Source organism: Salvia miltiorrhiza, chromosome 8 (assembly GCF_028751815.1).
Source record: "Salvia miltiorrhiza cultivar Shanhuang (shh) chromosome 8, IMPLAD_Smil_shh, whole genome shotgun sequence".
NCBI classification, from domain to species: Eukaryota; Viridiplantae; Streptophyta; class Magnoliopsida; order Lamiales; family Lamiaceae; genus Salvia; species Salvia miltiorrhiza.
Window position 1 is genome coordinate 16,551,513 of NC_080394.1, and position 57,046 is coordinate 16,608,558.

A 57,046-nucleotide genomic window follows, 5' to 3' on the forward strand; every position below is an offset into this window, starting at 1 on the left:
ACATCAGGTCACCCACTTCAGCCTCCTATGACTCGAGGCCGACCTGATAGATCAGGCTTGGCCTGATCTTCGTTTTTGAATATCACACGCGTCCCTATTAATTTTTTTTCCTTTCTATAAATACCTCTCATTCACTTCTTCAATCACACACAAATACCTCTCACTCAATCTTTCTCATTTCTTCATTTCTTCATGTAATTTTAGGATATGTCTTTAAATTTTTAAGATTTATGTAATTTTTAGGATTTTAAAATTAATGTAATTTAAATTTAAGTAAATTGTGTTATTTAAATTTGTGCAATTAAATTTAAATGAAAATTTCAAAAATCAAAACTAAAAAAATCAGGTCAGCTATCAGGTCACTTCACTGTAGCCTCTTGACTCAATGTGGTCTCTCTTCTATCAGATCAGCTATCAAGTCACTCCCACTGTAAATGCTCTTAATCTTGATTAGTTATTACGTAAAACATGAAATAACTCTCCACAGTACATTACATTAAACACACACACACACATAGGTATATTAGCTAGGTTTGCAGGGCAAAATTTGACAGGTCATTATTAATATTATTAAAGTGTATATCAAAAGACAACTTTCACAACTTTGGAAGCAAAGCCCATTTTTATTTCCAAAAGACTATAAAAGTTGGAAGTCCCAACCATCAACATTTATTTTTCAACATTAAAGGTGCTCTGTTACCTTTGGAAAAACAAGAGAATTTCCATTTGTAGTTTCTCTCTCATTTATTACTAAATTTAAATTTTGGTACTGTTTACTGTTTCAGATTCAGTCTTGTTATTTCATACAGTATTACATACCATTATCAGGAATAAAAATAACAATAAAACGAGAATGATATTGCATACTTTGTGGTACTTTCTTACGATAAAGATGCTATCCCTTTCGGCCCATGAAGCAAGACCAAGTTCTTTTCGACACGAGAATTAAAAAATTGGTATTTTGTGTGTTAAATGTGATAGGCGAAAAAAATGAAAAGATGAATAAAGAGTAAATTTTTTGCTATTTTTAGAAATCGGTCTTGCTTCGTGGGACGGACCAAAAAAAAATTTGGTCTTACTTCATGGGACGGAGGGAGTATTTACGTGGAGTAATATATGATTAGATCACAATCATGTTGTTGAGTGAATCTCATACATTGTTACTGACTTGCTTGTGAGCTCTTTAAAATAATTTATAAGCTGTTTAGGAGCTTATAAACTTCTAAAGAGCTTATAAATTGTAAAATTAAGTTTTAAGAGCTTATAATCTCCCAAAAAATAAGTTCATCTACCCCAATTTATTTTTTTATTTTCTTATAAGCAACACTAATTTTACAAAAAATAACTCAACTATAATATTTTATTTTCATTATATATCATTCAAATTTCTCTCTCTAACTAAAAATTCATTTCATAGCTTATAAGCTCAATTATCCAAACGTTTTGACAACTTATAAGATCTTTAAAAACTACATCTTATGAGCTCGAAAAGCTTATAAACTCTTTAAAATAAGCTTAGCCAAAAATGCTCTTAATATATTTATGTATAAAACTTCTTATAATAATGATTACGTAAGTAATCTCCACATTTTTTTATGGAAAAGCGGGAGTTTTATTACGCACACGAACATATATTGGACGTGGAGATGACCCACCACAAAGGACGGATGTTCATTTCAAACATTAAGTGTGCAATGGTATCTTGTAGCTTTCGCTAGGCAATGAGCAATAGCATGTCTATTTCTCTTGATAAGATGAACACAGACATCCGATAACATCGACAACTCTTCTCTGCAATGGGAGGCAATGGTGCCCACCTCCGTCATGTTCCTCTCTCGTGAGCTAATCGCATCGCAAGCCCGCTTGCAATCGGATCCCACCCGACCCTGAGTTAGACCCTTTTCCTTAATCTCTACGTTTTAAAATCGAAAAATGCGATAGTAAATAAAAATTAAAACTATTCAGTTTAGGCACTTCACCAGATTTAATGATAATGCTCACTACAAGAAACTAGGCGATTAGCGACGGAAGTTTCTGTCGCTAATCGCCAAAAATTCGTCGCTAATTTCGATCACCGACGGACGGCGTGTGTCGCTGTAAAAGTGGTCAGTAAAAAAATTACCGACGGACCGTCCGTAGGTAAGCACACGACGACGCAGGCGTCGTCTGAAATAGCGACGGAAAATTCTGTCGGTATTAGCGACGAAAATGAATTACGTCGCTATTTTTTTTACGAAAAATAATAAATAAATATATATATATATATATATTATCAATCTAGCTTTATTCTCCACAAGTATTTTGGTATTTCTAATGTATTTTGAACTTAATTGCATACGTTAAGACGAACTTTCCAGTGGGTCACCCATCTTAGCTGTGCTCTAATTCAAGCACGCTTAACCTTGAAGTTCTTTTCGAGTGGTCACCAGTACCGAACACGCGTATTATTGATATAACTATCACGTATTAATTCATTTAAACTCTATTTTAATATACAATATCATTTATTCATAACCTTAGAATATGCTGAAGTCATATCTAAGACTTGTGGTGCCGACGAAAGAATGACGGTAAATATACGATCGAATTTAAAATAATAAAAAATATTAATATTATAGTTAGTTAAAATATATATATATATATATATTATTGTTGAAAATAACAATAAATTTAAAATATTCTCAATAATTTAAAAATAAGAATAAATTAGAATATTAATTAAAAAATAATAAAAATATTTTTTAAAAAATAAAAATAACAAAAAAAATTAATAATATTTACCGACGGAATTATCGACGGATTATTAATTAAAAAATAAAAATTTAAAAAAAATAAATAATATTTAGTAACGGAATATTTTTCGTCGCTATTTTTTTTACGTAAAATAAAATATATATATATTTTTTAAAAAATTAAAAAAATAAATAAATCATATTTAGCGACGGAATATTTTCCGTCGCTAATAATTCCGTCGGTAAATTTAAAAAAATAATTAAAAAATAAATGAAAAATAATGAATAATATTTAACGACAGATTATTTTTCGTCGCTAATAATTCCGTCGCTATTCCGTCGGTAAATTTATAAAAAATAATAAAAAATAATAAATGAAAAATAATGAATAATATTTAACGATGGATTATTTCTATCGCTATTCCGTCGGTAATCCGTCGGTAAAATTTTGAAAATATCTTCGTCGGAATTTCGTCGCTGTTCCGTTGGTGATTTCAACGGATTATTTTTCGTCGGTAATTCCGTCGGTGTCCGATATATTATTTTGTAGTGGCTCATTCTAGTGATTTTATTTGAATTGTAAAATAGAAATAACATACTTAAGTACTATTTTATTCAATAATGATCTGCATGTATATTACTCAGTAATAGGTTGTACTAAGCTTCGGAGCGTGAGTTTTGTAGCTCTTTAGATATATATACACACGTGTGGTACAATAAGCATTTAGGAATTTTTTTTATTATCTCTTATTTTATCACGATAAATTAATTTATTAATTAAAGAGAACACACGTTTACCGTAAAAGATTTTCTAGCCAATTTTGATGGAATTTTCAATTGGACCTTGGAGAATCTCTAAATAGTTTATTGTTAATTTTTAATATCCAATTGAATGTTTTTTTTTAATAAGTTAACAAATAAATAAAATTTAAAAATCGACTCGAACTCAAGGCCTTTGACCTCAAGCATTAACTACTATATCGCTTGGCCAACACACGTACACTTAATTGTTAACTTTTGTTAGTGCATTTTGTTTAACTAGTTCACATAGTCTTAGGTACACAGTAGACTTCTTACTTACACTTGAAAATGGTGAAAATTAAAAATGCTCTCATTCACTAGATTTATATGAAAAATACTTTCTCCGTCCACAAAATAACTTCATAGGAAGAAGTGACACGAGTTTTAAGAAAAAAAATTAATGAGTGTATTGAAAGTGGAGAAAAAGTTATTGAGTGTATTGAGAATGATGAAAAGTTGTGTTAATTGGTATAGAGAGTGGTAAGGTGTAGTTCAAAAATAGGTAGGAAGTTCTTTTGTGGACGTCCTAAAAAGGAAAAATAAGAAGTTCTTTCATATATGGACGGAGGGAGTACTTACTTTTATAGATATATGTATTTTATGATGAAATCGACTAATTTATCGTTAATGTCTCAATCATTATTGTACACGAGAGACAACATTTTACACATTTATGACATATTCTGAAAAAATTAACGATTTAAAAGTAATCAATGAAAACTCATCTAGCCTGCTGATTAGATGGATTTTGATTGATTGATGACAAATTGCTCACTATTTTAGATTTTTTTATAAATTTATGGTATAATCGTATTTGTGTAAGAAATTAATGTGTAAGATTTTTTCATAAAAAATCATGCAAAGTCATCAATATTTAAGGGTATTTAAGTCCGTTCATTTAATTTGCACATAGATACTCTCTCTGTCCCATCTATCTTGAGACAAATTTTTTGGGCACAGAATTTAAGAAACTACTAGTATTTAGTCCGTTAAGTGTGGTTTGTGAAAAAGTTAAAAAGTAAATAAAGGGTAAAATTTTTGCCAAATAAAAAAATTTCTCAAGATAGGTGGGACGGATGAAATATTTATGTTTATAAAAATAGGCATTTGCATATACATTTAATAAAAAATTATTTTTGCATATTAACACAATTTAAAACTGTACACGTCTAATCTTGCATGATTGAATCTATTTACACAGTAAAAAATATTACATTATTGAGGGTGTATTTGGTTGTAAAATTTTTATTGAAAAATGATGGATGGATAAGAAAATATAAGAAACTATTATATTTTTCTCCCTTTTTATTATAAAATATTGTTGAAAGAAGAAGAATGGAGCTAAGACCTGAGTATAACAAAGCAGAAAAGCCAGAATTTAACTTGTATTGATTTTTCAGATAGAGATAGTGTGTTACAAATGATGATGGTTCCTCTATTTATAAGGATAAATTACAAGAAGGGTATAAAAGTAAAATCTATCTTCACGCACTCCGCATGTACTCCTGGCTTCCGCACCCTAATCGGCCTTCACATTCCTCTTCCAACTGATTCTGCAAGTCCTAAAGCATAGCATCAATCTTGTCTCTGGTCCTCTAATGGTCTTGGCTGAGAAGCGAGTCAACGACTTCCTATCCTGTGGAAGAACAGTATAAATCCTGATAGAATATATATAAAATTTGGAATGTGACCGCAACATTATGAGACCGAGACCGAGTAGGTCCTCTCAATTTCCGAACTCAAGTGCCACTGTGGAAAGAAGATAAAGTCCTTTCCTTCCTGGCTAGATTATAGCGAGGGACTTCACTCATGGCCAGGACCAAGATCCTGGTTGAGAACTACCTCGGCCAGGGCCAAGATCCTGGTAGAGAACTACCTTGCCAGAACCAAGATCCTGGTTGATAAATATCTTGGCCAGGACCAAGATCCTGGTAGAGAACTACCTTGCTAGAGCCAAGATCCTGGTTGAGAAATATCTTGGTCAAGACCAAGATCCTGGTAGAGAACTACCTTGGCCAGGACCAAGATCCTGGTAGAGAACTACCTTGCCAGAGCCAAGATCCTGGTTGAGAAATATATTGGCCAGGACCAAGATCCTAGTAGAGAATTACCTTCTTTATCATTCCACCGTGGCAAGTAGGGTCTAATAATGTAGCTCCAATCGTGGCAAAGAAGGCTCTATTATGACAGAGAGAGAAAACCCCATTTTGTGAAACTCATGCTCCACCGTGGCAAGTTTGTGTGACCCAGTCTTGACCTTTCCACCGTGGCAGGGGAATACTTCTTAGCTTCTCTTACTCCTTTTTTGACATCCTAAAATTCTTTTTAACTTTAAACTTTAAGTATTTATATTGAGAGATGAGATTTGGTAGGCTGATGTAGGATTTACTCCTCATCAGAATCATTTTCAGCCCTTAGATCATCAAGATCTACGATTGATTCATCATCCTGTTGGATGAATTCATGCTCCTAAGTTCGAATCCTAAAGGTAGCAAAAATTTATTTTTTACAATTCATACTTTTATACAACGAATTCATACGTATTCTACGTAAAATTCATACAATTTTCCTATTTCTTATTTCTTATTTTAAGAGGTGCTTTCACGGTAGCCCTTCCCTATATATATATATAGTGGAAGGATCAAATGTAAACTCTATCTTACGGTGAAACTAGATCCTATGAACAAATATATAAAATAAGTGAACAAGAGATAATCAAGTTGTGAACAATTGTAATACATAAAATACATGAACAAAGATGGTTGAATCTTGTATTTACGTGAACATTTAATTGTTCACGATTTGACTATCTCTTGTTCACGTATTTTATGTGTTTGTTCATAGGATCTAGTTTTCACCGTAAGATAGATTTTACACTTGAACCAAACCCTATATATATATATATATATATATATATATATATATATAGATAGATGTTTAACGTAAATGACTATCTTTCTTTGACTTTTATATCATAGATGTTTGTTAAATCAATATAAATTTACAAATAAGCTGCTTGCAAAGAAAAAATAATCGTTTAAACCTGATTTTGAATCTTGGAGGTGTCGAAAATTTCACCATATTAACTTAATACGTTATTTGTCCATTAGAAATAGTTTATTTGTAGATTTATATTAATTTAGACGTTATTCTCAACTTTAATGAAAATAGTCATTCTTCCTATAATCTAACCCCATATGCTTATTTAATTTATATATGAACACATTTTCATTAGGGATGTCAATCGGGCCAGCCCACTCGGTTTCGGGTCAGCCCTTTCGGATTATTTTCGATTCGGGCTAGTCGATTTTTTTAGTTTTCGGGCTAAATTTTTTCAACCCTTACCCTAACTCACTCGGTTTCAAGCTAGTCCGTTCGGGTCCGCAAGTTAACGATTTTTTTATATGTTAAATTTTTATTATAGATAATCATACTCTTGTAATAAAAATATGTCGTGTTTTTTAAATCAAGACATTTCGTCTTTGATTTAGATACAAAAAATAGTGTTAGTTTGACTTAAATTTATATAATATCTAACTTTGACTTTGTTTTCGATAAAAAAATGTATATAGATTTAACGTAAATGACTATCTTTCTTTGACTTTTATATCATAGATGTTTGTTATTAACCGTTGAAAAAAATCAAAACATATTCTAAACGCATCAAAATGTTATTATGGAATTAAAAAGTAAAATATTAAAGTTTAAAAAATCAATTATTAAGAAATTGTTCGGTTAATCGGGCCAACCCTATCGGGCTCGGGATATTTTCGGTTCGGGCCATTCGGGCTAAAAAATTTCAGCCCTAACTCTCCTTTTTTATCGGTCTATTCGGATCGACCCGTCGATTTCGGACTTTTTTGATATCCCTAATTTTCATTGTCATTTTATATCTAAATTGAATTTACATATTAACACATTTTCCTTGTCATTTTACATCTAAAATCGTAGAATTGATATTAAATTCCATTAGTTCACATCAATCTTACCATAAATGCGTGTCCAAGTGTGTTAGCTTCCTGGCTACATGTCTTGTTTAATTTGTAGTAAAAAAGCCTGATTTGATGTTTCCATAGCAGGCAGATGTCCAATTTATCCTAACTTTATATAATACTACTGTGTATATTTTTTTATATTAGAATTATTAAATTATAGCACTGATTAAAAAATATATTAATTAGTAGTTTTGGTTGGCCCTAAGTAAATTAGTGGATAATGAGTGCTCTCTAGACTCAACGAACGTTGGTTTTACTAAATTAGAGTGTGTTTGTGTTTATATCATTGATAAAGATAATGGGATAATTCAAGTGGTAAAGTTGAGGTACTTAAAGATTCTTTATTATGAAAGATTTTGAGTTTAATTTCATTTGCATATGGTGTAATTTTCTCATCTTTGCATGGATTGATTCCATCATAGTACAAATATTTTCCACCTTTATGTAGTGTAAAGGTCTCGTGTGCTTGTGCGTGACTTATTTAATTATAAATACATTTTGTAATTCTAAAAAAATATATGACTGACAAAAAATAACCAAGGAATATAGTGTACTCCTTCTGTTCACGAAAATAAGATCTAAGAGAAGGTTGCCCATCAACGGCTTCTTCAAGATTATTTCAATGACGATCGAGTGTATGGTCCAACCTTTATAATTTAGATGCCGTTTTCAGATGAAGAAGGAATTTCTTTTGTGCATCATTGATGGTGTGCAAGGGGTAAATGCTTACTTCCGCATGGGGCGACATGCTACGAGCCGAGACTTGCTCACGCTGTTGTAGAAATGCACGGTGGCTATCGGACAACTAGCCACCAGTGTTTTTGTGGATGCTTTTGACAAGTATCCGAAGATTGCGGACACTACCGGTCAGCTATACCTTAAGAAGTTTTACAAAGCTATCATCAAGGTATACAACATCGAATATATTCGGTGGCCTACACCGACGGACACCACACACTTGCTTCAAATGCACGAGCAGCGGCACAGTTTTCCCGCGATGCTCGGGTGCCTGGATTGCATGAATTAGGTTTGAAAGAATTGCACCAAAGTCGTGGCATGGTGCATTTATGCGAAGTGATCAAGGATAGCCCACCTTGATTTTAGAGGCTGTTGCATCCCATGATTTGTTGATTTGACATGTCTTCTGTGGTGTTGCTGGATTGAACAACATAAATATTCTCAACTAATCATCTCTGTTTGCCAACATTTTTGAAGGAACGACCCCCGCGATGATATTTGATACAAATCGATGCTACTATCAGATGGACTACTACTTGTGTAATAACATCTACCATGTTTAGTCAACATTTGTCAAGAGTCCACCAATAGTGAGCAACGAGAAAGAGGCGAGATTCAAGAAGATGCAAGAGGCGACACGAAAGGATATTGAACGAGCCTTTATAGTGTTTCAAACTCGGTGGGGAGACATCAAAGGTCCGACCAGACCTTAGTATATTGAGCATCTCAAAGAGATCATGATGGTATGTATCAATCATACAACATGATTGTGGAGAATGAATGGGAAGGTGCTCTAAACTGGAGAGATGACGATTCAGGGAACGAGGCGTCTACCAGCGGCTCATCCGAGGCTCGCCAATCAGCCTCATCTAGTTTCAAAGACTATGTGTCTAGAGATTCAATTTTCAGAGATAGACGGATGACTACACAACTTCAACAAGATTTGATCGAGCATGTTTCGGATCTCTAGGGCCGGAATATTTATTTATATGTTTATTTTAATTTATATTTAGTTTTTTTTAATTTTATGTATTTTAAATTTTAGTAATTTAAATTAATGTAATTTTAATTCAAGGAATTGTGTTATTTATATTGGTGTCATTTAAATTAAATCAAAAATCTAAATATCAATTTTAATTCATATGATTTAACACGATGACGGATGAGTCAAGCCAGTGCAACACTTGACTCATAAATGGTCCTGGCGTATAAGATGAATCAAAGCTTGATTCAACCAATGTGGATACACTCTAGTACCAATAGAATTATACTATTTTACTAAGCTGTCTTAACCATGCTCTGTAATTTAACAAAACATTATTCATGAATGACATTGACAGAACTATAGATTTTAGTTAATATAAGAGTTTTCCACAATTATTATCTTATTAGCTTTGATTAAGTATTCAGATTTTCACTAATTCTATCCAATCTGGAAGAGTTTCATGAATTGTTATCTGATAATTTGTGCGATATTTTTGATGGATTATTCGTCACTGTAGCTTATACTTATCGTTTTACTTATTTGAACTTATGACTTCCCAACTTAAACAGTGGGACATTAGTATTCGAGATTATGAATGAAAGCTTTCCTCCACTTTCAAAAACAAGTACACTATAATTTTTAAAATTTGCCCAAGTTGGGATTGAAAATAATATTTTAGAAAGAATGTCGGGTATTATTTTATAACTTTTTGCCACAGAATTCAAACGAAATTGGGTACAAAATTCAAACCCGCCTTGGTGGCAATTATTGGACCCAACAGAAGGAAAATAATATTTGTTCAGAGCATTTTCACCAAACTCTTAGACCTAATTTATTATTTTCACAGTTCCATTTTCCGAAAAATTACTCATAATACAAAGAAACGTGGTGTGAACAGTGAACTATTTAGTTCCAAATTATTCTCAACTGTTACTCAATCCAACAATATCTTTATTACTATGTAGTTTTTTAATAGCTAAAAATAATTTAATAATTATATATATATATATAATACGTTATTTAAATTTATTACATACTGACGACAAATTACATCTCAGTTCATAAGACTCTCATCCAATTGTCCTCCAACAAATAGGTCAAGTTCATATTAACTAGATAAATTAATGTGTGTGTGAGTCTAAAAACTTAAAATCATAATATACTACTCATTTTGAGTGAAAATTTAAAATGTCTTATTCCTTAAGTTATATATGAAAAATGCCCTCTTTTATAAAAATAAGCATTTTATACCATATTCTTTAAATACATTTATGATGGATTTGCTTGATTTTTTGTGCAAGTCTTACACATTTGACTAATTTGTTGATCGATTTGACAGCTATCAGTCATAAAAGTCAACAATTTGACAGCTATCAGTCAAGAGTACATATGACCGGTGGTTGGTTAGATCATGTGTCCGCCCGGGCAGACACATAATTTCATCGGGCGAACACATGATTTTACCAATCGGACACATGATCTGGGTGATAAAATCATGTGTCCGCCCGTGCTAGATCATGTGTCCGGCCGATAAAATCATGTGTCCGCCCGGGCGAACACATGATCTAGCCACTCACCGGTCATATGTACTCTTGACTGATAGCTGTCAAATCGGTCAAATGTGTAAGACTTGCACAAAAAACCAAGCAAACCCATCAACATCAAAGGGTAAAATAGGTACTTCACATAATTAGGGCATAAAATGCTTAAGTTTATAAAGTAGGACATTTTTCATATACAACATAAGGAATAGGGCATTTTTTCCTATTAACACACTCATTTTTAGGGTATGTTTACTTTTATGAAAAGAGAGAGAATACATACATTTTCAGCATTTTCCCATCATTTTCACATGTTTATTATGATAGAATATTTTCTTCGGGCAGGGTGGAATATTTTCTCGGACAACTTATTTTCACTCCAAAATTGAATAATAGTATTATCTTTGGGTAGTGATGTGATAATATTTTTTAACAATTTAATTTTTTATAATTTTTTACTTTTATCCTTAAGAGAGGCTAAAATGTAGTTTCAGCAATTTATATAATGAGGGCAATATGATAAATTGAATAATTTATTCACTAATTTCCAACAAAGTAAACAAATGTATAAGATAAATGGAGTATATGATAAAAAAAAATTCATCTCTAGTAAATATATAATAAAAATATAAAAAAAGGTTATATTTTCTTAGTATTTTTTTTTGTTCATTATTTTCTAATGATATTTTGTAACTAAAGTAAATGCACCTAAGTGGTACAACGAAAAGGGAAAAAGAAAAACTAAAGACAAAACACAAATACTTTGATTCATTGATTATTATTGTTCTTCTTTATTCCTCGATATTTTATTTCTTCAGAGAAACGCAAAGTCTTTTTTTTTTGGAGTAAAGAGAAACGCCAAGTTGAGATTATACATATTTTGAATGTCACAACTCACAAGGCATCGTAGTTTTTGATGGTGCAGGTTAAAAGTGAAATCTGTCTGGTAAAAAAAGTTGTCGATTTTTCACTAATGATGTGAATCGTGCTTGTGACTTTTGATCTGTTGGGATTCATGATTTTCCCAAATGGGCCTACGTTTTATTATGTCGTTTTTTTTTTGACCGAGCTTATAAGCTCTTTAAAATAGTTTCTAAGTGTTTGTCAAAATAAGTTCATCAACTTATAAGCTCCAAAAATAAGCTTCAAGAGCTTATAAACTCCCCAAAAAATAAGTTCTTCTATCACAATTTATTTTTTTATAATCTTATATGCAACAATCTTTTTACAAATATTTTTCAACTATAATTTATTATTTCCATCATATATCATTTAAATTTATTTTTCTTCGATTTTATTTCTCTAAAAAAATATTCTCTCTCTCTAGCTTATAAGCTCAATTATTCAAACACTTTGACAACTTATATAAGCTCTTAAAAATTACATCTTATAAGCTCTTGAAATATCTTATAAGCTCCAAGAGCTTATAAGCTCTTTAAAATAAGCTTAGCCAAACACCCTCTTAGTCGTGCTAATCACATTTTTTCTTTGAGGGTGTGCTAATCACAATCTTGATATCTTAAATTTCAAGATTTCTGAGAATTAGTGGCTAAATATTCTTGAAATATTTAATCAGGATGGAGCATTATCTTAGAGCACCCGCAACGCTCTACTCGATCGCCTTACTCGAGTAGAGCGTTGCACTCGAGTAAGGCGTTGCGGAGTGCCCTTACTCGAGTGTTCGAGTATGCACGAAAGAAGGGATTGTATGGCGCATGCTGAATTTTTTATTAAAAAAAAATGAATTTTGAAAAAAAATTACTGTTATTTTCTTGGAATTCGTGCCTTGACTGTTCATTTTTTTTCCCTCTTCTTCTCTTTAAAAACCCTTCTCTTCCATTTCTCCACACATCTTCTTCATCTACAATTTTCTTTCTTCCATTGGTGCCCCGGTCTCTCCGCCGGTTACACCCCGATATGGGGGGGGGGGTCAACTTGGAGGAGACCCCAGCAAGTGCCGAGGAAAGTGCCTCCAAACCAAAGAAAGGCGGCCGGAGGAAGGAAATCGCCCACAAAATCAAGCACGACAAGCCAGCGGCGGAAGGAAGGCTCCGTCATATTTATTTTCCCGAGCATACGAATCTCATCGTCCAAGTTTGGGCGGAGAAGACGAACGACGCCATCCGTGGGACGGATCAAAAGGAGAAGGCGTATTGGGGACGGATCTGCGACCGTGTCAACCCCATCATCGGTGTCGAGCTTAAAATCCGGCAAATTCAAGGCCACTGGGCTCGAGTGAGCACGAATGTGCGTCTCTGGGAAGCTATTTGGGTGGAGACGCGCAACAATTGGCCTTCCGGCCATTCTGACGATATGCTCCGTGACAAGGCTCAAATCCTCTTCAAGGCTCGAAGCCCACAAAAGGCCGCATTCAACTTTTGGAACGCGTGGAAAGTTCTCCGAAACAATCCCAAGTTCAAGTCGATGTACCTCGCCGGAGACGTGCATGCCTCCAAGAGGACAAAGACTACGGAAGAGGGCGGCTTTACCACCTCGGCGTCGGGCGAGGAGATCTCCTCTTCCCGACCCATTGGCAACAAGGCGGCGAAGGGGGCGGCGAAAGCGGCGAAGGGGAAAGTGAAGGCGTCGGCGTCGCATATGAGCTCGGAGCCTCCACCCAAAATAGTGGAGAGGTTGGACATATCCGACCAACAGATGAGGGCATTCACCGCCCAGTACACCAGGAGGAACGATATCAAGGAGATGGAGCTCGATATGTAGCTCCTCAACACGGATACGACGTACATGACGGACGCTCAAAGAGCATTGCACGTGTCCATGGTCGCCGACGTGCTCAAGCGTCGTGGTCTAGACTAGGATTTTAATTATGTAATTTTAATGAAGTTTTAGGTGTATTTAATTTTTATGTAATTTTAATTTTAATGATGTTTTAGGTGTTTTTAATTTTTATGTAATTTTTAATGATGTATTAGGTGTTTTTAATTTTTATGTAATATTTAATGATGTTTTAGTTTAATGGCGTTTTTAACTATTAGAAAAATATGTTATTTAAATTTGAGTAAAATAAAATTAATTTAAATGAAAAGCATAAAAATCAAAACTAAAAAAATCAAGTAGGCTATCAAGTAATCCCAATGGAGCACTACTTACTCAATGTGATCCCCCACTATCAAGTGGCTATTAAGTAGGCTATCAAATAAGCCAACTGCGGATGATCTTAGCTTATACATTTCTTTTTTCGAAGAGAGCTTATACATTTCTTTTGGTTGAATATCTCTCTACCTACAAAATATGTGTATTTAAACGAAAGTTAGCAGTATATAAACAAGAGTGTTTTTAACTGTAGAAGCACAGAACACTCTCAAATACTAATCTAACCCTAATAGAATCAGTTTGGCTTATATAATTCAACTAGTGTACCTTCCGCACAATGCGCGGTGAATGTGAATTTACATTCATGTAAATTGTGTATATATGTGCTTTATAATTATTACTACTCCCGTCCCAAATTAACATACCACATTATTTTTATTTGAATGTTTCAATTCAATATTTCACTTCCTAAAATGAAAAATCAATACATAATTAACACCCTCACTCAACTCATTATTTACATCAAATGTTATTGTGGCCCACAAATAATTATCTATATTTTCATTTAAAAAAATAATATCTTAATTATCTTTTCTACTTTTTTGACAAATATACCCTAAAAATTTGTTTTTTCTTTCTTATTTATTATAAGCTATTTGTTTATTAAAATTCGTGTCCAAGCCTCGTGGCTTATTGAATTGGGACGGAGTGAGTATTATAAACTAATAAAATTAAAATTTAATACTAAATTTATTATTTGCAAAGTGATCAATGTCATTTATACAAAACTATACATGTATCTATGCATAGATATGATATCATTTATATATGGAGTTGCTATAACCATGCAAATCAAATTTATCGTATCAAATAAGTTGTCTATGAATTCGCTACATAACATTACGAATTTGCTATGAATAAAATGATGAATTAAAAAAAATCAACGTATGAGATTCAAACTCTGGACCAAGAATTCATTCAACAAAGCTACGATTTCACCAAAGATCTTCACAATTTAAGGGATGAAAATATTTGCTATTAAGCACATTGGTCTCTGACATACTATATTTCAACACATATTTTTGAAATATTAATAGACACGTAAATATATTCGAACTTAATTTAAAACCTATCAAAGATAATTGTATGAATACAAAAAATCTATATATTAATAAAAAAAAATACATACATTAGTAAAAAAGTTGTCATATTTAGAAAAAAAACAACAATAATTTTGAACAAATTTAAATATGTACAATTTTCTTTATCTCTATTAAATTTTGTTTCAATTAAAATTGGATTATTTAATATTGACTTTTAATTTTAATTCAATTCATTTGATCCCCAAGAAAATTATACAAAAAAAAATGCAATAAAGGGAGAACATAATAAATTGAAACTAAATAGTCCATAAGTAACAAAATAATTTGATTTGTTTCTTGAGAGCTTGAATTTTTTTTAAGTAATACATTAATAGCTATTTTACAATATTAATTTTATTTTAAAAACTAATTATTCATGCTTCTAATTTTATAGTAAGATAACAATTTACACACTCTTCTATTTTTATATATATATTAGTATATCACTTGTGCCATGCACATATTATATATTTAAAATATAATAATATGAAATTTTAACTTTCAATATTTATAGATTTGAAATAATAATAAAATACAAACTATATATAGATACAATATTATTATTATTATTATTTTAAAGAACATTCACATAATTCTTTTATGATGCCATAGTTTTGTAATTTCCTTCATAAAATAAACTATAATTTATATTTTAATGTTTTTTAATAGTAATATTAGTTTGTTCCATTAATAAAATGTATATATTTAATATATCTAAATGCATAATATAATCAAAATATCATAAATAAATAAAAGAAAGAGAAATAAGAAATAAAAAAAGTTTTTTTTTTGAGGAAGAAACAAAAAAAGTTAATAGAAATTTAAAAAGCAATATGCACGGTAGTTTTTTTTGTTGGAAGTGGTCAACATTTTCAATAGTGGATTAAGCAATATTTTTCCCATAAATTCCAATTACACCCTTGTAATTGAATTAAATTATATTTACTTGCTTTTTATATATATAAAGATTTCATTTGCCTTATATTGTTTTCCCCCTTATAGATCAGTTTGACTTATATAATTCAATTTCATTGGCTGATTGTTTCATTTCACCATTCTCCAAATATCCTGTGAGTAGGAATATAAATGAACGTTTCTTCTACATCATTTGGATTTCGGCTTGATAAATGTTCGTTTAGAGAATTTTGTTAGCTAAATAAATTAAGTTTGAGCGTAATAATATTACTGTTAGCGTATTTGCTTTTTATCTCTCTCAGTAAAAATTAGGGATGACAATGGGTCGGATTTGGACCGGATCATCGGATCTTACTTGGTCCAGATTCAGATCCAAATTTTTTTACTCAGGCCCATATCTAGTTCAGATCCATTAGATCCAAAAAAATGAGATCCAGGTCCAGATCCATAAGATTCACAGGGTCTCGGGTCCAAATCCGGATCCATATTTTTTTGTCTTTAATAATAAATTTATAAATCTTAAATTAATCCAAAATAAAATTATAATTATTGCCTAGAGTTTCAACAATTATTCAAAATAAATGAATTAACCATATTCTATAAAAATATTATCAAAGTTTAATAACAATTAGAATATAATAATCAAGTACTAAATAACAGTGGAACAATGTGTCTATTTTACATAGAAAAAAGAAAATTAATGTTATCAATAATAATAATAATGACAACTAAAATTTAAATTAAAATAAAAGTAAAATATATCTTTAATTGCATTATATATTATTTATGAAAAGAAATATATGGATTAGTCATAGATATTAGGTTAGAGTTAGATAAAAATAAATAACATTATATATATTTTTATATATAAATGGATCCATGGATCGGATCTGGACCGGATCTGGATCTCAGATTTTTTGCTCCAGATCCAGATCCGAAAATTATAGGAATAACCCAAATTTGGTCCAGATCCATTGGGTCTATTTTTTTTAAGGTCCAGATCCTAAAAAAAGGATATGGACCGGGTCCAGGATCCATTGTCATCCCTAAAAAAAACTTTCTCAATAAAAGAATAATACAATGAAGTATACATTTATTATTTAAAATAGGAATTATATTATTTATATTATGTTTATTTTAAATAATAATAATAATAATAATAATAATAATAATAATAATAATAATAATAATAATAATAATAATATTTTAACCCAATTACATCAAGGCAAACGAGGTATAAAGTGATAAATAAAGTTGATGTCTTTCTTATATTAAAAGAAAACGCATCATTAAGCTCGTGAAGTGATGCAACTTAAAAACATAAAATTATTTCCTAAATACAATTTACATTATGTGATATAATTAATAATAATTGTATTAAGTTTTTGACTAGTTTTATTTGTTACTACTATATAATTATAATGAATATATTATGTAATTGTATATAAAATATTTTTTCAAAAATAAGTAATAGACATTTTAAATAAATAATAATTGTATTAAGTTTTTGACTAGTTTTATTTGTTAGTACTATATAATTATAATGAATATATTATGTAATTGTAAATAAAAGATTTTTTCAAAAATAAGTAATAGACATTTTAAATAAATACCTAAATTTAGAAAAACTCATTTGTGCTGGAAAAGAGTTGATAGCGTTTTATATTTCGAACTTTCAGCGTGTCTTATAAAATATTCCAAATTTTCATTTTCTCCTAAATTTTTTGAAACTTTTAATTTTTTTCATAAAATGTTCCGCTATACAAAATCTGGTGACATAACAAAAGAACTCGAATTTTGAGCATTTTTCAATAATGGTGGCTCTTAATATGGTTGTCCAAGAATAACAGTCCCTAAAATATTTTATCTAGCGAGATAAATTATATTTTTGTCACTGAATTTTGTATAGTGAAATATTTTATAAAAAAAATTTAAAAGAAATAAAAATTCAAATATTTTATAAAAAAATGTTTAAAATTGGATATATAAAACACTAATAAGCCTAAATTCAATTCGATTATAAATAACGGAGATTGAGGAGCACGACATTATTCGACTGGACTCGGTTACACCAGAATAGTGAAAGTCCCTTTCATAAAATTTCAAGTTTTTAACCTCGAGAAGGAGAGAGAGAAAGTGAAATAGAGAAAAAGAGAAGAATCTTGATGTATTTTTGCATCAGTAAATACACAACACAAAGACACAAGATACGATATTGCTTTTGCTTCTCTTCTTGTTTTCTTGTGTTGTAGCTTTTCTCACTTTTCCACACTCACACTCACACTCTCTTTCTCTCTCTGTGTAACGACTGAGAGAGAGAGAGAGAGAGAGAGGAGGGAGGGGGGAGTGCAAGCTCTAGGACCCTTCATTTCAGGCGGATAAACCGGTGTGTGTTTACAGATCCAAGAGTACTAGAAAAAAGCTTAGGTAATTTTTGCAGCTCTTTGCTGCCTTTTGCTCTCTTCTTTTTCTTTTTGTTTTGGGTCCCTGATTAGATGAGACACTCTAAAGTGTAAAGATCACATTTTTTTCACTGCATTTCCATCTGTCGGCTTCGTTTTTTGCTGCTACAAGTTTCTTCTGTTATCATCAGCTAACCTCTCTCTCCCCCCCCCCCCCCCCCCCCCCGAATTTGTTGGTGCTCGTCTGTGTGGTCTTGGTATTGCATCTCCTCTCTTGTTTTTGTGTGTGTGATAAGGTTTCCATGGTTTCTGTGTTTTGGGTGTTTGGATTCTAGCTGTCCTTTTTTTTTTCTTTTCTTTTTTTTTCTTTTTTTTTTCTACATGGCTATGGCTGATCTACGCATTTCTGGCAAATTTTAGATGTATGAAGATGTGGGCATATCTCATTTTAGCTGTTTCTACACCTAATTTGCTGCATTTTCTTTTTCTTCTAACCGTTCAGATTTTGGTGCTTTTTGTGTTGAGATTTTGCCATGAAATTTGTTTCTTTGCATTTTCTTTTTCTTTTCTTTTTTTGATTGGGGGAATTACTCAAATATGTACATGGATGTGTTATTCTCTTGATTTTCATCTTATCGTTTGAAAATGTTGATTTTCTGAAATTGAATAAAGAAGTTCCCCTAGTTCTCATCTTATCATTTGTGATACGTGGTTTTCTGAAATTGAGCGTGGGCGAGTTTTCCGGATTAAATTAATTTCTTGAAGATGAAAGAAATTTAGGCTTTTGAGTCTGGAATTGGATCCAAATATACTAATTTCTATCTTATTTGAGTTGGGTTTCTTGGATTCCGGTTGAAGGGAAACTTTTAAGTCTGGAAAATCACAATCAGCTTTTAATTCTAAGACTTGATTGTAAACTAAAAAATAAAAATGGTTTCTTGATTCTAATCTTAACCCCCCCCCCCCCCCCCCCAACAAAAAAAAGTGTCTCGATTCTGTAGCATTTAATTTCTTGTACAATCTTTCTTATATTCTATTCTCCAAATCACAGGCTAAAAATCTATATGTAGATGGAGGAGGGTGAGGATTTAAGAAAATGGGATGAATTACTACCTGATGCACTAGGCCTAATATTCAAGAACCTCTCACTATATGATGTTCTAACAGTAGTACCAAGAGTTTGCAAATCGTGGGGGCGAGCAGCTACAGGTCCTTACTGCTGGCAAGAGATCGATATTGAAGAATGGAGTCGAAACAGGAAGCCTGAGGTCGTTGATAGAATGCTCCGATTGCTGATAGCAAGAAGCTGTGGCTCTCTCCGAAAACTCACTGTCTACGGCCTCTCTTTGGACAATACCCTTTTATTCATAGCAGATCAGTAAGTATTTGGGTATTTAGTTTAGTTTTCGACTTTTCATTACTTAAATTCGTATGATTTTGGTTGCAAGTGGTCAATCTCTACGAAGTTTGAGACTGCCAAGATGCGAAATAAACGACACAGTAGTGGGAAAGGCTGCTGGAATGCTGTGTGGTCTCACATTTGTAGATTTGAGCTACTGCATAAGTGTTGGAGCTCAAGGCCTGGAGGCATTAGGGAAGAACTGCAAGTCTCTGAGCAGCTTAAGGTGGATCATGCACCCGTTGGAGGTGATCGAGAAACTTTCCCAAGACGATGAAGCCCTCGCCATTGCTGCCACGATGCCCAAGCTCAAGAATCTCGAGATAGCCTACTTGCTCGTGGAAACGGCTAGTATCATCGAGATTCTCAGCAAGTGCAAGCACCTTGAGCTCCTAGACGTGCGCGGATGCTGGAATGTGAAATTGGACGAGAAGTTTGTGAAGATGTTTCCTAAGTTGAAGGTGGTTGGCCCCCTCGTGGTGGATTGCTACGACATGAACGGATGGGATAACTGCTCGGACTACTCGGGGTCGTCTGGCTACCTCGCGTGGGACTTTGTTGCGGGAGACGACGATGATGATGACGACGACGAGGACTATGCTGACATGCTCGATGACTTGTGGGGGGATGGGAACCCGATGGACGACGTGGAGATGTGGTTCTACGACGATGTGCATGCGGTGGATGCCGGCTATGATTGGCCGCAGTCGCCTTGAGTGAGGTATGGATGTGATGAAGGTGTTTGTTATGTGTGTTGAGTGTGGTTGTTGGAGGTATCCTAGAGTTAGGTTATAAATGTGTAATGAATTTGGGTGTGTATGAATGGATATGTGCAAGTTTCCTATGCCTAACGCATCAATCATTTGCATCTAGTGGAATAAGACATGCATTGCTCATTCCTGCTACTCTTAGTATATTGCAGTTGGGAGAGTTTGTACATTAAATCATTTTTCAGAGGATTTGAAATGCTAAAGGCTTGAGATTCTGGGTTCGAGTCCTCCGTTGTGTGGTTTTTAAAATTTTTTTATTTACTTATTTAATTTATCGAAAAAAAGAAAAAAAAAAGGAGAGAAATCTCTTTGGTTGAACTCAGCTGCACCATTTGATACGCATGCACATTGCACAATGTGAACTCTGCAGCAACATTTGACACAATGTGAGCTTACTTCTTTGGGCATAACTGAAAATAATGTAGTTTAACAGAGATTCAAAATTAAGAGTTACTTATAACAAAAACTATGAACACATTGGTATTATAGGATATTTAGGTACATGCTAAATTTGAGGTATTTTGGATAATTATTTTTATATAATAATAATCTATATATCTATATAATATATAAAAGAGCAGTATAACAGCTACTTTTTCCCACCAAAATTTCTCTCTTATTTATTTTGATTCTCTTTTAAAAATCATAAACTTTGATTCATAAAAAAATACTAAATTAAAGATGATGACAAGATCTTTAATTTGATGTAAAAATTATATAAAATAAATAAGTTATTATAATTTAAAGTCACAAAATTATTTTTTTCTCTCTTCTCTCTCCTATCTTCTTTCTTTAAGTGCTACGGTTCTTCATTTTTTTTTCTATTTTTTTTATTTTTTTGTTAGAAATTATTTTTATTATTTTTTATTTATATTTTTTTCTATTATAAAAATTTAAGGCAACTAAAAAGATTAAACTTATATTTGTTCATTTTTATCAATTATAAATCATTAATTGGTAGTTCAAAAATTGAAAATTCAAATGTTTTTAGATTCATGTGTTTATTGAGATTATGTTGTTCATAACTTCGATTTTTTTATTGAGATTTATGTTTGCATTTATTTATATTTAAATTATATTTAATATATGTATTTATTTATTTAAAATAGTGTTCAATTTCAACATTGGTCGTGCATCGCACGAGCGGGCATACTAGTGATATATTATGTTGTACTTAATACCCTTTACTTAACTTTATTGTCCAGTAGAGACAGAGGCAAAGTCAATTCTTAATAAATTATTATTTCTCATAAATTTAACATATACTCCATCCGTCCTAATGAAGATGATGCATATTTCTTTTTGGGTCGTCCCAAACGAAGATGCTACATTTCTAAATATGAAAAAAATAAAGATTTTAATTGCACAATTACAACTAATTAATCACTCCCTTATTACCTTCTCTCTCCTACTTTATCACTTTATTATCTTATATCTCCTACTTTATCACTTTATTATTTTCTATCTCCTATTTTATCAATTTTATATTACACACTTAAAATACTAATCTACAACTCCTTAAATTTCGTGCCGAAAAGAAATGTATCATCTTGGCTGGGATGGATGGAGTATCTTATTATTATCTTGAAAACAAATAGTTTTCCAGCTCAAAAAAGTAATAAATAAGTAGCAATGTTCTAGTGACATATAATAAAGATACATATATTTAAATGATGTAATAGTAACATATTGTAATGCTCTAAGTCATTTTGATGTTTAATGTTAAATTTAATTAGAAAATAATAATAAAAAATATATTGGTATAAATAAATATAAAAATTATTACATAAACATAATTAAAAATTTAACAAACACAAAAACATGGGTACAATCGAGTGTACCGTACAACTGGGTTAATTTTCACTTAGACTCTGATCCACATCTTGATCTGAACCCACATTTTGACCCAGATTGTGTAAATGACACTATTCGGTTATACAAATGACACTACCTATAATTAACACTATTCAATTATATAAATGACATTATAACATTTTAAAATGTTATAGTATCATTTAAAATATTATAGTGTCATTTACAATATTATAGTGTCAATTACAGGAAGTGTTATTTATATATTCTGAATAGTGCCAATTATACACAGTGTCATTTACAATGTTATAGTGTCATTTATACGTAGTGTCATTTGTATAACAGATTAGTGTCAATTACAGACAGTGTCATTTATATAACTGAATAGTGTCACTTACACTATTTGGGTCAAGATGCGAGTTTGGATTAAAATGCGGGTCATGGTCTGGGTGCAGGTTAACCCGGTTGTACGATACACCTAATTGTACCCAAGACCACCTCTTTAACAAATCTAAGCCATATTTTAAATTCTATTTTTAAGATATACTCCTTTCATCCCAATAAACTTGTTCCATTTTTTTGGGCACGATTATTAAGGAGAGTTAAATTAATGCAGTAAAAGTGTGTAAATGTGTGGGCCATATTGTTTACAGTGTAAAATCATTACCAAAAATAGAAACAAGACAATATTATTGCAACAACCCAAAAAGAAAAATAAGACAAGATTAATGGGACGAAGGGAATAGTATATTATTAATTATCTATCTACAAAATAAAATTAAAGAAAAAAACAATATTATTAAAGTTAAAGGATTTTAAAATGAACCGATATAATTTCCCTCTTTAGTTGCATTAAAAACTATTGTAATAATAATAAAAAAAATACTCCTGTAAATTATAAAATTAATTTTTTCAATAAAGATATACTCCCTCCGTCCCTGAAATAAGTTCCTCTTTTTTTATTTTGGGACGTCCCCCCCAAATAAATTCTTCTTTCTTTCTTTCTATTTTTGGACAATTACCCCACCACTAATAATACTTTATTTATTCTTACTTTTCACTTTTTCACCACTCTCAATACTAATTATAACATATTTTTCTCCACTATTAATACACTTTACCATTTTCCGTAAAACCCGTGCCGTCTCCAAAGAGGAACTTATTTTGGGGACGGAGAGAGTATAAAATAAAAATAATAATACAAAAAAAGGAAAGCGAGATAAGATTAGGTAAGTTAATTGATAAGAAGAAATGACAAATGAGAGAGGAGAGAGAATACAAGAGAGATGAAAGTTCGTCCACTAAAAATACTCCTGAAAGAGGATGATACGAGTTTTAATAAAAATTGTTAGTATATTGTAAGTGGAGGAATGGTCTAACATAAAAAGTAATATTAATAATGATAATTAATTGTATTGTGGATGGAGAAAATAAGCCTACTATGTGAGAAATTTTTCAAAAATAAAAATGGACTAATTTTTGTGACATCCCAAAATAGTAAAAATAAACTATTTTTTTGGACGCATGGAGTAAAATTTAATTTGCTTAAACTTATTAATTTCAAATTTATTTAATTAATTATTTTTACACTAAATTAAAGATTTTGTCATGATCTTTAATTTAAGATGAATCTTAAATATTTTTTCATGAATAAAATTTGACGTTTTTTAAAATAAATAAAATAGAAAAAAAAGGAAAGAAAAGAGAAATCTATATAATATATAAAAGAGGAGTTTTTTCCCTCCATATTTTCCTTCTCTTTTTCTCTCTCTTCTTCCACCAAAATTTTTACTATTTTTTCTTTTTATTTTTTTATAATTTAATTATTTTTCTAAACATCATCAAATTTGATTCATGAAAAAAAATCAATATGTATCTTAAATTTAATATAGTATAAAAATTATCAAAAATGAATTTAAAATGAACAAGTTATGAAAATTTTAAAATATTTTATTTTCTATCTCCTCATTAAAAATTTACAACTTTTTATTTATGTTTATATGCGAAAAATATTTATTATGATTAATAATACTATATAATAATATGCATAATACAAATTTTCATTATCGAATCATTTTTAAATTTATTTAATAACTATAATATCATTACACTTTGTATAGATTGAAAATTTATATTTTTAAATTCAGAATTTTATTGAGTAATTGATGTGAATTATTATATTTTATTTTTAAACATATTTTGTATTTTTTTGTATTATTTTATTTATTATTTAAAATTTTCATTTAATTTCGATGTCTGTCGTGCATCGCACGAATGTGATATACTAGTTAATGGGAAAAACTAACCATTGGAAAGTGTTGTTTTATACAACCTTCTTCCACGAAAAAGAGAAATAGAGGCTTGCTTACTTTTTTCCCCACCAAAAAAAGTTCGAGTTCACTTTTTATATTTACTACTACTATATTTTATCATTCATGAACTCACCCCAAAAATTAAACCTAACCTACTTTATTCATTAATTAACTATTAATCATAATCTGTTAACTTAAGGCCCATCAATACTTAAAAGGCAACAATTTCAAAAAGAGTAAATAAAATTAACTTCTAAATTTAATAAAGGATTAAGCACTTAATATTAGCACTACCTCTATAAATATACCTTTAATCCACTTACACTTAATATTAACAATTTTATTAAAATTTGTGTCCACCTTCAAACGTGACTCATTTTCGTGCACAAAATGAGTATAATATATACTCTATCCATCTCAAAGCTGTTGACGGAGAGGTCGAGCGACTCAAAGCTGCAAGAGGAGGGGGAGGAGGAGGAGAAGAGATTTCCGTCCAAGGAATTACCGGTGAAGATAAGGGTGGTGAGGGCGGGGAGCGGTGGAAGATAAGGGTTTCCAGTGAAGATAAGGAAATACCGGTGAAGATAAGGGTTTCCAGCGCTCGCTGGAACTCAGCGGTCGCTGGGTTTCCAGCGATGCTGGGACTCGGCGGGCGTTGGTTTCATGGAATTCAATTCCAAAATTATCCCGTAAAGTCTTCGAAAATCAGTGAAAATCGGGGTGAAATTCAACCACGAATTCTTTGAAAGTCGTCTGGAATCTATGTGAATTCCATGGAATTTAAATTCCATGGACTTTTTAAAGTCTGTGGAAATCCACAACGAATACACCCCCTAAATGTAAATGTGATAAATTATTGTCTGGTGGGGACCCATGAAATTGTGTAATAATGCCGATCAGAGTGGATATTCTTCTAAACAGAGAGTTCGAATTTTGAGTTTAAAAAAAAAAAAAAAATATACTCTATCCATCTCACTATTGTTGTCCCACTTACCATTTTGGGTTGTCCCATTATTATTATCTTATTTTCATAAAAGACAATAATTTACTTTTCAAAAGTTGTAAGTCCTACCACTTTTAATCACTTTATAGTTACACTTACTCCTTAATTTTCGTGTTCAAAAGTTATGGAACAACAATAATGGGACAGATGGAGTATAAGATAATTACATAATGTGTATGTATAGTTTAAGTGGAAAAATGACTATCCTTTGGGATTCGAACTCAGGACTATAAATCCATCAAACAAGATTACGAATCAACCATAGATCTTGATGATCTAAGGGCTGAAGATAATTCTTATTTTATATCTTAAGAAATGCTCTTATTTTAGCCCTTCCCTATATATATATATATATATATATATATATATATATATATATATAATAGATACTTTCTCCGTCCCAACTTTTAGTATCTATATTTCCATTTTAGTTCGTTTTATATTTTGATATCCATTTCTATTTATAATAGGGAAAAAGGTGCAGATAAGCCCTCCTAGGTGTAGCCCTTATAGCGTATACCTCCCCATTCTCACTGTGCGTGCAACTAAACCCCCCAACTCAAGAAAAAGGGTGCAAATACCCCCCTCGCCCTAACCTCCGTTTTCTCACCGTTAGTCAACATTATTTTTTTTTTTAATTTTCTGTGGGGCCCATCTTCTTCACCCTGCCCTCAACCTCGCCGGCACCTGCACTGGCAGACAGAATCCTACAGCAAGAAAGCTGGTGCGAACACACACACGCAGTAACTGAGCTTGACACAATTAGATACAAAACACAGAAATAGAACTGAAATCAATTTCACAAACACTTGGAAGGCACAATCCTGTAGCTAGAAAGCTGGATTATTACTACGAGTGTTCAAAACTATATCCCTTAATCAAATGAAATATTACCTGCGCGTGCGTATCTCCTAATCATGATAACATAAGTATCGAAATTAGGTCTTTCGTTGGGATCTCCTTCAATCTGATCAAGTATAACGCACCAAGCTGAGTCGAATTCTCGGGCTTTGCCGAGAGAATCAACCATGGCATTGAAAACATCGATGGAGAATCCGTAACCGGGCCGCTTCCGGGCCCAATTGAAGAGGAGTGAACAGGGGTTTCGGACTGGAATCAAATTTTTTGAAGATTCCGAGTAAAAGAGCCGGAGTTGGATTGATTTCCGCCTCGGATAGGGCCTTTTCGAGGTCGGGGCCGGGCTGTAGGGCTGGATTGTGGAGGAGTTCGGAAATGCGGGCGAAGGTTGGGTCGTCGGCGACCTGGGTGGCGTTGTTGGCGAAGGCGAGGGAGTAGGTGCCGATTTGGCCGCCGAGGGAGAGGAGCACCTTGATGCCGAGGGACTGGCAGGTCCGGATGTCGTCGCTGATGCCAGTGCAGGTGCCGGCGTCGGGGTTGCAGTGGCCGGCGAGGTTGAGGGCAGGGGTTTGGCCGTTCAAGAAGGTGAAGAAGATGGGCCCCACAGAAAATTAAAAAAAAAATAATGTTGACTAACGGTGAGAAAACGGATGTTAGGGCGAGGGGGGTATTTGCACCCTTTTTCTTGAGTTGGGGGGTTTAGTTGCACGCACAGTGAGAATGAAGAGGTATACGCTATAAGGGCTACACCTAGGAGGGCTTATCTGCACCTTTTCCCTTTATAATAAAGTAAATGAGACTCTTACTCCACTTTAATTATTTTAACGCTCACATAAAAGGTGGAACCCTTATTTAACTTACAACACATTCAACCATTTTATTAAAACTCGTGTCACTTTTAAATGAATACTAAAAGTTGGAATAGATGGATTAATAGATAAGTACTACACACAATTCACAAGCAAAATAATAGTGAAGCCCTTATTCTACTCACACACACTCAACCAATTTTTAATACTTGTGTTATTTTCAAATGAACATGCATTTTAGGGACGGATAGAGTATTATCATATTTCACTATTATATTTGAAATAAACGACTAATAAGAATAAATAAGCACATGCCAAATTTTGGAAAATAACAAACCAATAACTTAAATGGACCAAACACGGCAAAAACAAGTTCCCTCAACTAACCATGCTTCCAAATACTTGCAAACAAAGCCTGAAAACCAATATATTTTGACACCAAATAATGCAAAATCGCACATATTCGAACTAAACTCTGCACTTCTCGAGCAAAAAGTAACATAAAATCATCTTCAACATTAGCATAGTCTTCCACAACAGTACTGGCAGAGATAATGTAGGTGGCTAACGAGCTTCGAATGCAGAGATGATAGGTGGCCAACATAAAATGGTTAACACCATTTTAGAAACTCAAATCCGCCATTGATCGAGCTTTAGATGAAACAGCTCGTCTTCGATATTCAGCTTCATCTTCAATAACTGGTGGAATGTGCCATGTTCCAAGAGAAGGGCCGCATGTCTTTCCACCTGAACAATTTCAATCGTAGTTGCAATTAACACTACAGCTATTATATGCATGGATCTCTATATTTGGACCCAACCTTCCCTTGTAGCTTCTTCACATCTTTCACGGTACTTCACCGACAGTTCTTGATCTAATGCTTTAAATAATAGATCATACTTTTCTTCCACTTCAGAAATGAATTGCGCCTGCACCAGCACACAAAAATTATTCGAGTTTTAGTTGTTACCAGGGAAATCAATCATAACAGCAATATGCTGCTTTTCCTCTCTCTCTTCCACTGGCACTGCTTTTCTTTTTTCATGGAAGATCAAGTGAAACTTAGTAAAGAATGTTCCGAGTCGAAGAAATGTCACTATCCACTCACCAGCATGATTGGCGCTGCAGAAGCCCCATAGCATTTTACAAACATGCGAAGAATGTTGAAACTATTCTCGGCAACATCACCCTACCAAAAACAAAAACACAAAATGATACAAAACTAGTAGTATGTGAATACAATCTACAGCAACTAATTTGCCAAACACAGACTGACCTCATAATCAAACCTGTAGCAACAGTTGGTTAACCCTTGATGAAGTTTTATTAGTCCAACATGCACAAGAAATGGAAAGACTCTCATAAATCCCATGGGACAATATTCTTCAGCATAAGAGCTGAAGAAACGAGATATAACACTTGGAGATAGTAAGCAAAAGTATTACTCGCCAATCCTTTTTATACGAGTGGACTGAGGTATTTATCAAAACATCAAGATAAAAAAAGTGGTAGCACAATATTCAGGAGTGATCAGCCCAGAAAGGAACTATCAAGTACATCTACATCCCACTATCACAGTAAGAGAATGAGTGACTGAGTTACTCAAAAGTTTTGTGGCTTAGTACATGATGATGTCAAAACAGAATACAGATCAGGAGCAAATTATTGCAAATGACTATATGATTTCAGAAAATATGTAAGAATGCTACATGCATTTCAAACATCACCTAAATGTCAACTTCCAGACTGCAACATAGATTGGGTTATCTCAAGGAAAGACTAATGCTAATCTTAGCAGGCCATTTCTCCTACCGAGAGACAGACAAAACATAAGCATTTACAAAGAGATATCACTTACAGATCATCAGATACTTCAACAAGCAACTCTGAGACTGAGAGAAATTCCATATGCAGTTCGTTTACCTTCAAAACAGCTTCGAAGAAAATATTTGAGTGAACTATATCATGCTACAAAGGATAGAGTACTTGTTTTCTTTCTAATTAGAGGAAAAGTATTTCTTCATACACGTCGGACAAATAAAAAATCACTTGGTGATAAAAACAAAGCAAAGAATATGCATATAAATTGTTCTAGAGCTCCTGAACAATCTGGTAACAGATGTCCTAGGCTCCTCATAACTTGCTTCACTTTGATTCATGATGGATTACTAAAAATTAAATATGTGATGTCATGTGGTTAATACAGAGTTTAGCTTTAGAGCTAACTGGACAATCTAAGAAAAAAGAAAATGATTACAAAATATACCAAGGAAATGTTTGATGGCGTCTAATAGGATACCTTTTCACCTCTTAGTTGATATAACAGAAGGTTCAGCACCCGATAATCAAAAGATTTTAGATGAATGGCCCTCGTGACATCCTCAATTGATATCTATAATTACATCAGATCAGGAAAACAAAAGTAAGGCATTGATCTCATATTGATAATGAAAGCTAAGACATTATTGTTTTCTCAACTTGTTAAATATAGAAAAGGTGAGCTAGACCACATTTTTCTCCAATAAGCAACAGAATCATGGTGAATGATGTTCATAAGAATCATCAGTGCTTCAAGTGTGTTACTTCTCTCAATAATATAAGGCAGGTCTCGAACTTAAGAAGGCAACTACGCCACAATTTATTCCCAAACATGTTTTTACATAGTTTTTGGGCAGAGTCGAGCAGAAGATCACAAATTTTCTGGCCAATGTGTCATTGCAAAGACCAAATTTTAACCAAACAATTTTATAATTAATAGTAAACAAGATTCTTGGTGTTTTCAGAAGACAAGAGCATAATCTGCAGATGCTATTGCTACAAAGCATATGCATAGAGAATTTAATTCTAACCAGCAATTTTTTAGGAATATATATGTTTTTTGTTTTAACTAACAGCTTTCTAATTAGAAGTTCATATCACCTACATTGACAGTCGTGAGTGCGCCAAATATATATTGAGGCGTTAAATTTCAAATAAAGAGAAATTACTTTTAATTAGTATGCAGCAAATGAAAGTATTTTGCAGGCATAGGATATAATAGTATACCTCCTTGTTTCTCGCCAGTGCACAGCAAAGCTTTCTTTCCAGATGCCAATATTCTTCACCATATCTCAACTCTTCTTTAATCCTTATGAATATTGCAAATCAAAGTAATATGTTAAGAGACTTTATCAACAGTCAAATTTCCTGTTATACAGAAGGAGAAGTCCAAATATCATGAAGTTAAAATGCCAACAGAAATGTTGAACCTTTCTGTCAGAAGCCCATAGCGTTCTAGTACCCTAAAGAGTGGTCTAAACGGATTCTTTTCGAACACTTGTACAGAATTAGCACATGGGCTTGGCTCATCGTCCTGAACTTCAGTCAAGATTAACTCGGTCAAACAGATATTAATTTTGAGGTGAAAGTCTTGGTAAGGATTTCTATTACCTCAAAGCCTTCAGTAGAACTTGAAACTTCACCCGTTGGCAGCTGTAGGAGTTTCTCATTTAAGTCATCCAACTAGACCAGAACCAAGTGAAAAAATGACAAAAAGAATGAATTAAGATCTGCATAGTTAAGTTATTCATCTAACCAAGTATGTAATTTAGCAACAACAAAAATGAATTAGAAAATAAATAAATAATGAAGTATGAGTAATTCTTTTTTTTTTTTTTTTTTTTTTGTAAATGAAGCCGTTTGACTTTCCCAACTCCTGATGGCACAAAATAAGCCATATAACTGATAGATTAGGGCTGAAGGATTACATTGTTCTTAAAGCTACAAAAGATATAACCTCCAAGAAAACTTACCTGATAAATATAACTTTCTGTGAATGAAAGCATAGGTAGGTTCTTAAAAATTGAGTGCGGCTGGTTTGCGTCCATTTTGTGAAACACAAAATATGATCTGCACTGTTGATTTCAATCAGAAATATATCAGCATTATTGATGATTAGATTCATATAAAAGTACAGAAATGAAATACCAAATAACTGATAAAAAGATGGCCTCCATAATAAATTTCAATCACCCAGAAGAACTCTTACAAAATCCTCAAGAGTTGAATTAGAGCGTATCATTGCATCTATCCCAATTACATAAACATCAGAATGGAGGCTCTGCACAGGATCCGGATTTGTTTTGTCATCGCTATGAAGATTTTTAATCTGGCTGCAACCTGCAAAACCTCAGGTTCAGAAAAACTATAATACACAATTTATGTTCTTATACATAATCCAACCTCAGTTTCACATGTTAGAAGAATCCTGGTACTTGTTAATTGTCACCACCAAATCAACATATAATCCAAATAGTTCAGAAACATGTCAAGTACTCAGACCACAAACAGCATTTGGGAGTTTATGAATACATATTTTAAAAGAAGACTCTATAGTTGCTCAGCTTGTAATTAGCCAGTTAGCAACACACATATTACTATAGGTTTCCAAGGAAATCACTCGGTTTCCCTAATAAAAACAGTTCTAAAATCATGCATTGCAGAAAGCATATAAATTAGATTAACATTTAGGTTTGTAATTATAATATGTCCAGTACTTCAATTTATCTCTTAATGTACCATTGAAACATTCAGATTTTTTTTTTATCTGCTCTACTTAATACCTCTCGACCAAAAAAAATGGCACAATAAGCATGAAAAGCAGAATGCACTAACTCTAGAATCGTTTGCCTTTTTGTAGATATCAACAAAGGGTAAATCAAACTAAAGAAGCCAAACGACCATGCTAGCTGTCTTACAAGTACCTTTCTTAGAAGGTTGCGTTGCGTCCGAGATTAATAAATCCACTACCTAGAGAGAGAGAGAGAGATCAGATGCATTCTAGCAGACTATAATTACAGAAAGCAGAGAGAATAGCAGTTTGCAAACCTTTGACATGTGTTTAGTAATCAATTGGCATTTCAATGAGACATCAAGCTCACCACAATCTTGCATCTTCAGTGCACCAGGAGATCAAATGACAGAACAGAAACAATTGCGGAAAAAAAAAAAAAAAAAACTGAGGCTCGAAATTAGAACATGTCGTAAGTATTTGAAAATAAGAAATTCAAGAGAATCTATAATCAACATTAGAGTGATTATCATAAAGTGTAAGATTGTGGAGAAGTGGAATTTCGATTACCAGAAAAGAGGTGAAATCAGCGAGGAAGCGTTCGGCGTCGGGGTTGGCATCGGAAACTCCAACTGAATGAAGCAAATGAATATTCCTCTGAACTTGTTCTAGCTTCTCTAGCCCTTCCATTTTACAATGAGAGAGAGAGAGATAATGTGACGAACTGAAAGAACTCTATGCTCTTTTCGTATTCAGTTCTTTCTCCTTGTTCCTTTTTGTCACTATTTTTCTTTTTGTAAATTCTTTGGACTTTGGAGTCGAGGTAGATGCTTTAAGTGAGTATAATTAATAAGATAATTTAGATATTTGATTTATACTAGTATAATTTAATGAGTTAATCCACTTTGTAAAATTAAAATTTAGCCTATTAAATAAAAATATTAAGAAATAGCCAATTTTTTAGTAAAAAATCAGAAATACCCTTTCCTCAAAATTTTTTTTTTTTTTCACTCTATCTCTCGCTGCTCTCTCTCTCTCATTTGCCTTCCCTGCCCTCAGTTCGCCGCGCCACCTCCCCCGGTCCGACGCGCCGCCTCCCTGGTTCGACGCACCTCCGGAAGCCTCCCCCTCCGTTCGCCTACATCTGCGCCCCCTCTGTGCCACGGAGAAAAAAAACGCAGCCGCCGCCATACTCATTCTTTTTCTTTATTTTGCTTTTCAATCAGTTCCCGATTTTTGAGAAAAACATTTGACGAATGGAGGATTAATGATTTAGCTTTTGAATTCAAATGTTGAAGATTAGTTTTGATTAAGAACAACGCGTTTTCCTAAAATTGCAAATTTAAGATTTGTGGTTCACGCATATCTACGAGATTTCATTTTACTACATTAATTTGTAAGTATTATTTCATTTTTCGATTCTCTACAGCAAGTTGTTTAATTTTGATTCTTTTATCTAAGGTTTAAATTGAAGGTGCTATGCTAATTATTTCATTGCCTGATATTCGCCTGAATTTGGATCTGGTTCGCCAAGAAGAATTACCAAGAATAGTTATGATTGTTTTATTCTTTTTATTTGAAGTTAGATCTATGAATTCACGAATCTATAAATTTACAACTTAATATTTTTGAATTCGCTACTTAATGTTCTTGAATTCACAATCAGTTCGATGAATTCACGACTTAATGTTCTTGAATTCACAACTTAATATTCTTGAATTCACAACCAAATCTATAAATTCACAACTAAAACTCGAATTCACAACCAAAATAAATTCTAGTTTTAGTTGTGAATTCAAACTTTAAAAACTCAAATTCACAACTACTCGAATTCACAACCAAAATAAATTATGGTTGTGAATTCGACTGGTTGTGAATTCACTACCAAAAAATTATGGTTGCGAATCAAATTTTGGTTGTGAATTCGACTGATTGTGAAATGCGCGAATTTTTAAAGGGGTGATGTTTAAAGGGTAAAATGGTAACAGTGACCATTTTTTAAGTTTTTTATCTTAGTGGACCATTTTTAATTTTACTAAACTAAATAGGCCATTTTAAAAATCCACTTTAATTTAATTTAGAATGGATAATTTGTTTTGCAGTCCAATAATTTTTTTAAGAGAAAAAAGATATTGTAATTATTCAATAAGGTCATCTTTTACAATATCCTCTAATCAATTGAAAAAAGAAAAAGTTTAACACACCAGTGGAGCACAATGCCCTGCAAATTGGGCCAAGCTATAAGCAGCTCGATTCGCCGAACAGTACATATGAAAGACCCTAGCAGCACATCCCCTAATACCGCTCGAATAATTTCGTGGACATCTTCTGACAGTAGCTCATCACCTTGCTCTTCCCTAAAAATAATTCAAGCAACCACATAAAAGTCCCTAAACACTCAATTGGCTACAACCATAATTTCTAATTCTTCCTACTACAACCATAATATTTGCGATTAAAGCATTGGAGGATGGTTGCGTTCTTCTCGACTGGACAACAATTAATTGTCGACTAGGATCACATATTATAATTCAATCCCAAAAGCATTGTTGTTTAGATAGAAGAGAGCATCAACGTCAACTTTGAACCTCCCTTTTGTCGGCCTCCACAACGTCCTCTCTCCACAAGTGAAACCTAGTTGTACATTGCGTTGGTTCACCAGCCTCGCCTCATGGTAATTTTCCTGCAATGCTATGTATCCCAACTCTGTAACTTAGCCTCTTTCAGCTTCTCCCCTTCTGAAGGGCTTTACAAACAAAATACCACATTTGCCACACATCGATAACCACATCTCATACTTACCTTTCCCAAACTTCTTGGGAGCCGTTTGTGCAATATCCTCAGGGCTAAAGTCTGCCCCACCCTCAACGTGTCCCAAAACTTACTTTTCTGCCAAAATTTTCTAACTTCATGACAAAATAATATTTGCCTTTGGCGAAATGAACGTTGCCCAAACTAATTTGCTCCATAATTTTTTGGCTGCATCACTTGTATTGGGATGACTCTCATAGTATCCAAGCTCAAGAAGGTTGGCAGTCATGACTGTGAAGGTTCCTTTTTGTTTCAACTGTCACAACAACTCGTCACCTCGCCCTCGCTCTTCAATCGGTGTTTTCAATATTTCTGTATATTCAAACGGTAGAAATAGCTTGTGGCTTATGTCCGTACTCCAACAACCTTTGTCGTGCATGAGGTCCACAACCACGACCTCATCCGCCTCCACAATCTCAGGTGCCGGTGCCGCCAATATTTTATTTAGCCCAATCACCCACATATCATTAAGGATAGAAATCGACTTCCCATTGCCAACACACCATCTTAGTCCCCTCATCACCATCTACCCATTTTATAATAGTGAGCGTCATATGTATGAGCAGTTGAATTTTGGGCAAGCCGCAAGGATGTCGCCATCTTTAAAGTATTTTGCTTTGAAGACCCTCACCACAAGGGAATTTGGTTGCCTAGCCATGTGTGAAACTTGTTTTGTTAGTAAAGCACAGTTAAAACTCGTGAGATCACAAAAATCAACTCCCCCACATTCCTTTGGCTTGTACCTCTTTTTGTCCTTCTTATCCCTCCACTAAAATGGCGCACACATTTGACTGACATTGGTCGGGATAGCTTGGATGACTGCCTTGACTAATATCTCCTTGCCGCACGCATTTTGTCCAATGGATACCTCTTTTTGCACTCCAATAATTTATATTTATCATTTGAAAGTTTGATTGATTATTTAATAATTCTTCATTCTTAGTAAACACTCATCTTCTTCTTAGGTATATTTTTTAAAGAGGGGTAACGATAAAATATGTTCAAACATTGAGAATTTTTATCAATTCTACCTTAACCTTTCAAATGATCAATTATATAAAGTTGTACTATTTTTCAATTTTTTTTAACTTATAAAATATATCAATTTTATTATAACATTTTCAATGTATATTAGTTTTATCAAACATTTTTAAGAAATTATGGACTTTACATGAAAATATTGATACTCACGTATACAATTTAATTTTTCAAGCAAACTAACATTTTCTAATCTAGCATGTCACGTCACAATTGAATCGTTGAGACTACCATTACCAGAAGATGTGTAGCAGCGCCCTTTGGGTATATGGGTTGATCTCATGTAGAAAATTTAAAAAATAAAATCATCTCCATTATTCAAAGGAAGACCCATCATCAGGGGCGGAGCCAGAGGGGGCCAGTGAGGTCATTGGACCCCCCTAGGATTTTTCAAAAATTTAAAGGGTATTTTTGTCATTTCACATATATTAATTAAAAATATAAAAATATAGTTTCTATTCTAATTTTTAACATGAAAAGTATAACACTCAATCTCTAGCCTTTGAAAATTTTCTCATTCTTATTTTTTCCCTCTCTAATTTGTTTGTGGTGTTAATCTGCATATTTTCAGTTCTTGTCTAATACTCGTTTTCTCTAGAACAAGCTCTACAATGCTTATTCGTGTATTCACTTCATAGCTAATATTCAATTTGAACTTGAATAATAATAATAATGTAATACTCTTAGATATACTAAAATAAAATATAATTAGAACTTAACAGAGCTAGTCATATACTCCCTCCGTCCCAATATTCATGTCTCCTATTCTTTTTTTAGCCGTCCCACTATAAAACACAAAAATTAACCCTAAAACCTACCCACCCCACCCGATCTGCCACACTCTCTTTCCTCTCCTCTCTCTGAAATGAATCGTCCCCACTCCCCCATCTCCTCTTCTTCTTTCACCACCTCCAATCCATCCACCTTCCACCGTCGCGCACCTCCGCCGCCATCCTCTTGCACTGACTCCAACGCCTCCACTGCAAACCATGATCCGCCTCCACCGACTCCAACGCCTCCGCCGCCTGCGCCTCCGCCACCATCCTCTTGCACTGACTTCAACGCCAACGCCTCCGCTGCCTCCACCATCCTCCAGCGCCGCCTTCCACCGCCTGCACCGCGGGCAGATCTGCTCGAATAATTTAGGGATTTGCAGGGATTTAGGGAAAATCGTCTGATTGTGGTTGGTTTCTGAGCTTGATTTTGGTATTTCGTTGTCCTGGTACTCTGTATCATAGCTTGAGTAATTAGGGTTCGGCTCTCTGCCCATGGTGGTGTCTGCGTCGGATTGAGAGGTTCAGATGAGGGAAAGGGGCAGCGCCAAACTCCCTGGTCCCTCAGCGGCGACGGACAAATCTCGACGAAAACCTTTTGAAAGAGGGAAAAATTTGGGCTTGATTTTGAGAAATTGAGTGTGAGGAAGAGAAATGGAGAGAATGACAGTGGAGAGGAAGGAGGAAGTGACGCCGATCGAAGAAGGAATAAGGGCGGCGACTCGCCGGCCCCTCAGCAGCGGCGGCGGCGGATTCCAGATGGAGGAGGATGTTTTAGGGCTGAACTTGCATGTTTCGATTTTGGGAAGGAAGGTTGAACATGATTTAAGAGAGGGAGTTAGGGATCAATTGAATGTATGTGTGGGTGTTCAGTGAGCCAGAGAAAGGGGAACGGAGTCACGGCCAACAGCCTCGCTGGCGGCTGAAACAACCGGCGAACTGTGGCGGCAGAACTCACGTACAAAGAGAGAGGCTCAGAGACTTGATTAGTCAATTTAATTAAGAAATAAAATAACATTAATTAAAGCACTAATTATGTGGTACCTACTACTTTTACATCTACTTTACATCTCCTAAATACTCGTGCCCAAAAGAAAGGATACTTCATTATTGGGACGGAGGGAGTAATTGTTAACCTACTCATTCGTGATTTCAGCCAAATAATAATTTTTACATATGTATATTATGAGTTATTTCTAGTACTATATTCTTTATTTTTATTTTTCAGTGTTTACACGGAATTAGGTTCTATTTTTCTGTCAATTATGAGTCTCTCTCAGAATATATTTATAAATATTACTGTACTAATGAAGCTATTATAGAGAGGCTCTAGAACATGAAAAATAGGAAAGAAATGTTAGGTTTTTTTTTTTACTTGCACTACAAGAATTTGAGGTTTTAGCCACACATAATTTGTGACACATAATAATGTGTGGCAGTTTACCCACACATAATTAAATATGTGTAGGTAAATTCATTAGACTGTTTTAAACAGTTAATGACATTTAGTTATGTGTGGGTAAAAAGAGTTAATCTCATTTATTTTTAACTTTTTATTTTCTATTTAACTCTTTATATTTAATGTGTTTACGTGGCAAAATAATAAACATTATTACCCACACATAGTTAAGGATTATATATGTGTGGTTAATGACATATTTAAACATTAGTTTATTAACAATTAATAAGTGTGACATAAACATTTTAGTGACACGTATATTCTTTTGTTAATTATTTTTTATTTGATTTTATTTAAATAATTTTATTTCAAACTTTATTTAATATGAAAAATATATGTAAAATATTAGTCACACATTTTACCGAATATCTATGTGTGGTTGATAATCCATATGTCAACATTTATATATAGTTAAGAAAATTATATTGCCTTCACTCAATTTAATTATGTTTTTTTGTAAAGAAAATATCGACAAAAATTTGCTGAATCAATATAGAAATTTATGTTGCAGGGAAGCAACTTTTTATTTCTCGACCATAATATCCAAGAATAAAATTTACCGAAATAGAAAAATAACAAGATATATACAAATAAAATAAAAAGAAAAAATATAGAATATAAATAAATTTTTAATTTTATTATAATCGCTAAATTATCACTTAATTTTAAAATTAATTACAAATTAATTTTAAATATAAAGTTATCATTTTAATATATCACAATTCATAATTATATATGTTGCACCACACAAAATCTTACAAATATTAATAGCTTATAGCATTACTTGCATAAATATTTGTAACTATAATATAATATTATTAAAATATGATACAAAATACATCTATTTTAGAATCGCTCAGCATAATCAAAACATTTGGATTTTAATTTTTCATAGAATTATTGTGCTCGAACTCATTACTTACACAAAACTAAAAGTGTTGGATTTAAATAATATTTGTGTATATTGCTTTAGCCAAAAAGAGATAAGTGTTAAATAAGATAAGTGTTAAGTGTCGGATTAGAAAGAAATTTCATTCTCCCGCCCTACACCCAAAAAGGCATTCAAGAAACTATTTCATTTTACCGCCCTACATTCAAAAAACTATATCTTAAGAAGTCAGGCAGTTTTCAGGCTCTCATTGCCACAATCTTAGTGGAGTTTAGATTGCCAAGTCCTCTGCTCCGGTAAATCCCCACTACCCTATCCAAATACTCCGAAAGAGTCACCTTTGAGTCAATTTCCGGCCGCTAAGACAACTGCGCGGAGCTGATCAAACTGAGGGCGCCTGTGGGAAGATGCATCAAGTTCTCCTAGGAATGTTAAGCGGCGGCGCCGCCTCCAACCTTCCCCGCCGTCAGAAGACCTCAGCTGCCAAGGTTGTCTCCTCTATTCAATACATTGTAGTCTAAACTTTCATGTTAGTTCTTTTTTAAAATAACATGAGACACTATTGTCATGAGCTTAATTGATTCATGTAGATCTTAATTTCATCAGAAGATTCAATAGCTAAAAAAATTAAACTGTTCATGACATTGCAGAAGGTATAATCTTCATCCAGTTGACATCTCTCTCCAACCGCCCCTCGCGCTATCTCTCAATTGGAAAAATCGGTACACACATTCCAGATCCAATTCCAGTTTCTGCATATTTCAATTGCGTAGATATGTTGATTTTTTGATGTTTTGTTTCGTATTTTGATGTTTTTCTACGCATCGCATATGCTTGAATTTTTTCGCGTTAAGGTGTTGATTCAATTTAGCCGTTGGAGTAGTTGATTCGTGTTGATTTTTTGTTGCTTCTGAACATTGTTGAAATGTATTGGATCTAGTAATATCTGACTGTTATTGAGTGAAAATGCTATATTTTCTGAAGGATTTCTATTGCTTTCATTTATTATTGCCCTTCCAATTCTTGCAATTTCTAGGTCTAAAGGATTTTTTTATATGATTGATCTGGCAGAAAGCACACTTTATTTTCTTAACTTTAGTTGCACCCTCTCTGTTTTTGTCAGGTAAGAGTGTTTTGTGGCATATGTATTCATCTTATTGAATCCAATTAAGTTGTGTTTAATTAATATATAGATGTGTATCTTGAATAATTTTGTGTTTTTATTATCTTTACAGGAATAACTGAAGCAGATGTCAATATGCAGTTTAACCAATACGTTGGATTACTTTTCGTCAACGAAGCTTCATAGAAAATTAGAATAGTTTGATCAATTGTGTAGTATTATTATGTAATGCTTTTTATAGTTGTGACATAAATAATGTGTACTTTGATATTATTAATAAAGTAAATATTTTTATATAATCATGTTATATTTTAATGTGTTGTACATACTATTTTTAATTTAAGAGTTTCTAAACTAGTTAGGAATATACTATTAGATTAACTATAATATAATAATATATATTTATATATATAAAATAAAAATTAAATTGAAAAAATTCTAAATAGTTTTAGCCACACATAAGTTAGGTATTTATCCACACATACAAATTGCCACGTGTACATGCCACATCAGCATCCACGTAATTTCCACATCATCATTGTATTATGATATAAATATAATTATCTACACATATGAGACACTTTTAGAGACACTTATATGTGTCAGTAGTATTATTAGATTTATCCACACATAAATATATGTGTGGGTAAAAACCTTTCTCTACACTTTTATAGTGACACATGTTGACATTTGCATTATGTGTGGGTAAATATTTATACCCACACATAACCTTACTTTTAACCACATTTATGTGTGTGGCTGAAAATCCGAATTCTTGTGGTGTTGTTATGTAATTTAAATGACATTCTATTTGTGTTAATGGCTATTATTATTTTTTATTTAACTATTAATTTTATTGAAAAAATAAATAAAATTGGACCCTCCTATGCCGAAAGTCTGGCTCCGCCCCTGCCCCTCATGGTTGCCTTTAGACCGAACTCCACCTTGTTTTTCTCTTTGTGTTTTGGTTCATTTTTTAATTATTTTATTCTTTTTTATTATTACTTGTTTTTTCGCTTTCTTTATTTACTTCATTATACTAATTAAAGTTTATTACTTTTTCTAGATTGAATTTGTATGATACATTAAATTTATAGATAATATCACATGTCGTATTTTTATTAGTAACTTAGATTTTTTTTTTTAATTTCAAGAGGTATCTAATATAATCAAATAAAACACTCGCACGCAGGCGGAACCCCTACACCACACAAAGGTGGAAAAACAACCACACGCAGATGGAAGACTACCCACACAAAAGTGAGAAAACTACCCGCACACAAGTGGTATATGAACCCAAGACCTCTCACAAATGAGAGTATTTGGGAGCCTCAACTTTGCCACTTGAGTTAGGCCTCATCAGCATTAGTATCTTAGATTTTAAGATATGATAATGTCATATGTCATCTTTTGATTAGTGGGTTAATTTTTTTGGATATTAATATATTTTTTATATACTCCCTTCGTTCCAACTTTTAGTATCTATTTGAGAGTGGCACGGATTTTAATAAAGTTCTTGGGTGTGTAGTGAGTGGAATAAGGGTTCCACATTTTATATGAGTGTTAAAATAATTAAAGTGGACCAAGGGTCCCACCTACTTTTACTGAAAATAGAAATGGATACCAAAATGTGGGACGACCAAAAAATGAAAGATGTATACTAAAAGTTGAGACGGAGGGAGTATTATATTATTTAAAAAATATCAAAATTCTATTTTTCATTCTTTATAAATAGACACTAATATTGTCATAGTTGAGCACATAATACAATTATCTCATTTTCTCTTCGTATAACATCAATTTCACTTTCAAAATTTTCATCTTTAACTTTTTTCCTATGTATCATAATTAGAATTTTTTCTTAAGCTTTCAAAATTTCTTACCATCGCAAGATTATTGTCCAAGCCTTGAAAATATCCCAAACTCTAAAGGATTCATGCAATTTGAAACTGCTATAAATTCCCAAATTTCACTAAATATCACTAACTCTTCTATCTCTGAATATAATCAAACCTCTTAAAATATACCTTAACGCTCACGTCAAAAGGTTTGAAAATACACACAAATACTTATGTCAGTCCACAATGGCACTAACCAAAAAAGTGATGTGTTATGGTAACGCATTTTAGACTTGTATCAACAAGCTCGAGTAACTAATTCATAACTGGGCGAAGAAAGATCAACAAAGTCATTCAGAGATCGTTACAAATGACTCAAGCAAATGTTACCAAATGAATTGGTGCATACAACTAGAGCGAAATGTCCAACCAAGATGTTGAAAGGGAGGCTCAAACAATTTATAAAACTTCTAAGTTTTCGAACCGGGAGCTATTCGATCAAGTTATGCGTCATCATCCCCAATGAAAATTGAAATTGGACATTGAAAACACATGTAAATATCCACACGATAAAGATATCATTCATGAAGATGGTGGCAGTTTAAAAAGATCAAGAATTGAAAAAAAATGGATCAGATCCGACTTACTCATATGCAAAAGCTTCGGTTATACGTACTTCAACAATTAGTCGTCGTGTTTGTAGAGACTAAGCTAAAGCTAAAAGAAAATGAAAAGCCACAACATCGCAATCTTCAACTATTCCTGATAATTTCAATGCAAAACTTCGTGCAATGAGGATCACGCGTGAAAAGGATATTGATGTGCGTCAAGATAAAGTTGATGTAATGAATAGAAAGACAGACATAATTATGTTAACTTCATTGATGAACCAAAGACACTTATCTCCACAAGAAGAAGACATGAAATGTGTCTCATGATGAAATTATTTCGAAACTGATTGTACTTTTATTTACTTGTAATTTTAGTTTATGTTATCTATATATTATATAAAGAACCAGTTTCACAGCATCCAATTTACCCACGAAACCCTATAATATTTTCTCTCCCACTATTTTATCTGTTTTAACTGATATCCCGTCTCCATATACAATTTTTTTTATCTCTACTCCATTTCTGCAGAAACCTCGACTAAATTACAATTCTGCAGAAACCCAATTACAAAGAAGAAATCATCAAAACTTGATAACCCTTTTCCTCACCCCTATCTCCTCCTTCTCTTATTTCATCGCTGCCTCGATTCACCCCCTTCTAACTCCGCTGGATGTTTACTCATCAACCTCTGATGGAAATGCCTTCGCCGCCTTTGCCGCACCGTCTCGAACAAACGTAAGTTTTCTTCTCTCTATTCCTATTTGTTTTTCAATTTTTTATTCAGCACACTTGAATTTGTACTTTTTTTTTTGTTCTTATTGATTATCAGCCTGGATCAATTTTATTTCTAAAAAGTGGCGATGGTTCCTGGGCAGCTGATGTGGGAGATTGCAGGAAGACCAATTCGTTTCTGGTAAAGCAGTTCGGGAATGGAACCATGAGTGTGCAATTCAGCAAGGAGCCTAACAATCTCCATAACTTGCACTCTGGTCTGTTTCTCAATTTTTGCCTCTGGATTTCATTTTATCATTGGTGGAAAAAATATGTCTCTAAATATGATCTATGAAATTTTATAAGTGTTTTTTTACGATTGGAGGGTGTTTGAAATAATTTGGCTTCATTTCGCATTAATTATTTTACAAGATTTCCTGGATTTGTTACATGCCATAGAATTGAAAAATTGTGCCTTTTATAATTAATGTTCAGATGAGTTAACGTTACCATTTAAACTAAGGTTGATACTAAAACTTGCATTTTCTGGTGTTTGAATTTTATTGCCAGTCATATATTATGATCATTCTTATAATTACCATGTACCTCATTATTATATACTTCTTGCTTTCAATGATATAAAGTTTACTCCTTTATTTGATAGAAAGAGGCAGGGAGGGGAAGTGTGTGTCAAGCATTTAATGTGTTTTTGAGTCTCTGAATTCACAAAGAACAAACCTTCTACAATGGATGTGTGTACTTTGTGCCCGTAGAATCACTTATATTTTTCCGTGTTTGTAGTTGTTTTCTTAATCAAACAAATATAGGTAAAACCTAATTCTACCCTCGATGAAAGCTACTAATTCTGATAATATCTTAAACTATCTTGGTAATCTCTAAAATGATAATTCTTAATTTACCTTAAGGAAGGATTATGTTGATAGTACTCAATCATGATTCTTTCTTCTTAAGTTGTTTCATTTTCTAATATTCTGTTTTAGACAATCTGGAACTGCCATAATTTAGATAGCATTTTCGAAAAAGCTGATATCATTAAATAACTGAGCAATTAACATATTTTTGGGATGGACTTTTGTTCATTTTTTTGTTTACAAAGACTTTTGTTCTCTTTTGAGAAGTTTACTAATTCTTGCATGTTGTTTGTAATACCCCGTTTCCTCGAGCTAGGTTTAGAAAAATTTTAAACTTAGATTTAAGATGATTCACGCCGAATTGAGAAAAAGAATTTATTTTTAATTCCAACAAAAATGATTTACAAAAACATTTGTAAATTTAGTTATTGAATTTATATGCATTGCATATTTATTTAATTTAGCATTCAAGTATTTTCACGAGCTTTTAATTAGCAAACCCTGAAGATTATTACAGTTTTCATAGTACAACCGGGAAGACTTTTTATTTTATTTTATTTAATTCAATATCTAATTACTCCCACCTCACCCACTACTCCCACCACACCCACCACACCCACCACACCCACTACACTCTCCCTTTTTGCATACTTAACATTTCTGGGATGATCCGAGCTTCCATCTTTCATCCTACACAATCATCCCACATATCTCATCTCTCTCACAAGAAAATCTCAAGCTCACTCCCTCTGAAGCAGAACTCGACTGCCTAGATAAGTTTTCAACTTTGGTTTCATCATTCTCTCATACTCCATCTTGCAAATAATTTAAGGATCCCCTGCTGAAATTCTACTGCAGTTGTTCCACTGAAGCCCAGTTTTAACGCAGTAAATCAAAACCAATACCAACAAGATCAGACAAACAACTGAAACGAAACATCTTAAGGTTCCATTTTGAGCCCTTACCTTATTTGCTAAATTGAAATTCAGTTTTCTTGTATCAATTTTTGAAACAAAATGACAGTCACATACATGAGCATACAATCTGTATATATATATATATATATATATATATATATATATATATATATATATATATATTCATACATCAGAGCATGAATTAGAAAAGAAGAAAAGAGAAAAGTCGGAGTCTTGAACTTCTATGTGTGTGAGTCGAGTCAGGACTGGGCAGAGAGTCGACGGCGGTGGCTCAGTGCCACTGTCCGTCCGGCCAGGAATAGGGAGTCGATAGGCGGCGGTTGTGGCTTGTTGCTGCTCGCCGGTCTGTCGCAGGGAGTCGGGGGCGACAATCATCGTTACCTGAGAACAGTGAGAGAGATGAGAGGGTTGAGAAAACAGGGGGGCTGAAGGGCGACGGCCGGCGGCCTTGCTACCGTCGACCTGAGAAGAGAGCCGAGGGAGAAACTTGTGTTGAGTGTCTTGCTGTGAGGGTGTCGGCAACGGTGGTTTGGCTGCTGTTGCCGGAAGGTCGAGAGAGTCGACGTCCGAAGCGGCTTACAGCCGTTTCCCCGGTGAGCTTCCGCGGCGGTGGTTCTTTCGGCGGCTCCACCGTTAGTTGTCCAAAGCAGGGGAATGAGAGGGAGGCGACAAGGCAGGACCTTGTCGCTGCTGTCGATGGAGAGAGATATAGGTTGAGGGAGATGAGGCCGGAGTCGGCGGACGGCGATGGCGGCAGTCCGGCTGACTGCTGCTGTCGGCTGGAGCAGAGGTGGGTGACGGCGGCTTGTCGCTGCTGCTCCTCCGGCGAGCTACACTGCGGCGGCAGATTCGGAGAGAGGGACGGTGGGTGGCGTGAAGAGAGAGAGAGAGAGAGTGGGATGGGATGAGGGGCGCCGCTGAGAGAGATTAGTGAGTGTGTGCGTGTGTTAGGTGGAGAAGAAGGGAGGGAGTTTTGGGCTAGGCTAGGTTTGGGCTTGGGAGTGTTGGGCTAGGGCTTGAGGTTGGGCCTGATGGGCCGATTTTTAATTAAATTGACTTGGGCCGATTTTAATGGAGTGTTGGGCTTAGGTTTGGGTTGAATCAGTTGGGCTTTTGTTTTAATCTCTTTGGGCCGGTTTTTATTTTATTAAACAGTTGGGCCTTTATTTTATTTATCAGTTGGGCTGATTAGTTTAATTCAGCTGGGCCTTATTTTAAATCCTAATTGGGTCAGTTTTATTTTAAAACTTTGGGCTGTCTTGATTAATTAATTAATTGGGCTGCTCTATTTTAATTAATTGAACTATTAATTAGTTTAATTAATTATTTTCAAAGACTAATTTTCATAATAATATTAAAATTATTATTATGTGCATATTTTAAGTAAATTACTTATTATATGTTAAGCAAGACATGAAATTGCATTATATTTTGCAATAAGAGAATTTATGATTTAATTGGTTTTAATTATAATTCCAATTATTAAAGAAAGTCGAGTAAGAATATTGTTGGTGTTCTTAACTCAAGAGAAATGTTTTTAATTATTTATTCATTAAATTTTAAAAACCCGGCTAAGTGAATCATAGAATATTAAGCACTACACCATGACTTAAGATTAGCTTCACGAGACCTATTAAGAATAGAATTTCTTGTAGGCTTTGTGACCAGGGGGATTAGCGCTGCTTTCCCAAGACAGGTTTTTATGTGTATGATCTTCAGGCTTTGCCTATCCAGGTGGGCTTACTTTCCAAATGTACAAAGTATGATTGAGTTATTAAGCTCTAAATGTTTTCAATGAAATGCAAATTGTTTATTTAATGTAATGAAAACTGTTTATCCAATAAAATGTTTATGTGCACTCTGCTCTGTTTAAGGCTCGCGCAGTTAATCAATTGAGGTTCTCTTATGACCTAATACGTTGTTTGAGAATTGTGTACACTTGTTAGTTGACTCGGTGGGTTGGTCTCCATCGGGCTCTAACCAGAGGCGTTATAAGGGTGCTCGGCTGGATGTGTTCCGGAGCATGAGAAATATCAGGCCTGCCTGGGTAGCGTCCCGAGGTCAAAGTAAACTTGTTTGAGTTACGCCCTCAGTTCAAGTAAGCGGGAGACAGAGATCCGTCGGTGGCTAAAAGGTCCGGGATCACAGCGAGTAACAGAAAGGGAGTGTGACATGTGCGCACAAATGAAAAATGTTTTAACATGCTTAGAAGTTCTTTCAATTTAAAACCTTCTAAGTCATGTCAAGTATGATTGGATAAACTGTCTTTATTAAAATATGAGATGTTTCAGAAAATGCATGCCCACTAAGTACATTAGTACTTAGCCCAAAAATACTTTCAAATGTTTTCAGGTTGGCTGGCCGGTGCTGACGGGACGGAGCTGAGGCTAGCGATAAATTCCTATGTTAGACTTCCGCTGTAGCAATTACTCATATCAGTCTTTTGTTTTCCCAACTTAAGATCTTCATGTTAAATTTCAAATGATATATCTGACCGAGCTTAGACTCTTCACTACTTAATTTATGCCAATGAATGTCGGTTGTCAGAAGCATGAAACAAAACTTGTGATCCAAAGGGGCATAGCCCGACTTTCTATCATATTTCGGGTTTTTACAAGGTTGTTCCTTGTTTATTTCTATGAATTAGTTGCACCTCGATTATATTTATTCATTCAAGAATTGGGGTGCGACATAATGGTATCAGAGCATGAGTTTTCTTTCATGTTTCTGATAACCATAAGCTTTTAAATGTTGAGTCTAGAATAGTATCTCTAGACTTCTAAGAATGTCAGTAGCCCTCAGCTCACCGTCACACTGCCGCAACCAAGGTACGATAATAGTTTCAAAATATACATATATGTATTTCAGATGTTATGAATGTTTCCAAGAAAAGGAAAAGTGTGCGCTTTCAATGAATGATGCTATGTGAATTGCTTACCGCTTTCCATATGCTATAAGTTATGAATTGTTAATTGCTTTCATATTGTTATTTTGGGTCTCCGACCCATGTAACCAGTAAGTATCGTGTTTGGGACAACCCGAGCCCTTAACGATAAGATGAGTAATTATCGTGTTTGGGACAACCCGAGCCCTTAACGATAAGATGAGTAAGTATCGTGTTTGGGACAACCCGAGCCCTTAACGATAAGATAAGTAAGTATCGTGTTTGGGACTACCCGAGCCCTTAACGATAAGATGAGTTAAAGTCGTGTTTAGGACTATTGAGCCTTTCACGAATACCAGATGTATGGTCGAGTTAGATTCTTTGAATCTTTCCGGCAATAGAAAAGTTTCATGTGGCATTTAATGTCAACATGTTTCAAGTTTCAAAGAGAATGAACGAATGAGAAAGCTTTATGTTGTCGTTTTAGGCTAGCTGCCTATACGATTAGAATGGTGGATCCTCTTACAAACTGTTTGAGTACCACCCAAGAATGCTTTGAGAATGTTAATCGTGATAGCACCGCTTGATCGATTTAAGTAAAGACTGGTAAGATAGAAATGTTTAACATAGAGATGTTACAACATAGAGGCACTGCCTTAAGACTAAGGATTCACTTGAGCTATTTCAATAGCGGTGAGATTAAGTTTTTCACATAAGAACTTATGTTGCTTATGATTATGATGTTAGTCGTGATAGCTTGGCTAGAACGACATAGAATGGACTTTCATAGTATCAGTAACTTATGATGAAGTACTTATTAGTAAGTGTTTCAAGTTAGAAGTTTGACCAGAGCCTTACATGAATTAGAAATTGACATGATTGGGGGCGAAACTTCCATTTGACTGAGTGATTTGTTTTGTTGGGTCTGGCCAGCCCACATGACTAAGATCTTGGTGATTGTCAATTAAGATTTTTGATCTTGAGGTAGAGCATCATCACAATATATAGACTCGCACTATATAGTTATCACAATAGAATATCCTTTATTACGATAAGTATAGTAGCAATTAGAATTACTCAGTTTATCATTAGTTTTCAACCAGCTGTTAATATGTGGTCCACATGGTGGACAATAATAAGAAATGCGTAAAGGAGTTCGTGAATGAATCGCGTCATGAGATATTTAATTCCCCTAGTGAACCAGGGAGACATTACGAAGGAACAAGCAATGAACGAGACCTTCACCACCGAGTCACTACAACAAATGGAGAAGTAAAAAGTTCACGCACAAACAAGATATGTACACCACCTCAAGATGGAGGTAAAGAAAAAGGAAATGGAATGAAAGAAATAGAGGAAACCCTTAAATGGAAGGAAAGCACTAGAAGTAAACTTAAGGTATAACCCAACCCCAAGGCTAGTAGGCTCAAGCTAAGAGAATGAATGCTTTGGCTAAAGTGCCAGAAGCTACAGCAAGAATAAAGTTGGAACGCCACCACAATGGAAACTTAGAAACCCCCATTAAATAACCATTTGGAAATGGGAAAATGAGTTTACATGGCAGAAGGAGTGCCATTAATCCTCGAAGTGAAAGTTACGAAGATGATGAGAAAAGTTTGATGTTAGAATTCCCTAGTCAATCTGAAAAGATCACTTAGGACGAAGGAAACAATTAAGGAAGTTCAACAGATTTGAGAGTACAAAGATATTTTTTCCAATGAATTACCAAATTTTCACCAGACCTAGTTTCATGCAACATAGTATGTCACTATGGGGAGCACTAATTAAAGATGTAAAAGAAAAGATGATACACTAAGGATGTGTATTGATTATAAGAAGTTGAAGCAAGCTCATAAGAATAGATATCCTCTTCCAAGGATAGACGACCTGTTAAATCAGTTGAGAGGAGCCGGTGTGTTTTCCAAGATTGACCTAAGATCTGATTACCACCAACTCAGGATGAAAAGAGAAGACATTCCAAAGACAGCGTTTCGAACGCGTTATGGACTTTACGAGTTCACAGTGATGCCCTTCGATTTAACGAATGCCCCAGCAGTTTTCATGGACCTAATGAATAGAGTTTTCCATCAGTATCTCGATAGTTTTGTCTTAGTGTTTATCGACGACATCCTCGTATACTCTAAGACCGAAGAACAACATGAAGAGCACTTACGCATTGTACTCAAAACCCTGCGCAATGAGAAATGGTTTACCAAATTCAACAAGTGTGAATTTTGGTTAAAGGAAGTTATGTTTCTCGGTCACATAGTGTCGACTGAAGGAATCAAAGTAGACCCGCCAAGGTCGAAGCAGTCAAGGAATGGAAGGCACCATCAAATGTCAATAAGATCAGAAGTTTTCTCGATCTAGCAGATTACAACAAAAGGTTCATCAAAAGATTCTCGAAATTGGCTAGGCCAATGACTCGACTTTTAAGAAAAGGGACTAAGTATGTTTGGTCCGAAGCTTGTAAACAAAGTTTTAAGTAGCTCAAGACTAGGTTGACTACTGCACCAGTGTTAGCAATACCAGGGGAGAATGAAGAATTTGAGGTGTACACTGAAGCCTCGAAACTAGGATTGGGTTGCGTGTTGATGCAAAATCAGAAAGTGATAGCATACACGTCTCGTCAATTGAAGCCCCATGAGTTGAACTACCAAACTCATGATTTAGAACTAGCAGCCGTTGTGCACGCGCTGAAGATTTGGAGACACTACCTCTATGGAGTTAAGTGTGAGATCTTTACAGATCATAAGAGTTTAAAGTACTCATTCGAGCAAAAGGATTTGAAGATGGCTCGAATTAGTAAAGGATTATGATAACACCGTTAGTTACCATCCAGAAAAAGTGAACGTAGTAGCTGATGCTCGAAGTCGAAAGACGAAGGCTAAGCTAGGGTATTTCATCACCCAGCAGAAGGAACTGACTCGTGACTTCGCCTCACTCAGTTTAGAGAGTATTTATTCCCCAGATTCAGTATCGGGTTGTGTAGCTGCACTGACAGCTAAACCTGATTTAAGAGAAAGAATTGTGCAAGCACAAAGAGAAGATTGGTTCTTGGAGAAGATGCGTCTCGCTGCAAGAACGAATGAAACGAAAGGATTCACTGAAGCAAAGGATAACGCACTTATGGTTGGTGAAAGATTGTGTGTGCCACACAAAGAAGAATTAAAGAACGAGATTATGAGCGAGGCTCATGATACTCCTTACACTGCACATCCAGGCAGTACAAAGATGCACCGGGATTTAAAGAAAATTTTCTGGTGGAAAGTAATAAAAAGAGATATAGCGTCATAGTGGACCGATTATCAAAGTCAGCGCACTTTCTGCCAATTCAAATGACATTTGGATTGGAGAAACTTGCAAAGTTATATGTCAAAGAGATAGTACGCCTTCACAGTGTACCTGTATCTATCACGTCAGATCGTGACACCAGATTCACCTCACGTTTCTGGAAAAGTTTACAAGAAGTAATAGGCACTCAGTTGAACTTCAGCACAGCGTACCATCCTCAGACTGACGGACAGTCAGAAAGAACGATTCAGATTCTAAAATTTTCGTTGCGAACGATTATCGCAGTCAAAGGTAGAAGTTAGGAGGATTTTTTTTTTACCTCTCGTAGAATTTGCTTATAACAATAGTTATCAAGCAACATTTGGAATAATCCAGATGAGGTCTTGAATGGCCGAAAATGTAGTTCACCACCTTACTAAGATGAAGTGGGTGAAAGAAAGTTGTTAGGTCCTGAACTGGTCGAACAGATGGTTGAGAAGGTCGACCACATCAAGCAAAGAATCAAAGAAGCTCAAGATAGACAAAAGTCTTACGCCGATAAACGCCGATCGGAGTTAGAATTCAATGTTGGAGATCGAGTTTTCCTCAAAGTTTCTCCCTCAAGGGAAGTTATACGTTTCAAAAAGAGGGGCAAGTTACGACCCTGTTATATAGGACCTTTTGAGATCCTAGATAAGATAAGCCCTGTAGCCTATAGGTTGGCATTGCCACCCAGTATTGGAGACGTGCACAATGTGTTTCATGTCTCTCAATTAAGAAAGTATGTGTTTAATCCAAAGCATTTGATTAAGCCAGATAAAGTAGTCCTAGTCAGGACTTAAGTTATGAAGAAAAACCAGTCCAGATACTTGATCGTAAGGTTCAAGTTTTATGAGAAAATAATTTTGTTCTCATCATGAAGTGGAACCATCACAGGATGGAAAACGCCACAAAAGAGATTAATGAAATGAAAGACTAGTATCCCCAGCTAGATTATCAAGGTATGTAATTTCGGGGACGAAATTTTTTTAAGGAGGGAGGGATGTAATACCCCGTTTCCTCGAGCTAGGTTTAGAAAAATTTTAAACTTAGATTTAAGATGATTCACGCCGAATTGAGAAAAAGAATTTATTTTTAATTCCAACAAAAATGATTTACAAAAACATTTGTAAATTTAGTTATTGAATTTATATGCATTGCATATTTATTTAATTTAGCATTCAAGTATTTTCACGAGCTTTTAATTAGCAAACCCTGAAGATTATTACAGTTTTCATAGTACAACCCGGAAGACTTTTTATTTTATTTTATTTAATTCAATATCTAATTACTCCCACCTCACCCACTACTCCCACCACACCCACTACACCCACCACACCCACCACACCCACTACACTCTCCCTTTTTGCATACTTAACATTTCTGGGATGATCCGAGCTTCCATCTTTCATCCTACACAATCATCCCACATATCTCATCTCTCTCACAAGAAAATCTCAAGCTCACTCCCTCTGAAGCAGAACTCGACTGCCTAGATAAGTTTTCAACTTTGGTTTCATCATTCTCTCATACTCCATCTTGCAAATAATTTAAGGATCCCCTGCTGAAATTCTACTGCAGTTGTTCCACTGAAGCCCAGTTTTAAACGCAGTAAATCAAAACCAATACCAACAAGATCAGACAAACAACTGAAACGAAACATCTTAAGGTTCCATTTTGAGCCCTTACCTTATTTGCTAAATTGAAATTCAGTTTTCTTGTATCAATTTTTGAAACAAAATGACAGTCACATACATGAGCATACAATCTGTATATATATATATATATATATATATATATATATATATATATATATTCATACATCAGAGCATGAATTAGAAAAGAAGAAAAGAGAAAAGTCGGAGTCTTGAACTTCTATGTGTGTGAGTCGAGTCAGGACTGGGCAGAGAGTCGACGGCGGTGGCTCAGTGCCACTGTCCGTCCGGCCAGGAATAGGGAGTCGATAGGCGGCGGTTGTGGCTTGTTGCTGCTCGCCGGTCTGTCGCAGGGAGTCGGGGGGCGACAATCATCGTTACCTGAGAACAGTGAGAGAGATGAGAGGGTTGAGAAAACAGGGGGGCTGAAGGGCGACGGCCGGCGGCCTTGCTACCGTCGACCTGAGAAGAGAGCCGAGGGAGAAACTTGTGTTGAGTGTCTTGCTGTGAGGGTGTCGGCAACGGTGGTTTGGCTGCTGTTGCCGGAAGGTCGAGAGAGTCGACGTCCGAAGCGGCTTACAGCCGTTTCCCCGGTGAGCTTCCGCGGCGGTGGTTCTTTCGGCGGCTCCACCGTTAGTTGTCCAAAGCAGGGGAATGAGAGGGAGGCGACAAGGCAGGACCTTGTCGCTGCTGTCGACGGAGAGAGATATAGGTTGAGGGAGATGAGGCCGGAGTCGGCGGACGGCGATGGCGGCAGTCCGGCTGACTGCTGCTGTCGGCTGGAGCAGAGGTGGGTGACGGCGGCTTGTCGCTGCTGCTCCTCCGGCGAGCTACACTGCGGCGGCAGATTCGGAGAGAGGGACGGTGGGTGGCGTGAAGAGAGAGAGAGAGAGAGTGGGATGGGATGAGGGGCGCCGCTGAGAGAGATTAGTGAGTGTGTGCGTGTGTTAGGTGGAGAAGAAGGGAGGGAGTTTTGGGCTAGGCTAGGTTTGGGCTTGGGAGTGTTGGTGTAACAACCCGCTCTTTTATTATATTTAAATCCAGTAATATGATATTATTATTTCATCTTTCAGTAAATCAAGCCCAGTAATTATTAATGATTTAAATTCAGCTTATGACACTGAATTATTTTCTAATTGAAGCATGGTTATTATTTTATTTCTAAGCCAGTTAGCTTTGCGTAAATAAAACCGCGATAAAAAATTATTGGATAAACCAATAATTATTCATTTCAGATTCATAAATGACTTAGCTAAGTCATGTTATTTATTAATCACAATAGAATTATTTTTCTATTTTTATTATTATTTCTTGAGTCGTGAATTTATTCCGGCTTATGAAGAATTAAATCTACGGATTTAATTTAGAATTATTTTAGCTAAGCACGGAAGCATGATATCGAGTAATTTTATAAACACGCGATATTAACAAAACCCGGGAGTTGTTTTTATTTAAAGATGCAATACAATATTACAGATATAGAAATTCCAAGACAAGAATTATTGCTTCTGTTTATACTTCACTTTACAAACCCCTATTTTTCTATCTATCTACCAACATTAAAAAAAAAATGGAATAGTGTATGTGTGTGAAGAAAATCTGCAGATATCCTTTAAGCATGCTCAAGCATGCTCAGCCATCTATTGACATTTTTTTTTGACTCCAGCTCCAGCAGCATATCTGCAAAATTTTCACACCCGAACACTTTCATTTGGTTTCAGTTTTCAACAAACAAATCTAATCTCATTAATTCTTCAACCAAAATCTCAAATATTCAACAGACAAATCTAATTTGTCAGCAGCAAATATAATCTCATTGAATTCTTCAATCACGCCTAAACTTAGCCGCACTATTCACCATATTTTTCACACTAGCAGCTTCAGTATTTACTCCCTATAAAAGGCATCCTCACTTACCTAAAATCCTTAGCAGCTGCAAAGAATTTTAGACGAAACAAGATCACCATATATAACTCAGCAACAACAACCAACAAACAAAACTTTCAAGGTATTCACTATCTCATTTGCACGCTTCGGTTTAATTAGGAATACAGAATGGTAGAGAACCTACATATGCATAAATGGACATAGCAAATATAGCAAACCATTCGTTTCTGTGATACATAATGAGCTATTATATGTTGTAAATAAGAATACAGAAAATTAAGTTTTCATTCCAAAAATCAAGTCTTTATACAAAGTTGAATTTTCTGAAAATTATTCAAATTTACGAACCTATCGTGAGTGATAAAACGAGAGAGAAAGGATGGTGGATTGTCGGAGCTCTGCGACTCACGGCGACGGCGACTCCAGGAGAGGCGGCTGCCGGATTCTTGCTGCCAACGGCAGCGGCTGACGGCGGCGCTCCTCCAGCGAGCTGCTGGCCGTCGATCGCAGGCAAACCAGCGGCGACTCCCGGCGAAGCAGCAGCGGACTCCAGCGACTCACTCCAGCGGCTCCCAGTCGACGGTTTCAGGCGAGAAGCTCGCCTCGGTGCTCCACGAGCAGTCAGCGGCAGCAGCTCCACGCGGCGGCCTCGCTGGCGACCGGAACGGCCAGGACGCAGGGAGGAGATGGCCGGATTTCGGAGCTCTGCAACTCCAGGCCGCGACTCCGAAACAGCAGCAGACGGCGGCTTATCGCCGCTGCTTCCCGGCGAAGCTTCCGCAGCGGCGGAGCTTTGTGAGAGAGGGAGAGAGAGGCGGCTGGATCGAGCGAGAGAGAGAGATGCTGGGTAGTGTCCGATTCTTGAGAATTTAGAGAGATGATGAATAGTGTGTGAGTGTGTTGTGAGAAAGAGAAAGAGAGAGATGCAGCGTTTTTTTTTGTTGTTTTAGGAGATAGGTTCTGTTTTAATAATTGAGAGAGAGAGAAGGTTAAGCTTTAAAAAAAAAGGGGAGAACCGAATTATTATGAGAGAAAAACATTTCACTTTAAAAAAGATAGAGAGATAGGCGTGATTTGTGATAGAAAATAGAGAGGGACCGAGATTGAGGGAGAGGGATCGAGATGATGAATTTTGTTGGGCCAATCCTTGGCTAAATCTTATTTTTATTGTTTTGGGCTTTCTTTTGGGCTCCCATTATTTATTTAATAGGCTTCAATTTTATATAAATGGGCTTCTATTATTGGTTAATAATGGGTTTCGAATTTTATATTACTTGGACTCCTACGATTTAATTGATTAAGTCCAATGAAATTTATTTATTTAACCCAATAAGAATTTTTATTTTAGGCCTCTTCATTAATCCTAATTATTTTAATTAGTGATTAATATTAAAATTTACTAATTATGTTAAGGGTGATGATGGGCTCACTTATTGGGCTTCATGATTTTATTATCTTGGGCCTCATTTGTTGGGCTCTAGAATTTAATTGATGTTGGGCCTAATATTATTAATACACTGGGCTTCGAATTTGTTCATTTGGGCTCGAATTAAATTCCTTTTGGGCCTAGTTTATTTTATTGGGCCGGAGATTAATTCAATTGGGCTTTGCTTATTTTATTTCCATTGGGCTAATACATATATTGTTTGGACTCTTTTATAAATGGGCTCTTATTATTTATTTTTGATTGGGCTTCTATTAATTATTAATAATGAATTTATTATTTTTATTAATTGAACTCCTACTATTTTAATTGATTAAGTTCAATGAAATTTATTAGTTAAGCCCAATGAGATTTATTAATTTAGGCCATTATTTAATCCTAATTATTTTAATTAGTGATAAATTTTTAAGACTTACTAATCATTAATTAGTAAGTAAATTAGATTATTTTAAGATGAGTAGATTATTGAAGATTAATAATCCGTCCTCATAAGACGAGCTTTATTTCCTTAAATAGGATTAACATCTCATAATTTAATTAAAGGAATATGAGTCATGCATAATCATTTCACGCATCCTCATTTATTGAGATTTTTTTTGAGAATTAGAATCTTATTTTATTTTCTCGGATTAAAGGTCAAGCACCAGAGTTAGAGCTAAATCGTGAGTCTGCTATTCAGGTAGGCTTTCTATGTATAAACTAAAATTATATATTAGAATTGTTAAGACTTTATGCTTATGAATTTAAATGATATTGTCAATGCCTAAATGCTTTATGTTTTATTATTAATTGCCTATCTGATGTTAATCGAATTCGGATTCTGGATGGGACCGCAAATCCCTTCGGAATTAGTGTACACCTTGTGATCGTGAGTCATCTAACGGGTTGGCCGATCATAGTGTCCGTAGAGGGAGGCCTCCCTCTCGGCACGAGTTACTGATATGGTGATTAATGATATAAAATACCTGCGCGGGTTATTGAT

At 34.4% G+C, this 57,046-nt stretch overlaps 2 protein-coding genes and 2 long non-coding RNA genes across 6 annotated transcripts; 3 read left to right on the forward strand and 1 right to left on the reverse strand.

The window, feature by feature from the left end:
* The first annotated feature begins 17,953 nt into the window (after positions 1 to 17,953).
* Positions 17,954 to 20,698, forward strand: LOC131001427 (F-box protein FBW2-like). Of its 3 annotated transcripts, none has more exons than XM_057927824.1 (3): positions 17,954 to 18,330; positions 19,357 to 19,683; positions 19,754 to 20,698. In XM_057927824.1, the coding sequence occupies exons 2-3, from the start codon at positions 19,376 to 19,378 to the stop codon at positions 20,418 to 20,420; spliced, it is 975 nt and encodes a 324-aa protein (XP_057783807.1). In that variant the 5' UTR covers positions 17,954 to 18,330; positions 19,357 to 19,375; the 3' UTR covers positions 20,421 to 20,698. The 3 variants fall into 3 exon arrangements, with proteins under 3 accessions (XP_057783807.1, XP_057783808.1, XP_057783806.1); XM_057927825.1 differs by having other exon boundaries at positions 18,078 to 18,330; positions 19,376 to 19,683; XM_057927823.1 differs by having other exon boundaries at positions 18,106 to 18,562.
* A 6,889-nt stretch (positions 20,699 to 27,587) lies between these two features.
* On the reverse strand, positions 27,588 to 32,646 carry LOC131001424 (uncharacterized). The gene is made up of 14 exons (XM_057927817.1): positions 32,389 to 32,646; positions 32,136 to 32,201; positions 32,012 to 32,057; positions 31,297 to 31,427; positions 31,061 to 31,162; positions 30,699 to 30,770; positions 30,518 to 30,621; positions 30,315 to 30,396; positions 29,569 to 29,661; positions 29,128 to 29,192; positions 28,546 to 28,558; positions 28,378 to 28,458; positions 28,090 to 28,198; positions 27,588 to 28,015 (listed from the first exon to the last, which is right to left on the reverse strand). Exons 1-14 carry the CDS (start codon positions 32,506 to 32,508, stop codon positions 27,891 to 27,893), a joined length of 1,209 nt encoding a protein of 402 aa, XP_057783800.1. The 5' UTR covers positions 32,509 to 32,646; the 3' UTR covers positions 27,588 to 27,890.
* A 6,377-nt stretch (positions 32,647 to 39,023) lies between these two features.
* LOC131001446 (uncharacterized) lies at positions 39,024 to 40,210 on the forward strand. The gene is made up of 3 exons (XR_009093933.1): positions 39,024 to 39,276; positions 39,439 to 39,510; positions 40,024 to 40,210. It is a non-coding gene; the product is annotated as an uncharacterized LOC131001446 (long non-coding RNA).
* A 5,736-nt stretch (positions 40,211 to 45,946) lies between these two features.
* LOC131001448 (uncharacterized) lies at positions 45,947 to 47,499 on the forward strand. The gene is made up of 2 exons (XR_009093936.1): positions 45,947 to 46,616; positions 47,235 to 47,499. It is a non-coding gene; the product is annotated as an uncharacterized LOC131001448 (long non-coding RNA).
* The last annotated feature ends 9,547 nt before the right edge of the window (positions 47,500 to 57,046 follow it).

Bases quoted from the DNA above. Each gene is read 5' to 3' on its own strand.
- LOC131001427 (XM_057927824.1), top strand. From the start codon at position 19,376: ATGGAGGAGGGTGAGGATTTAAGAAAATGGGATGAATTACTACCTGAT. The intron at 19,684-19,753 runs GTAAGTATTTGG...TTTGGTTGCAAG, and splicing joins CTTTTATTCATAGCAGATCA to TGGTCAATCTCTACGAAGTT.
- LOC131001424 (XM_057927817.1), bottom strand. From the start codon at position 32,508: ATGGAAGGGCTAGAGAAGCTAGAACAAGTTCAGAGGAATATTCATTTG. The intron at 29,662-30,314 runs GTATACTATTAT...ATGTAATTATAG, and splicing joins CACTGGCGAGAAACAAGGAG to ATATCAATTGAGGATGTCAC. The intron at 28,016-28,089 runs GTTGGGTCCAAA...GAAATTGTTCAG, and splicing joins TGAAGAAGCTACAAGGGAAG to GTGGAAAGACATGCGGCCCT.